The 72089-nt window shown below is 37.3% G+C and overlaps 4 protein-coding genes and 2 pseudogenes across 4 annotated transcripts; all 6 read right to left on the bottom strand.

The window, feature by feature from the left end:
- Positions 1 to 18147: 18147 nt before the first annotated feature.
- On the bottom strand, positions 18148 to 19033 carry LOC125399300 (taste receptor type 2 member 107-like; annotated as a pseudogene).
- Positions 19034 to 21866: 2833 nt separating this feature from the next.
- On the bottom strand, positions 21867 to 22802 carry LOC125399301 (taste receptor type 2 member 106-like). Its single transcript, XM_048432777.3, has one exon. It carries the CDS (start codon positions 22800 to 22802, stop codon positions 21867 to 21869), a length of 936 nt encoding a protein of 311 aa, XP_048288734.3.
- Positions 22803 to 34557: 11755 nt separating this feature from the next.
- On the bottom strand, positions 34558 to 35431 carry LOC125399406 (taste receptor type 2 member 104-like). Its single transcript, XM_048432843.3, is given in 2 exon segments — positions 34558 to 35137; positions 35139 to 35431. Coding segments are annotated over 2 exon segments (873 nt in total).
- A 6347-nt stretch (positions 35432 to 41778) lies between these two features.
- Positions 41779 to 42708, bottom strand: LOC125399302 (taste receptor type 2 member 105-like). Its single transcript, XM_048432778.1, has one exon. It carries the CDS (start codon positions 42706 to 42708, stop codon positions 41779 to 41781), a length of 930 nt encoding a protein of 309 aa, XP_048288735.1.
- A 5133-nt stretch (positions 42709 to 47841) lies between these two features.
- LOC125399303 (taste receptor type 2 member 114-like) lies at positions 47842 to 48780 on the bottom strand. The gene has a single exon (XM_048432779.3). The coding sequence runs from the start codon at positions 48778 to 48780 to the stop codon at positions 47842 to 47844; it is 939 nt and encodes a 312-aa protein (XP_048288736.3).
- A 4927-nt stretch (positions 48781 to 53707) lies between these two features.
- Positions 53708 to 56256, bottom strand: LOC148122563 (taste receptor type 2 member 114-like; annotated as a pseudogene).
- Between the last annotated feature and the right edge of the window lie 15833 nt (positions 56257 to 72089).

Here is a 72089-nt window from a genome sequence, read left to right as displayed (position 1 = left end):
CTGATTTCCACAGTGGTTGTACCAGTTTGCAGTCCTGTCAGTAATAGATTAGTGTTCCCCTTACTCCACATTCTCACTAGCATAAGATCTCATTTGTTCTATTGATTGTGGCCATTCTGATGAAATTAAAGTGAAGAGTACCACTCTGTGGCCAAGACTGACCTAGAATTTACTAGAGAACCCATTCTGGCCTCTAAATCATGGAAATTCTTTTGCCTCATCTTCCCAAGTTCTGGGATTATGGACATGAGCTTCCACAGCTGATTTTACAATGTTTCTTAATGTGACTTCTTACTGGTAATGTGACATTTATTGGTCACTGTCTTAGAGATCTATTACTGTGAAGAGACACCATGACCACAACAACTCTTATAAAGATTTAATTGAGACTGGCTTGCAGTTTTAGAGTTTAAGTCCATTATTGTCATTGTAAGAAGCATGGTAATATGCAGGCAGACATAGTGCTGGAGAGGGAGCTATTTCTTGATTTACATGTAGCAGAAGAGACCTGAGCCTCACTCTGGGCTAATAGCTTAAGTTTATTAAAGCTCAAAGCCCACCTCCACAGTGACATACTTCCTCCAACAAGGCCACATCTCCTAATTGTGCCACTCCCTATGGGCTAAATTCAAACACATGAGTTTATGGGAACATACCTATTCAAATCACCACATCACTTAGTTTATGATGTGAAATATAATAAGGTAAAGAAGCAATGATAAAATCACTATTGATTACCCTAGATGCCTCTTTTCATGAAAATGTTCTCATGAAGCCTTGTAAGATGTTGGAAGTGTCAATTGTCATGATGGTGGGGTTGACATCACAATACTCAATATCTCCAAATTAATCTACACATACTACTAGTGTGTTGTTTTTCATATTTCAATTACCCTTATTAAATCTATCAAAAAATCAATGTCTTCAAGGATAGCTTTATATTGGGACTATGTAAAATCCCATATTTCATTGTCAGCTCCACCTTTCTCCCTACCAATGTTTATCTTAATATCTAGACCCTTATTCTTTTTAGCAGGAGGGGGAAGGGGAAAGAAAAGGGAGGAGGGGAGGAAGTGGAAATTTTTAATAAATAAATAAATTAAAAACACAAAAGGTCAGGATGTTGTTTTGCTCCTTTCTCTGTAATTTGGAGGATACCTGAATAGAGATGCTAATTCACGTCAATGTGACTGAGCTAGCATACTGACTGGAAAGACATGACAGCAAGCACAGTTAGACGTGTACTGCGACTAAGAGCCATTCACCTGGTTACCTAGGAAACAAAATGTTAATGAATTTCCCCCTCAGTTTATGTTTTGATATATAAGGCTATTTGGAGAATAGAGTGAATGAATTTTTCAGAATGTGAACTCAGAATTACATGAGGGATCACTAAAAATTTCCCTCCTGATAAAAACCATGCAGGTTGTGTCTTTATTCCTGCCCCTCCACGCTGTTCCAGAAAAATAATTTAGGTTCCGGGCTGCCACTGGACCATGGCAAATTTGTTTTGATAACATTCGCATCTCTCCCACAACTCCTTCAGAGCCACCCCCAGTTCTCACTGTAAATTCTCACCTTTTATAAAAGTCTAGTGAGTTCAATTTGTGTTGCCCAAATACTCATGAGTATAGAGGAAACCCCCAGAGCATAGCTGACCTGCCAAGGATCACATCCTTCATCAAACTAGATTCTTCCAGACACAGTAACTATCAATTGCTAATAGCTCTTCATCTAGAGATGAAACTATGTCCACTTTCATGCTCTCCTCAATGCAGAGGTTTTGTCTGTGTCTAGAGCTCTTATGAATCTTGTGAATGCTGCCATAATCACTGTGGGTTAGTATGTGTGAGCGCCATATTGTGTCTGAAAAATACTGTTTCATTGTTGTCATATACCATTTATGGTTCTTAAAATATTTTCACTTCTTCTACAATGTCCCCTGAGCCTTGTGTAGAGGAGATTTCTTATTTATAATTGAGCAACTCCATACTTTTATTCTACACACACAGACTAATTATTGTTTAGAATTACTGAGAAACACTTTGCTATATAATATTTTAATAGAATAATATTGTATATTCACACCTTCTAATATTCTAAAAAATGTACTCACAATCTCTATGTCAACATCCCCCTCCAAATATTTTGTAAGTGTAACACAAATGTAATTTATCACAGCCAACATTAAAATATTCAAAAAAGTGAATAAAGCAATTCATGCCCCACATTTATACTAAGAATGCAAAAGACTAATGAACACAGAATTTCTTGGAGAACAAGGAATATAAAAATGAGTGCGTTTACGTTGACCATACTCCTTTGGATGGCCTTGTGCCCAAAATTTATGAGCAGCACAAATTGGAGTTCATTGGTTACTAAATTAAAAAAAGAATTTGGGGAGAGAGGGAATAATGAAGGGGATGATTTAAGAGTGAATATTGTTAAAATAATTGCATGATATTTTAAAAAATTGTAAATATATTAAAACATGGTAGGCCTATTTGGGTTATAAAAGTCCAAGGTGTGTATGTGTGTGTGTGTGTATGTGTATGTGTGTGTGTGTATATATGCAAAATGAATATATATTCATTAGTTTGATAGTAAGTCCTGATCAAACTTGAAGATATGCCTCCAAAATTAGTAGAATAAAGAAAACAGAAGAATTTACATATTAGAAAATTTCATATTTTTAGAAACAATTTGCTTATTTTCATATTATGTGTATAATTTGTAAGCTACTATTGCACTGGTGCTGGGAACTAACTCTAGATACTGTGCAAGAGTAACCGGTGATCTTAAACACTGAGCTAAGCCCATTCATAAAGTGAATATTTTACACAATGTAGACTATGCTTCTATATGTCAGTATTTTGACTCTTCTGGTTGGATTTTATCATCATTACATGAACTAGAGTCAACTGAGAAGAGGAAATCTGAATTGAGGTCTGCTGCCATCAGACTGGCTTATAGACAAGACTCTGGGGTATTTTCTTGATTGTGTATTGATATAGGAAAGCCCTCACCACGACAGCAAAATTAGTCGAACAAGCCAGGAAAGCAAATCAGTAGGCAACATTTCCCCATGGCCTATGCTTTAGTTCCTGACTACAGGTTCTGCGCTGACTTCTCTGTGTTAGATTGTTGAGCAGGCAACTAAACCAAAAATATTCTTTCTTCTCTACACAGTTTTTGGCCATGGTGTTTATCACAGCAACAGAAATCAAGCAGCACACTGACAGACACTGGTTATAATTCATTTTTCCCCAAGTTAAAATGTGTGAGTGTAAGGAGGGATTGAGAATTGCTATAGTTTCTCCAAACACTACAACTAATTTTAATTCTAATTTTATGAGATAAAGGTCCCTCAAAGAGAAGAAACACAATAAATAAAAAGAGAAGGGAAACGAAGTTGCAATTTTCATGACAGGATTCTGTGTTGGGATCTATTCAAGCTGTCGTATTGAGTTTCATCAGTTTAGTATGGTCCTGTAAGGATAGGATTAAAGGAAAAAAAATACCAGTGGTACAACAAATAGGTTAAACAAAGTTAATGGCTAGATGTACTCCCACCACATCTTCCCTGTTTTTACTTAAGGCATGACCATTTTGGTCATATCTTTTCTTGTAGGGGCAAGGCAGTCTGTTGGTAGTATAAGGCTGACCAGCAGGGAAATTGCAAAGCACTCTCACAGATACAATGAGCTATTTCATCAATTTTCTGCTTCAGTCAGAAAAAATTGAGAGTGAGGAACTGGCTACTGTGAGAAAATAAAAGTCAAGATGACAGGTGCCAAAACAAACACTTAAGTACATCAGGACTGTACAGACACTCAGAGTGACTGCTGTTACTGGATGCTAAGTTTCCGGTACAAGAGTAGTATAACAGTGCTCAATATCATTACACTAATCAGACACACTCTCAAGATAACTGGTAAGGATGCAGTCAATGCTTCTCATTTAAGTCATTCTAGTTGATTAGTTCAAAGAGTTCATCCCCTAAGAGATCTACTAATACTTCTCCAGTTGCTGTGATAATGCAAATATTTTTAGTACTGAACACATTTGTAGAAAGAGCACTTGATCTTACATATCACTATGATGGACTCATTTTTAAGGGTCCAGCTATAGTATGATAGATTCTTCATATTATGTATTATTTTAATCTTTTGCTATTCTTTGAAGCATTCCTGAAATATATAGTTCTCTTTCAAAGGGACACTATTTCCAAAGACTACATCAACTAGTTGCTTCAAGTCATCTGAGGTTCTTACACTTGAGCATTAATCTTTACCAGAGAAATATTATTCAAATACTTTATTATGATTTTCTAGTCATCCTTTCTCTCTGTCAGTTATCTCCATTGCTCCTCAGAAGCATTTTGTTTTGACTTTGTCCCACTTGTCTATTTATGCTTCTGTTATCTATGATTGCTGAGTCGTATCTATTTTGTGCCCTGAACCAATTCTCTTCTTCTTTCCCCAGCTGGTTTTTTTCCCCCACAAATTTCAGGGCTAAGGAAATGTGAACCTAATTTTATTTAATGACTACTAGTTATTAAATAAAAATCTGGAGTCAGGTGTTAGGGGGTGAAAGCAGAAAGATCAGAGAAACAGAGCAGCCAGCCACTAGAGTTCTTACCCCTACAAAATCTAAGAATGAAAGGGGTCTGTGTTTCTGTCCATGCCCTGCTTTATCACTTCCTTTCTCTGCCCAGCCATATCACTTCCTTTCTCCTGTCTGCACAAACCTCCAGACTTCTATGACTAACTAGTAGCTAGTTCCACCCTCTGATCATCAGGCAAGCTTATTTGTCAGAAAACAAACAAAATATCACAACAGGCTTGCACTTGTCTTAGTCCATCTAGCTAACTTCTATATATTGCATGATAAAGCATCTAGGTTCTTTCTACTGTGTGCAGATATAAAGATCTTCCCAATCTATTTATAGACATCTATAATTTCTCTGTCTTGTGTTCTTGACACCTCTGTTGGAAATCAGTTGATGATAAATGCATGGATTTATTTCTGGATTCCATTCCATTGCTTTGTGAATGTTTCTAATGCAGTTCCCAGTGAAATGTGTTTCTAGTTATTGGGGTCTAACACTTAGTAATAGGGATGGGCCAGGAAGGGAGAGTCTGAACAGACGCACAGGTGGGAGGAAAGCAGGGTGTTCCACTAGGATCTACTTAGTCCTTTGCGAAGGCAGAGAAGTGACGAGAGGACACAACAGGTATTAGGCACAAGGCTGAGGCTGAGATTGGGGGATTGGTATGAAGGAGAGGAGGGAGAGTGAAGATCTGAAGCTAGCCTACCTGCTTAGCTGACCTTGTTCTCTGGGAGAAAGCTGACAGGTTATCAGAAAATGCCTGCTGGGATATTGCAATGAATAAGGGGAAGGGAGTTTGGAGAGGAAGATTTGATTGATCTACTGGAGGAAAGGGCTAAGGCAGAGAGGAATAGAGAACACAGCAGGTGGTTTGTTACAGAGCTGGGGATGAGACTGGCGGTGGATAGAATTTGGAGCACAAGAGGGAAGGATGAAGATATCAAGTTAAGCTAGCTACTTACCTGGCCAGAGTACCTTTATTTTCTTGAAAACTTTAACGTAACTGTCAAAATTGTGCCATAATAATAATAAGCAGTTGTTATCAAAACATGGGCTCAAAGTGTAGGCAGATTTAGAGATGACTCAACCCTCTAATCTCATTTATCAATCAAAGAATTATTTTATTTACATATGCCTCAATATTCTTAGTATATTATGCTTGGTAATGGGCATCTGTGTAGGCTAAGTTTGTAAATTATGATTTTTCATATTTCTTTATGATTAGATTTCATTATTTATTCATTTTATGTTCAATACCTATTAATGTTATGGCTTTTAGGGTAATTGCCTCTTCCTTTTATATTTCCATTTATTTATATGCTATGACACTATCAGAATTGAGTGAGTGGCATATGTTCTAGACTATCTGTTTGCATGTCTTCTACATAATTTTTGTGATGCAAAGACTCATTTTCCTTCTTTTTTATTTTTAATTTTCCAGTCACAGGTTGGGTCCTCAAAATAAAACTGCTTTAAATAATAATTTGCATATCCTAGCCTTCTCTGTTACTCATAACCAAACAAGACATATAAGCATTGTGCTAATCGGCTTTACATATTTTAGTTTTTACAGTCAGTGTTGCAAATAAGGGAAATAGTGTTTGCATCTTAACATGCGTTTCTCATACTCAAGAAGAGTATGTGAGGGAGTGAGTGTGTGGTGTATATATGTGTGTGTGTGTGTGTGTGTGTGTGTTGTCACAGTGTCTTGGTATACCCAGGATTGCCATGAAATCAAGATAATCCTCCTGATTTGGGCTTCATAGTTATAGCGTTATATTCATTTTGACAGTTGCTTTCCGAGGTTGTAGATGCCATGTTTATTTGTAACTTTCCTTTGGCAGCTTTTGTGTTTATTTTACAATCAGCATAATATATATATTCCTGGTGTTATTTATAGTTTTCTTTTCCTCTTTAGTCTCTAGGTAAGATAAAGGACTGATTTAAAGTGTTAGTTTAAGTTGTACAAGTATTCACTTTGCCTAAGAAACAAACAGAGGCAAAAACGATAGGATACTCTAGCACCGGGATAGAGAGAAATTAAAATATATTGAGAAAGCACATGCAAATAAAGTTCAATACTAGCAGCAAAATATTTTCATTTGCATGTTTATAAAAAGAAAAACGAGACATAGTTTTAAAAGGAAATAGAGAAAGGTAAACAGTGAGTCATGGAAGCTCTGGGTGAGGTAGAGCCAGAGAATTCTGGTTGAGAGGTAGGGTTTTCTAGAGTGATTTTTGCTATACACTTAAGGATATTCTCAGCAAAAGAATAAAATCAGTATCAGTCTTGTTCAACCCTCCAAGACCATTACCATCTAGTTTATGTTATACCTCTTTCAAATCCAGCTATTCTATCAAGTCAGATGTTCCAGAATAGAGGGAGACATGGTAAAACCAGTGAATTACATGAACATGAGACTATAGACCAGAATCACCTTTCTATTTTTCACTATGAAGTAAGTTCCTCAGGCAAAAGGAATACCGAATAGAACACTATGATGGTATATCCACTGTAGTTAATATGCAACCAGATCATTGACTGGTCTTCCTGGAGAACAATGCCATGTGGAGCCCCAAAAATGTGAACCTGTTTCCACACTGACTAAAGGTCAGAGAGTTGGAACTTACTTCTATTCTTTCAAGGTTATTGTGTTTCTGCCCCCAACTAAGTTCCCACCTAGATTTAGATCAGAGTGTTCTGTTCTCTCAAGATTATAGTCAACAGGTGTGTCTAATAGCCAGACCTTGTATTTCAGGAATAGAGAAGTAGATATTTTTCTACCTCAAATAAAAGTCTAAGGATGTGACCAAAATTCCAGTTCCATTAAGGAGATAGCTTTGGAATCCACCCAGAGAGTGGTTTGCCTACAGAAAGTTTTGGTCTAGGGTATGAGTGTGACATGTTTTGTTCCAGCAACAGAATGTTTAACTGTTGATGTAGCCCATGAGCTTCAACTGCTCTGTTCATTTCCTTGTATCATGTCAACGCAGTTTATTTGTCTTACTCCTACCTTTTGGGGTCAGGGATATTTTAAGCAGTTGGAAATTAAACACAGGTGATTTAGGTATTTACTGGAACTCCCTCCCAATACTATTCTATATGTTTCTGCTTTATTATTTTTAAGCATGTCTTCATATTCATTACTAGATTTCTAAATCCCAATGCCCCTACCCCAGCAAGAGGTATTTTTGTTGCGAATGTTCTTCGACAATGTCATATTTGGGCTCAATGTTGGTTTTTGCTTTTTGTATGTTTGGTATTCAACAGCACTTATAGTCAGGTCATCCTCCATAAGAGGAAATCATGCATTTGAGTCCATCCATGACCACCATCCTTGCTATTCTGGCCACTTCATTAATGGGCTCATTGGGCAATGACAAGGAACCATAGCTCTCATCTGTCATCAAAGAACCTTCTTTTTGTAACAGATGAAGACCATTACAGAAAAGCACAAATGGTCAGAATGCAGGAGTTAATTCTCTGTGGGTGGCCTGTCCCAATTAATACATAAACAACATGCAAAGCTCAGGGAACATAGCCGAACTGTGGATGGGGAAAAACCTCTTAAGAGTTATAGGTAACTATTAGCTGCTGAAAGAGAGCTTTCTTTCTCAGAAATGAGCCCCCTGATAGGTTATTCATCCACAAGCAGTCAGTTCTATACACAAATACATATAAGCAACATTAAGTGAACTCAGCAGGCTGTATATACATATGCTCACTGGCTTAAATGTTTGAAGTGTAAACATGACAATGTGACTCTGCATCCCTAGCACCCAGGTGAAGGCCAGATATAGCAGCACGTGTCTGTAGATACAGTATTTGAAGAGGAGGCAGATAGGTCCCCAGAGGTCCACTGATCAACTATGCGAGGTAAAACAGTGAGATTGAAGAATGCTATTAGACCATGGACCTGTTGCTTTAAGATCAGACTAGCTTCCCTGTGGGGCCTGTCCCTCCAGATAAGGAACTAGCAAGCCTCCTGCTTCTCTTTTCCCCACAGCCTGAAGATGCAGAAAGTAATTGTAAACAGACATGCTTTTTTTAAATTTTTTTCTTCAAAGTTTATTAAATTATAATAGTTTCCATTTCCGCCCCTCCTCCCAACACCCTCCCACTCCCCCCCGCTCCCTCCCCTCCTCCCTTTCCATCCCCAAGAGCAGTCACGGTTTCCTGCCCTGTGGGAAGTTCAAATTCCTCCCCCCTCCCTCCAGGTCCAGGAAGGAGAGCATACAAACAGACTGGATCCCAAAAATCCAGCACATGCAGAGGAAACAAATCCCAGTGTCATTGTCAATGGCTTTTCAGAAAGACCCCGGGCCATTAATCTTAGTTGATACCTGACTTGAAACTGGCTTTGAGCTATGGCCAAGCTCCCCATATCTCAGGGACAGTTATCAAAGCAAGACTCCCCCTACCTTATTCTCATTTTCTATTTCTATCTTACATGCCCTATTCTCCCTTTCTCTCCTCTCCTCCCATCAACCCTCCTTCTTTTCCTTCCCTTCCCTTCAGGTTTCTCTGAAACACTGCCCACAGCAGATATCTCGTTTACAATTTCACCTTAAGCTAACTCTACTAATGTTTGTGTAATGTGTAATGCACCCTCACCTCACAGCCTTGCTTTGCTGCCTCTGGCATGCTGTTCCTCATGATGCTTTCCCACAACATGACTTGATGATGTCCTCTGTGGATATCCCTCTTGTTACTAATAAATCTCATTTTCTAAGGGAACATTTTTTTTTATTAAATTATAAAAGTTTCCATTTCAGCCCCTCCTCCCAACACCCTCCCACTCCCCCCACTCCCTCTCCTCCTCCCTCTCCATCCCCTAGAGCAGTCAGGGTTTCCTACCCTGTGGGAAGTTCAAGTTCCTCCCCCCCCCCCAGGTCCAGGAAAGGTGAGAGTCCAAACAGACTGGAGCGCCAAAATCCAGTATATGCAGAGGAAGCAAGTCCCAGTGTCATTGTCAATGGCTTTTCAAAAAGGCTCCGGGCCAGCCACATTCAGAGAATCTGGTTGGATCACGTCCTCGTTCAGTCCCAGTCCAACAGGCCTTGGTGAACTCTCATTATATCAGTTCCCTTGTATCAGTGGGTGCTCGCATCCCTCGCAGTCCTGATTACTTTTTTTATTTTCTTCATCTTTCTGTTCCTCATTTGGACCGTGGAGTGCTCAGTTCGGTGTTCCAATATGGGTCTCCATCTGTATCGCCATCCAACGTCAGATGAAGGTTTCCTCTGCCCTTGCCTTCTTTGCTCACATTCTCTTTCCTTCTGCCTCTTATTTGGACCTAGGGAGCTAGGTCCAGTGTTCCAACGTGGTTCTTCGCCTCCATCTCCATCCATCGCCAGATGAGGGTTCTATGGTGACATGCAAAATATTCATCAGTATGGTTGTGGGCCAAGGCCGGTTCAGGCACCCTCTCCTCTGTCCAGAGAACCATCTGGGGATCTCTCCTTGGACCGGGGATCCCCTTTATAATCAAGTCTCTTGTAAACCCTAAAATGATTCCCTTAGTTGAGGTATATACTTGCCTGATCCCATATCCATCCTTCCTCCCTCCCCCCCATCCCAGTCCCCCGATCTTTCCCCAATCCTCCCCTGCTCCCTTCTCTCTAACCCTCTCCCTTTCTGACAACCCTCCCACCCCCCCCCCCCATGCACCCGAGGTTACCTGGGACTCTTGTCTATTTCCTACCTCCTGGCGGATAGCTAAATAATCTTCATCAGGTTCATCTTCTTATTTAGCTTCTCTAGGATCACGAATAATAGGCTCAAAGACCTTTAATTATGGTTAGAATCCACTTATGAGTGAATACATACCATGTTCCTCTTTTTGGGTCTGGCTTACCTCACTCAGTAAAGCGTTTTCTATTTCCATCCATTTGCATGCAAAATTCAAGATGTCATTGTTTTTTACCGCTGAGTAAAACTCTAATGTGTATATGTTCCACACCTTTTTTAACCATTCTTCTATTGAGGGGCACCTAGGCTGTTTCCAGGTTCTGGCTATTACAAATAGTGCTGCTATGAACATAGTAGAACAAATGCTTTTGTAGTATGTTAGGGAATCTCTAGGGTATATTCCCAAGAGTGGAATTGCTGGGTCCTGAGGAAGGTTGACTCCCAGTTTCCTGAGGAACCGCCACACTGATTTCCACAGTGGCTGCACAAGTTTGCATTCCCACCAACAATGGATGAGTGTTCCCCTCATTCCACATCCTCTCCAGCATAGGCTATCATTGGTGTTTTTGAGTTTGGCTATTCTGACAGGTGTAAGATGATATCTCAAAGTTGTTTTGATTTGCATTTCCCTGATCGCTAAGGAGGTTGAGCATGACCTTAAGTGCTTTTTAGCCCTTCGAAGTTCATCTGTAGTGAATTCTCTGTTCAGTTCAGTACCCCATTTTTTAATTGGGTTAATTAGAGTTTTAGTGTCTAGTTTCTTGAGTTCTTTGTATATTTTGGAGATCAGACCTTTATCTGTTGCAGGGTTTGTGAAGATCTTTTCCCAGTCAGAAGGTAGCCTTTTTGTCTTACTGACAGTGTCCTTTGCTTTACAGAAGCTTCTCAGTTTCAGTAGGTCCCATTTATTTATTGTTTCTCTTATTGTCTGCGCTCCTGGGGTTCTGCTTAGGAAGTGGTCTCCTGTGCCTATATCTTGTAGACTACTTCCCACTTTCTCTTCTATCAGGTTCAAAGTGGTCGGAATAATGTTGATGTCTTTTATCCATTTGGACCTGAGTTTTGTGCATAGTGATAGATATGGATCTACTTTCATTCTTCTACAGGTTGACATCCAGTTATGCCAGCACCATTTGTTAAAGATGCTATCTTTCTTCCATTGTATAGCTTTAGCTCCCTAAGGGAACATTTTTGTGTCATCTCCTTTCTGAAGTCTAACAGCCACCTTTAGAAACAGAAAGTTATTAAGAAAGACATCTCATATTGAACTCTGTTCTCCACATTCACATGTGTGGGTGAATACACTACCGTCCTATAAGTGCATATGTTCATGAATGTGCTCATACACATGCACATGAGAACACACATATACGTTGAATAAATCTTCACAAATATAAATGGATGCAATGTCTCCAGTACATGTATCTATCCTCGGAGATTAAAAGTGTGGGAAATAGAAATTTTGATAGAAAAGGAATGCTGAAATAGTTATTCCAAAAACTGTTGTTGATTTTCTTGAAGCAATTGTTTTAATGTATAAAGAATATTCACTTATAGATGGAGTCATCTGTCTGGGTCTCGCCAGGACTGGAAGTAAGACAGTACCTTACTAAGAAAATTGTATATGTGCAGCAAGTGGTTCTAGGATGGCATTCAGTGGAAAAAGGGATGTAAAGAGTTGAGGTTGAGAAACTTTCCTATAGCAACCCTGTCTGCATGTGTATTTGGAACTAGAATTTATGCTATATATATTGTCTAATATTTTACATACTGAAAATCTATTTTTAAAGAAGTCCAAATATGGTAGAGTACATGTCATCCTTCATTAGCAAAATCAATTCTTTGGTGGTAGAGAAGACTCTAAGTCCAACTTCAAAGAATTTTCAAGGTAAAGGCCTAATTAAGCTGTTCAAGATTCACAAAATCCGTCAGGGCTAAGTTGTAACATGAGGGCTGGTTTGTTGCGGTTTTCTGTCCTGCCCAGTTTCCACAGCTGTTTATCTCCAAAGAAAATCACACCGAGGTCTCCATAAGATATAAGCTGATTGGTCCATTAGCTAAGGCTACTTATTAGCTATTATGACTTATATTAACCCATTATTCTTATCTATTTTAGCCATATGGCTCGGTACCTTTTTCAGCTGACAGGTCACATCCTGCTTTCTCAGTGGTTTGCTCAGGACTGGGAGGAATCAACTTCCTCCATCCCAGAATTCTCCTGTTCTCATTTCATCATTTCTACTTCCTGTCTGGGTTTCCTGCCTATACTTCCTGCCTGGCCAATCAGCATTTATTTAAAACATGATTGACAGAAAACAGACAATTCTCCCACACCACTAAGTCATCAAAGTTGAGAGTCAGAACAAATAAAAAAGTAATAAGAAAGTGAATAATGACAGCAGTCATGGCAGCAGACGTCACTGAGCCCACTTGAACTTGCTGTTCTTGTGTCTTAGTTTTTTTCTTTTTTATTGTTTTTATTGAACTGTATATTTTCTCCACTCACTCCCCTCTCTTCCTTATTCTTCCCTTGTGTCCTTTCCCATGATCCCTATGCTCCCAATTTACTCAGGATATCTTGCCTTTTTTCTACTTCCCAAGTAGATTAGATCAATGTATGTCTTTCCTAGTGTGCTCTTTGTTGTCTATGTTTTTTTGGGTTGTGAACTGTAGGTTGGTTTTTCTTTGCTTTATGTATAAAAACCACTCATGAGTGAGTACATATGATATTTGTCTTTCTGGGTTTGGATTACCTCAGTCAATATAATGTTTACTAGATCCATCCATTTGCCTGTAAATTTCAACATGTCATTATATTCTTCCACTGTGTAGTACTCCATTGCCTACCACATTTTCTTTTTCCATTCTTTTATTGAGGGGCATTTAGGTTGTTTCCACTTTCTGGCTATTACAAATAATATTGCTATGAACATAGTTGAGCACATGTCCTTGTGGTATGATGGAGTGTCTTTTGAGTATATACCTCAAAGTAGCATTGCTGTGTTTTGGATAGGTTGTTTCCTAATTTTCTAAGAAATTACCCTACTGATTTGTGAACTGGCGGTACCAGTTTGTACTCCCACCAGCAATAGAGGCATGTTCCTTTTATCCCATATCCTCTCCAGCATAAACTGTCATCAGTGTTTTTGATATTGGCCCTTTTAACAGGTGTAAGATGGAATCTCAGAGTTGTTTTGATGTGCGTGTCTCACTGTTGAGAAGAGTCTACAGTCTTAAAACCTTTTAAAGTCCACATTCTGTAGGTCTTTGAAGACTTGAAGATTCTATCTAACCAAAATGTATCTCTGTATCTAGAAATAGAAATAAAAAAATTATCTAGAAAACCTAACATTACTTTAAGTTTGACTATTATAAATGGCAATTTAATAATATGTAATTTAAAATTATACCTTACATTTTTCTCCATTCAAAAATTTCTACTTTCTCCCTCCTCTAATCTCCTCCCTTCCCCCTCCAGCCTTAAGAGAGGGCAGGGTAGTCTGCCCTGTGGGAAGCCCAAGGCTCTCTCTGCTCCATCTAGGCCTAGGAAGGTGTGCATCCAAATATACTAGGGTCCCAAAAAGGCAGTACATGCAGTAGAAACAAGTCCCAGTAACTTTATCAATGGTTGCTCAGTCAGACCCATTGTCAGCCACATTCATAGAGTTCAGTTTGATCACATGATTGTTCAATTCCAGTCCGTCTGGATTTGGTGAGCTCTCATTAGATCAGGCACACTGTCTCAGTAGGTGGACCAACCGCTCGCGGTCCTTACTTCCTTGCTCATCTTCTCCCTCCTTCTGCTCTTCAACTGGACCTTGGGAGCTCAGTCTAGTGCTCTGATGTGGGTCTCTGTCTCTATCTCCATCCATTGCTGGAAGAAGGTTCTATGGTGATATTCAAGATAATCATCGGTGTGATTATGGGACAAGGCCAGTTCAGGCACCATCTCCTCTGCTGCCCAAGGACCTACCGGGGGACATCCTCGTGGACACCTGGGATCCCCTCTAGAGCCAAGTCTCTTGCCAACCCTAAAATGACTCCCTTGATGTAGATATCTTCTTCTCTGCTCCTATATCTTTCCTTCCTCCATCTCAGCCCTCCCACTCCCCCAAGGTCTCCCCAATCCTTCCCTTCTCCCTTCTCTCCCCCATCTCCCCCTCTTGCAATCCCACTACCATCCCCACTCCATCCCCATGCTCCCAACTTTTGCCCAGCGTTCTTGTTTGCTTCCAATTACCAGGAGGATCTATATATGTTTTTCTTTGGGTTCACCTCGTTATTTGGCTTCTCTAGGCTTGTGATCTATAGGCTCAATGTCTTTTGTTTATGGCTAGAGTACACTAATGAGTGAGTACATATCATATTCATCTTTTTGGGTCTGGGTTATCTCATTCAGTATAGTGTTTTTTATTTCCATCCATTTGCATGCAAAATTCAAGATGTCATTGTTTTTTCTTTTTTCTTTTTAAACACTGAGTAGTACTCTAATGTGTATATATTCCATACTTTCTTTATCCATTCTTCCATTGAGGGGCATCTAGGTTTATTCCAGGTTCTGGCTATTAAAAGTAATGCTGCTATGAACATAGTTGAGCATGTTCAACTTCCTTAGCGATCAGGGAAATGCAAATCAAAACAACTTTGAGATACCATCTTACACCTGTCAGAATGTCTAAAATAAAAAACACCAATGATAGCCTATGCTGGAGAGGATGTGGTGTAAGGGGAACACTCATCCATTGCTGGTGGGAATGCAAACTTGTGCAACCACTTTGGAAATCAGTGTGGTAGTTTCTCAAGAAATTAGGAATCAACCTACCTCAGGATCTACCAATACCACTCTTGGCAACATACCCAAGAGATGCCCAATCATATACATTACATTTTTAAAGGAGCTACATAAACATTAATACCTTGAACATGAGTAGGAATACTCATATAAGAAAATTAACCTTAAATTTGTATCAATAAACCAAAGTCTATACCCATGTAAACTATTCATTTCTGTATCACATCTCCTTTTATGTAAAAACAAACATTTATAAACAACCATTTTTGTAATTTGGGAGCTGATTTCTACAAACTGTTTCCTTCTGTTTGTTGGGCATACTAATTTAGTGTCCATGTAGACTTTCAGGGGGTCTTGTTCCATCAAGTCACATTAGCCTGGAAGAAATCCACAGATTTTCATCCTCTGTGGAAACAAAGGCAGAACCTCTCTTCTAAAGCAGCATATACATATACTCAAATTTTGAAGTCAAGATACCTTGAAAATATATATGCTGGTTTAACCTAGTAGCTCCCAGAATCATGTCTCTCTGCAGTCACAAACTTTATAGAAAACACATTCATATATATAATCCAGACTCTCTGTGTATATTCCATCTTTACACACCTTAATTTTATTTACTCCTTTAATCTATGACTGTTTGTACTCTTTTATATTACTTTTATTGTCTCTTTAAAGACTTTGTTTTAGTTTTGAAAACTATTTCTTTTTAGAAGTGTCTATATTCTTTATATTCTTTCTCCCAAGGTTTTTTAAAACACATTGTGAGGTTTATTTCTGTCTGAATCAGTTTTTATTTTGTATTTGTAATCATTTTCTGACCAGGAGTGCTATCTTTTCTTTTCTAAATGCTAAGCAGGCATGGGTAGGACCAACTCTGTGGCCCTGTCTGTTAGCTCTATTCTGTCCAACATGGCAGAGTTATATTAACTGCTTCTGGGAACTATGCTCACCACCCAAGCTCCAGGGACACATCTGGTCAATGTTGCTATTAAGCAGTTAGTAGGATGCTGCTCACAAACCCCTTTTAAGTGCAGGACCTCCCAAAGGAACCAGAGCCATTACTGCTATCAGCATGAGCCAGGAATCCTTTCCTTAAAGAAGCTGAGCAGTTTTTGCTGCTAATACTGAGTCAGAAAACCTTACCTTAAAGGAGCCACACCTCTGCTAATGGCCATCAAAGAGAGTCTATCTGAAAAAATGTGGTTACTAGGAAGCTGTGCTTGGCTCCTGTTTTTGTGGGTCTAGAAGCCCTCTTTTTTTTTCTTAAGGTTTTTTTTTAGGTGTTATATGGACCTATGCCCCAGATGGTGGGCACCATTTTGTAAACAGAGCCTGTCGTTTATTTCCCAGGAGCCCAGACCCATATAATCTATATTAATTCCAACACTGTTTGGCCAATTTTTCATGCATATTTCTAGCTAGCTCTTACATCTCAAATCAACCCATTTCTATTATTCTGTGTATCATCATGAGGCTGTGACTTACCAGATAAGGTTCTGGCATCTGTCTCCTTCAGCACCTACATGGTGTCTCTCTGACTCTACCTACTCTCTGTCTATATCTCTTCTATCCTGGTTATATTCTGCCCTGCCATAAGCTAGAGCAGCTTTATTCATTAGCCAATAAAAGAAACACATATACAGAAGCACAGCCCTCATTAATGAATGCTCATATTTTTCTAGCTCTCTCTTTTTTTAAATGCGGACTGGAACCACAGTTCATGACATGATGATGCTCACATTGGAGTGGATCTTCCTACTTTAACTTCTGCTATATAATCCCTTAAGAACATATCTAGATGCTCATCTATTTGGTGATTTTTGTTTATTTGTTTTTGCATTTTTTGTGACAGAATTTCTCTTCATAATCCTTGCCATTCTGGAACTTGCTCTGTAGATCAGGCTGGTCTCAAATTCAGTGATTCACCTGCCTCAGTCTCTCTAGCACTGGAATTAAAGCTGTGTGCCATCACCCTTTGTACTGTAAAGCTGACAGTCAATGGTAACCACATAAGAACAATTAGTGAAAAAGAGGTCATGGGTTTAGAAGAGGAAAGAGTGACATATGAGGTGATTCAAAGGGAGGAGAGGGAAAAGGGAAAAGATGCTATTATATTGTGATGTCAAAAAGTAAAATAATTATTTATTTTTTGAAATGGGGGTTCTCTGTGTAGCTTTGGTTCATGTCCTGAAAAATAGAAATACTTTTAAAAAAATCAGTTTAAAAATCAAATCAACATTTCTTAAAGTCTAATAAGTTAGTGGTAGAGGATATGATTCCCATTAGCCTCAGAATACCAAAGCCAGAAATATCAGAATTCACATAGATTCTACTCCAGTGTAGTATTTTTATTTCTTTATTACCAGCCATATTAACTCTTTTGTGTGCATGATTCTAGCACAATATTTACCCAGTTTCCAGTGGATTTTGGCTTTGCTTCATTCTGGGTGGATTTGCTAGATTTATAGACAGTTCTTCCTTGGATAGACTACATTTCCAGAGCTGCTTTAGACAGAACAATGTCCTTTTTCTGTGCCTTTTTTCTCACATAAAACATATACCATTAACAAAGAACACTAGGATTTACATGATGAAGGGAATAGAATCTGAAGAAAAACCACACACACAAGAGGCATAAGTTTCTGGTCCCCAGTTCTGTCTAGATATGAAAACTGATAATAAACATCTGTTTTCTTTTCTTTTTCTTTGGTTCAGTCTCAGAATTTCAGTGAGTAACAATGAAATGACTTTTTTCTTTTAGGTATATTCTCACCAAAACAGTCTCCATAAGGACTTGTCTCCAGACCAATTGCTATTTGGTTAGTTTGCATGAAGAATCTGCATAGTCAAGATACAAAGTGAATTAAGGATTCATGTTGACTTAGAATGCCACCAGAAAGTTAGACTCCTTGAGATGTTATTAACCATTGCAGGGTATTTTTAAAACATCTGATACCAGTTACAAACTGATGAAAGAGCATCAGTTATCCAGCTTTCTCTAAAAGCCCATTTACGTGACTCTGAGACTTCTTTATATCTCTCAGCCTTTTAGGCACTGCAACACCCCCCAAGAGCTTGCTTCAGCTCATTGTTTTTTATAATTAGGGTAACTGAAGGACCACAGGGATAGAGGCATGTGGCTGTCAAACTGGTTATAAAGAGGAGTCTGTTTTATGGCAGAGTAAAGCTTACTACTTTTATGGCAATGTCTACAAATTGTAAGATAAAGAAAATCATAAAAGATATCAAAACTTCTGTGGCTTTCACATGAACTTCTGTATTAGGTTTCCTGAGACATCTGACTGCATCAGCCTGTTGTGTCTCCAGAGGAAAATTATTAGCAGGAAATATATAATCAGGACTGCCAAGAGAAGAAAAGAATTCCCAGATTGGCTAAACTTTGTTTAATAATGAAATATTTTTTTCCATTGGTGGATCCAAGATGTGTTTCCTTGGTGCAATTTTATGTCAAGAACCATCTTTACCATTTATGGAAAAGACAGTAGACATAAGGTAAGCAAGCTTCCCAACAAAAAGATAAAAACTGCACTTAAACTCCTTTTCAGTCAGAGAAATAGAGAGTAAGAAACATTTGTTGTCATTAGAAAGTAGAGGATGTTGAGGTTGGGAGCAAACAAGATACTTAAGTGATTTAAGTGATTGATAAGTACCCAGAGGTAAGTAATAGTTTCAGTTAGGTTACCAGAAGTAAACATATATGGAACAAGTAATTGTACATACACCTGTAAAATTATTATCCATATGACACCAATTCTGGAAATCATGAAGTCAGTGAGAATAAAGGCAATCTTAGAAAACTTCTTGTTCCTGACACAGTCCATGTTGTTTACAAGTGCATTGACTTCATTCCCCATCCCAGCATTGCCTCAGCAATGACAACAACCAGGAAGATGCCTTCTGCTACACTCAGCATCTCTACAGATCCCTAAGGGATACCTCTGTTACATCTATTGTAGATCATCTATCTATCTATCTATCTATCTATCTATCTATCTATCTATCTATCTATCTATCTATCCATCCATCCATCTATCATCTATCTATCTATCTATCTATCTATCTATCTATCATCTATCTATCTGTCTATCTACCATCTGTCATCTATCCAATCTATCTATCTATCTATCTATCTATCTATCTATCTATCTATCTATCTATCTGGTGCTGGATGGAGGAGTTATGTCATATTCTTTATCTACATAGAGAAAAGTTCATCAAGCCTATTGTCGTGTGATAGAATCAGAACTATCTTTTTCTCTATCTCTGTCCGTTGCCGGACGAAGGTTCTATGGTGATATTCAAGATAGTCATCAGTCTGACTACGGGACAAGGCCAGTTCAGGCACCCTCTCCTCCACTGCAGGCTGAGATCATTTGAACCCAGGGGTTTGAGACCTGGGTAATAGAGTGAAAGAACTTCTATTTGGGTAATAGAGTGAAAGATTTCGGAATCTGGGAAGAATCCAAAATTTTTCTTAAAATACTTAAGACTCTGATTGGTACACGTGGCGACCCTGAACATTTATTTCCTGCAATTTCTTCAGCTCTTTCTGTGTACATGCTATTTCCCACCCAGAATTCCTCTTTTTCTCCACTTTACTCCTCAACCTTACTTAGCTTGAGTAAAAACCATCTTAACTTCAGAAAACCTTTCTCTGTCCCAAAGACCAAGTCATTTATTTGCTAAACATCAATTAGACTTCTAAATCTAGAAATGTAAGGATAAATATTTTAGTTATTGTTTGTTATTTTTCTACAATATATTATTCATTATACTGTAGCCTTGTTCAACACTATTATTTCAATATCTATGAAATAATTGTTTAAAGAAAGTTTCTTTTCTTTTTTGGTCAGGGGTGATACCTCAGTTTAGCAACCCATGTAGTTGGGACACTGCAGTAAGAGCATTGCTGTGAGTTTAATGAAAACCTAGGCTAATGAGCGAGACCTTCCTAATAAAATATCATTTATATACAACTACATATTGTGTATAGTGTTCATGCCTCATGATAGTCATTTTATATTTATTTGAAACAGTGGAAAACAAGACATACTAAATATAAGCGACTTAATATAAGTGAAAATATTTATAGATAATTTAAAAAATTGGAGTGAAAATCAATTATATGTTAATATAATTAATATTCAGGACACAGATGCCCAGACAGTATTATACATTTTTAACTGATCTTGTAAACTTTTTAAAAATTGTGCAGTGAAATTCAATATTCAAAAAGCTGTTCTAGGACTGAACAGAGAGTTCTGTGCTTCAGAATACTTGCTTTTCTTACAGAGATCTGGGTTCAGTTCCAGCACCCACTTGGTGGCTCACAACTACCTATAGCATACTTCAGTGCCAGGGTATCCAACAGCACCTTCTGACTTCTCTGGACACAAGGGACACATGTGGTACTCAGACATAGATGCAAGCAAATCAACCATATACATAAAAATAAAAAAAAACATTGTATAAAATTGTCTATTCCAACATATTAGACAGAAACATAAAAATTTGACACCAAAACTTCACACAGAAAACCTATTAAGCCTTTATATCTAGACTTGTTCAGCTATCATTCTTATAAGTGTTAAGTTCCACACACATTTTTAAATGAAGTAAAGAAGACACTGATGTAATAATGGTTTAGATATAAAAATTCACTTAAAATCTGCATTTTAAATGTAACTCTGTGTGTGTGTGTGTAAAACCATAAGGTGGAAAATTTCATACTATAATCACATTCTACAGTCATTTGTCTCCTGGTCAAAAGAGCAATGACTTCTTAACATCTGCTCCAGCAGAATCTTCCTTCAACTTCGATTGATTCATTCACTTCATTATCTGAAATCACAGCCTCCGAAGACTGTAGGCTCCCTTTCTGATGCTCTGCTCTACTCTTCTTCAAATAAACTGTTCCCCCGGCTGTTATTTTAGAGTTCCATCCATATGTTATTAAGGTCTTTGAGATTACATCAAATTTTCCCCCAGCAGGAAAGACTTGGGGGATTTAAAAGGTGAAAGCAAAAGTTACTTTGTAAAAAAGTAAAGCTGTATTTAAACAAAAAAAGCAATAACTGCTTTCCCCAGCTTCATATTCTAAATTTCAAGAATGAATGTAACTGTTAGGCTTTGCTTTTCCCTTGGGTCTTCCTGGAGAGAGGGTATTATCAGTGCTTCACGGAAGTCAGAAATCAGACACCTAATGCCAAGCTTTGCTTTAGGTGTCTAACCTCATGCTGAAGAATTTTATAAGGAATAATATCTAATCAGACTTTTTTTTCCCTTTGGGAAATATGTAGGAAGAACTGGCAGGGTTAGGAGACTGAATTTGCACATGAATTAAAAGTCCATCAAAAAATGAGGGTTTTGACATATGTTAAAAACCATTGAAGAGCCAGGTGTGATGGCACACATGTTTAATTGCAGTACTGGGGAGACAGAGGTAGACAGATCTCTGAGGTCGAGCCCAGCCTAGTCTATAGATCAAGTTCCAGGACAGATAGGGCTACACAGAGAATCCCTGTCTCAAAACCTCCCAAACCAAACAAATAAACAACAAAATAGAGAGTTGTATGTGCTCTTAAAAGCTGAGCCATCTCTCCAGTCCCAAGCAGGGGAGATTTCCATGATGTCAGGTAAGAGTTTTTTTGTTTTGATTTTGCTTTTTAAATCAATGCTAGAACATAGTGAAAACTGTCTTCAAAGATCTCCACACCAGGCTTTTTTCCGTGACCACCCATTTCTCTCTAAGTCTGCCATGTTGTTTTGACATCCGTGCCTTTCCCACAGCACTTTAATTGGTTCAGTGCCCTCAAAGACACTTGCTTCAGCTGACTGTTTGCTAGAATTAGGATGAATGAGTGACAGCAAGGATATATGCATGCAATTGCCAAACCCAAAGCAAGCAGCAATTTATTTCCTGATCTGAAAAAGCTCAGGGTTTCTGTGAAAACACCTATGAAATGCAAGATAAACAGGATAATAAAAGAAATTAAAACTTTCATGGCTTTCACATGAACTTCTGTGTTATTGTTATTGAATCCTGAGACATTCAACTTCATCTGCCTGTTGTGCCTCCAAATTGAAATAATTATTAGGAAACATATAATGATAGTCATTACAACGAAGAAAAAGATTCCCATGTTGAGAACAATATGGTTTATAATGAACTCACTTTTAAGAAGGTGAAGCCTCCAGGATGTATTTCTGCGTTGCATGTTATCATTAAACATCTTCATTATTTGTGGAAGAGAAATTGACCATGATATAAACAAGCATCCCAGAAGAAGGATAAACATCGTATTGATTCTTCTCTTCAAGAAGAGAAATATGTAGTGAGAAAAATTTGCTATCTTCAGCAGATAGAAGAGGTTGAGGCTGGTGGCAAACCATGTACTTATGTGATTGATAATTATCCATAGATAAGCAACACATGTAATTTGGGTGTCAGAGGCAACCATATGTGGAGAAAATAATTTTAAATATCCGTCAACAATGAGTACACCTATGACACAGATTCTGGAAATAGCCAAGCCTGTGAGAATGAAGTTGATCTTGGAGCACTTCTTCTGCCTGACATAGTCAATGCAGGTTTTACTTAGGATCAACCCATTCGCTAGGACTCCTAGCACTGACACACTTGTTGCAAAACAAAGAAGAATGCCTTCAACTACAGTCGGCATCTCTATGGACCCTCCGGGTTGCTCTTGTTGCAACTATTTTAGATTTTTTTTTACCTGCTGGAGAATGTTGCTTGTAATGGCAGCTTGACAGATGACTGATGTTTTTCTTCCATATTTAAAGACTTTGGAGGGAAATAAAAATGTCTTGTAGTGGAATCAGAATATCTTTATGAACTTTCCTCCTGTTCTCTAAGACTCAGTCTGTCTACAGAATGCAGGCAGACTAATGTCTGCTTGTAGTGTGCAAATTAGCAAATTAAAGTTTCTGTTTCATGGATTTGCCTTGTCTCTCAGACGCTGTTTTGCATTTGACAAACACCTCATTGGTGTTATGAGGATGTCAGATATACATGGAGAGGATCCAAACTGACAAAACCAGCATTGCATTTCATTTTTTTTTCCATAGCAACTCATTGTTAACCGGGCACAGTGGCACTTACCTATGCCTCTAAATCCTTGGGAGACTGATATGTGGGAATCCCTTGAGTCTAGAGGACTCAGACCAGTATGGATAATTCAGTGAGAGTTCAAACAAAATAAAGCCACAAACCCCCGAAAACTCCAAAACCATTCAGAAAAAAATCCAAGAAAGCAAAAAAGAATCACTATAATTTATAGTATTAAAATATTATATGGAAGCACTTTTGAATACAACCACTTACTCTGTTAAATTGGTTATTTTTAAATTGGAATCTAAGTTTAACTGCAGATAGGATACATTTCACAAATTTAAAAATACTTTTCAAGTTTTTATAGACTTATATTCATTTGGTGTAGTGACTGGTTTCACAAAGACAATTTTATTCAAGTATCTTACCTGCTGTGTTTCGAACATTGCACAGAGATCTACCTGCTTCTGCCTCCTGAGCACTGGGATTACAGGCATGCACCACCATTGCCTGTGCCCCCACTCTCGTATCTTTATGTCGCTATAACATCTAGGACTCATCAATGAGTAAAAACATGCAATATTTTTCTTTCTATCTGAATTATTTCACTTAATATGATTATATGTCTCCATTTTGCATCCATTGTCTTGCAGATAGCATAACTTTATTTTTTTTATGGCTCAATCAAACTCCATGTATTTAAACATCATATTTGGTTTATCCATCTATTTATTGATAGATGTATAGTCTTATTTAATAGCTTGATAGTTGTAACAAGTGGTGCAATAAACACGGGTGTATAAATATCTCTATGTCATGTTGATTTAGAATTATTAGGATATATGCCCAGGAATGGTATAAGTTGGTCACATAGTCATTCTTTACCTTTTTTATTAGATGGAACTTTATTTAGGTTAATAGTCTGAACCTTCTCAAAATACTTAAAAACAGGCATAATTATAACTATTGTACTGCATCTAATAGGGGAGGGATTGGACTCAGAAAGACAGATGTTTGGTCTACACCAACTATACACAATATTATTTAATCTTGAAGCTAATCAGGACTGATGATGATGAATACTCATGTGGGAGGATCAGTCATTTGAAGATTAAATAGTAAGTAAGAATAAAGGACTTTAGAACTTAAGAATTTAATCTTCTAGTATCTACATGCAATTACTCAAGAACATACCTACATGCATCCTACACATGCACATATATTTACACACATACCTAAGAGCATGCCTACATGAATGGAATATAAAGGAATATGCAGAGGAATATACATATATGTGTACTGGACCAGTCATTAGTCAATTCCTTGCTTACACACTTAGTACATAAGCTAATACTGACACGTGTACATGACAGATACCCCTTAGCAAGATGAGTGACTCTTTTTGTGTCCCGGTTTCCATCACTGTTTAATAGGACAAGCAAAAGCAGTAATATTGATCTGTAGTCTATGAGAAGGGGTTAGCACAAGGCATAGTGTGTAGTAAGGGGCTTATATCCATTAGAAGATTAGTTATTAGTATTATATTATGCAGGTAAATTACTCAGCTTTAAATTTCTATCTGTATCTCTACACACCTCTCTCCAAAATGGGGTCACACTCTGGTCCTGGACTTTTGATTTCGTTTGAAGTATCAGATATGGATTCTATGATGTGGAGAGAGTCCAAATAGAAAGCAGCTACTTATTCCCATAACATGCTTGCTTCTGTTATACCAGTAGATGCACGCTACCATGCAGTTCTATAGTGCAGCCTGTAGAGTACACAGTTGAACAAAATTGGTTGATAACAAGTCCCTGCTAGCCTTGATAGCACTATCTGGCACTATGAAAACTACGCCGACTGGGATAAAGCTTGTGTAACATCAGTCCTAACTTGATTTCCTCTTGCTCTACCAACAAAGCTTATGGTGATTTCAGCAACAGCAATAGGTACATTTTGAGGAACTACCAAACTAACTTCTATATAGGCTGGACTCTTTTACTCCCTCTAGCATTGTATAAACATTTCATTCCCCTGCATCTTTGTGAGTCCTCATGCTCATTTACTTTCTTGATGATGATAGCCATTCCCACAAGGATGAGCTAGAAACTGTCCTAATGAGAGAGGATAAAGATGTTTGCAATGAATTTTTCAAAGGAAAAGAGGTTTCTGGCTTGGTAGAATGAATATGACGAAAGTGGGTATTCTCAAAATTAATCTGTGGATTTAATGCAATACCTATTAAAATTCCGAGAACATATTTCATAGATCTAGAAAAGAAATTCAGGATTTCTACAGACTCATGAAAGACCATAAATAGCTAAAGTGATTCCCAAAAGTAAGAACACATCTGGAGGTATCATAATAGTTGACTTTAAATTATAAAACAGAGCCACAGTGATTAAAAAACAGCTTAGTTCTAGCATCAAAGCAAACAGGTAGGGCAATGGAATAGAACAGAGGACCCACAAATAAGCAGCAAAGGTATGTCCATCATATTTTTGACAAAGGCTACAAAACATGCATTTAACAAAAGATTGCTCATGCACCAAATGTTTGGAAGACCAGACAGTCACCTGCAGAAGAATGAAATTAGATTTATATTTTTCACTTCCTATAAAATTCACTTTGAAACAGACTGAAGACTTAAATTTTTATCTGAAACATCAAAACTTTTAGACAAAAGCATACTCTTCAAGACACTGGCAGACTTCATTGACTCCCCAGGAGAATCCTTATTCCCACTGAGGAGTAGATGGTGGTGGGGTAGGGGAGAGGTGGGGGATAGGAGAAGAGGAGGGAGGGGGAACTCGGGGAGGCATGTAAAAAAATTAAAATAAGAAAGACATTGACTAGAGCTTTTTAAATAGAGCATTAACAACACAGCAACTAGAGCCAAGTGCCAACAGATGGGACTACATTAAATCAATGCAAATTTTAATTTGCATTTACCTGATGGCTAAATGTACAGAACAAACTTCCAAAGGTTTATTGAATATTTGAATTCTTTCATTTGAGAGCAGTCTGTTTCATTAGCCTCTTTCTTCATTGGATTGCTTGATTTTTCACATTTACACAATTATTTTATGTTATAGATACTAGTCGCCTCTCTCCATCCCCCTTTTTCTTTCACACCACATGAGCGTGCACGTGTGCGTGCACGCGCACACACACACACACACACACACACACACACACACACAGCCACACACACACAGAGATAGCAATGACTTTCTCCCCTTCTTTTGGTCATCTCTTCACTCAGTTCACTGTCCCCTTTCTGTGCAGAGGCTTTTTAATTTAATGCAATCTTTCTTGTCATTTTTTTGAGTGGGGGATGTTATTTCCTTTGCTAATATAGACCTTGTTCAGAAAGTTTCTGTCTGTACCTCTCTCTTGAAATATGTTTTCTGTTTGCCTTCACCAGATGTAAAGTATCACATTTTACATTAATGCATTTGATCCATTTTGAATTGATTTTTGTGAGGAATGTGAGGTAGATCTACTTTCATTCTTTCACAAGTGGATATATTTTCCTAATGTTATTTATTAGAAAGGTTGACCCACCAAATACATGTTTTGACAACTTTGTCGAGGATTAAGTGACTACAGCTGTATGGCTTTATTTCTGCATTATATATTCTATCCAGTTCATCTGCAAGTATGCTTTTGTGCCAGCACCATGGTGTTTTTACAATGGCTTGGTAGTAGAATTTAAGAGTAGGCATTATGATCTATGCAGTATTGTTATTTATATTTAGGATTGTGTTGGGTGTTAAAATATTTTGTGCTTCCATATAATTTTAGTATTTTTCCTAGTACTATGAAGAAAGTCATTGTATTTTTGATGAATTTTCATTGAACCTACAGGTCATTTTCAGTAATAAAGTTGGTTTTTTTTGCAGTATTAACTCTGTCAATCATTGAGCATAAGTCTTTCCACGTTCTAGTGTCTTCTTTGATTTCTTTAATATTTAAATCTTCACTGTAAGGGTTTTTTTTTTTTACATCCTTGGTTATCATTGCTCCTAAGTACTATAAATGATTTTTTCTCCCGATTTATTTCTCATTATGCTTATTATTTATAATGAGAAAGAAACTGCATTTGTTTGCTGGTTTTACATTCTGCTGTTTTCTTAGAAGCGTTTCTTAGTTCTAAGGGTATTATTTGCTTGTGTGTTTTGTTTTGTGAAATCATTTGGGTCGTTGAATTGTAGGATGGTGTCATCCCATTTTAACTTTTTCCATTTCTAGTTGTACTTTTTTATTTCTATTATCTTATTATACTAGTTAGGACATCACACACTGCATTGAGTGAGCAAAGTGAATGCTTTGAGTTTTAACTCACTTAGTATACTATTGGAATATATTTATCATATATAAAATTTATTATGCTAAAGTATATTTCTTCTATTCTTATTTTTTCAGAGTTTTTGTCATGAAGGAATGCTGTACTTTGTTAAGCGCTACTTGTATATTTACCATTATGATAATGTGATTCCTCTGCTTCTCTCCTGTATTAGTTACTTTCTTCTTGTTGTGATAAACTACCATGAGAGACATGAAGAAGAAAGAGCTTATGTGGGTTTTCTGTTGTATAGAGTAAGAGTCCATTGTGACAGGTAGACATGGCAGCAAGTGCCAGGCATAAAACAGAGAGAGCAAACTGGAAGAAGGGTGAGTCTGTATAATTTCAAGCCCAGTCCCAGTGAGGAAATTATGCCAGCAATGTTGTACCACCTATTCCCTGCCCCCCCCCCCAAGCACTGTAACAAAACAGGGACCAAGTGTTCAAATACCTAAGCCCATAGGGATCATTTCTCATTCAAACTAACATGTGGGCTTTACTCTATGTGTTTAAATTGTTCTCTGGGTGTTGATTCATCTTTGTATCCTTGGATGAAGTCAACTTTATCATGGAAAATGACCTTTTAAGACATGCTATTGATTTCAAATTGCAAATACTTTTAAAAGATTTAATTATTTATTATATATACAGTGTTCTGCCTGCAGGCCAGAAGAGGGCACCAGATCTCATTTTGGATGGTTGTGAGTCACCATGTGTAGCATGAATAATAACAATCCAGAGATAAATATTGGGGTTCAACCTGAAGATGAAAAAAGCAAAGCATCCAGCCACTGGCTCTTATCTCTGTCTCAGACTAAAATGGCAATACTGCCTTCAGGAGTCCTCAGAATGAGACTGAGCTGAGACCTGTCTCCTCCTGTCTTATATACATCTCTAGTGCTGGGATTAAAGGTGTGCGTCACCACTGCCTGGTCCGTACGGCTGACCAGTGAGGCTGTTTCAGTCTCTGATTTTCATGCAAGCTTTATTTATTAAATACAAATGAAACATCACTATAACCTTGTGATTGTTGGGAATTAAACTCAGGACTTCTGGAAGAGCAGTCAGTGCCCTTAACCACTGAGCGATTTTTCCATCCCCCAAATGTAAATATTTTATTGAGAGTTTTAACATCCAAGTTCATCAGAGCTATCAACTTTCAAACTTCAATCTTTGTGTATTCTTATTCTATCTTGGTACTTGTGTAATACTCACTGTGTAAAATTAGCTTGATAACATTTTTATTTTTGTTTTATGGAATAGCTTAAGGAGTATTGTAATTTATTTAATTGTCTTATAAACTTCTACAGTGAATATATCTGCTTTTAGTTTTTTGTTAGTCCAGAGGCTTCTTATTACTACTTTAATCTCATTGCTTTTTATAGACTAGCTTAAATGTTTTATAGTCTCTTGATCTAATTTTGTTAGGTCATGTGTGTTTAGAAACATCCATTCACTTTAGATTTTCTAGTTTATTGGAGTCCAAGTTTTCAAAGCATGCCTGATGATACTACAAATTTCACTGGCATCTGTTCCAATGTTTCCCTTTCTATATTTAGTTTTCTTAATTTGTTAATCTCTAATTTTGTTTGTCTAAGCATTTGCCAATATTTTTTATGTTTTCAAAGAAACAACTCTTTGATTCATTGATTCTTTGAAATATTTTACTACTTTATTACTTTTTAAATCAATCTATTATTTTATTGTATTTACAGAGTTGTCTTTAGTTTGTTCTCATTTGGCTAATACTTTGAGGTACAATATTAAGCTATTTATTTAAGATATTGTGGATTTTTTGATACTGTGGGTTTTTAAAAAGGGTTTTTGTTTAATCATAGATGCATTTTCATAAGATATTTTATTGCAGTGAACATTTATCAGTGAGAACTATCAAGCATTTCTTTTTTTTGTGAGAAATCAAGTCTCTGTTGTGTCTTTATTTTAGAAGTACATGCCAAGTACATGATCTAAGGAGAGTTCACCAAGGCCAGTTGGACTGGGACTGAATGAGCACGTGATCCAACCAGATTCTCTGAATGTGGCCGGATTCTCTGAATGTGGCTGGCCCGGAGTCTTTCTGAAAAGCCATTGACAATGACACTGGGACTTGTTTCCTCTGCATATACTGGATTTTTGGGATCCAGTCTGTTTGGATACTCACCTTCCTGGACCTGGAGGGAGGGGGGAGGAACTTGAACTTTCCACAGGGCAGGAAACCCTGACTGCTCTTAGGGATGGAGAGGGAGGAGGAGAGGGAGTGGGGGGAGTGGGAGGGTGTTGGGAGGAGGGGCGGAAATAGAAACTATTATAATTTAATAAACTTTGAAAAAAAGTAAAACTTCTGTATTTCAGAACTGTGCTAACTATCAAGCATTTCTAATAGTTTAAGATCAGCAGATCCACAGAACAGCTTGGCAGCTGCAGTTTTTTCCCATTCAGAAAATGGAGAACTAAAATCAAGCATGCAAATGAGGAATTTACTTTTTCAAAGACTAAATCTAAACTGAACAACATTTTACTGCAAAACTTATCATCCAAAGACTATAATGAAAGACAGGGACAACATAGTCTCTTCTCATCCTTGGCCTTTCTAAAACCCCTATAAAATTGAAAAATTTAACAAAGCAATGCTACCTCACCATATATTGGTCTTAAAGCAAAATTTGATCTATTTCACTTCAAAGAGAGGTGTCATTCCCATGGATGTGCCAAGTGTGTTTTAGGTTACCTTATCATACACTGTGTCTATTCTATCATAGATGGATAGCTTGTGTGGTCTTTATTGGCTCAAGTTTAGTAAAAACCCAAGATAGTAAATTAACTTGTACTTATTAAAAAAGAAAATAGATTTATCAAGTTACTGGTCACTCTTTAAGTTAGCCTTGTCTACTTGCAAGGAAATGTATAAATTATAAATCCTTATTTGAGAGAATCAGCATGGTAGGAATGGAGAATAAGACTATTTTAATTATGTCAGATGGGGTATGCTTATATAATGACATTTTATGTATATTCTTTATGAGAGAATTTTTCCAAGACACCACAGCATTTCTGCTTGCAGGGGACCGCTTGTTCATCCTGGCAACCTGGCTGCCCCCACACAGAAATTGTATTAATTAAAACACTGCTTGGACCATTAGCTCTAACTTCTTACTAGTTAACTCTTATACCAAGTTAATCCATTTCTATTAATTTGTATATTGCCACATGGCGGTGGCTTACTGACAAAGATTCGGCATGTCTGACTCTGGTGGTTCCATGGCATTTCTCTGACTCTGCCTCCTTTCTCCCAGCATTCAGTACAGTTTTTTCCACCTACCTAATTTTGCCCTATTAACAGGCCAATACAGTTTCTTTATTCATTAACCAATAATAGCAGCACATAGAAGAACCTCCCACGCCATTTCTCCTTTTCTGTCTAAACAAAAAGAGGGGTTTTATCTTTAACATAGTATAATTACATATAACAAAACAGGTATCAAGCAAGAATTGCCTTTACAATATTTATATCTACCTTATCTCTTATTATAATTTAAGGACAACTATATTATTACTATCTACTCTTCAACTCCATCAAAAACTCCAGAAGGATATAATATTACCTAAGTAAACAAGAATTATATTGTAAGAAACTTCTAAAACTCTAGAATTGACAGAGACATCTTGCTGCCTGGAGAGTCACTCAAAGTTCTTTTGTACCATTGGGGCACCCATCTACAGCCTACAGGCCCATAGTATCCAGCAGACTTTTCCACGAAGCAGGAAATTTCAAAGACAGTTCTGCCTATATTGGCAGTTTGTAATTCCCCTTTTCTTCTGTGTCCTGCAGAACATCTAGCAGACTCTTTTGTGAATCAGGAATTCTGATGGATCTCACCTTTAGGCAAGTTCAGCAGTCATTTCTTTGTGGGTTATGCATGTCCAGTTAAGCAGTCCAGGCAGAGCAATTTCTTGCTTAAATGGCTAACCAACTCCATAAGGAGCCTCTTTGATACCCATCTTCCTCTTGAAGTAGCTTGTGTTACCAGGAGCAGACATGTTTCATTGTCATGAAAAGTTCTAAGTTATGGAAACATTTTAAATACCATATTCTGAAGGTATCTAAAAGATTTGCAGAATACTTATCCATCTGAAATACATCTCTGTACATCTAGAAAATCTAATTAACATGACAAAATCTTGACTATTATAGATGACTCTCTACCTATATTCCTTAATTATTCATTACATTTTTAAATGAACTGTACAAGCACAATACCTTAATCAAGAGCAGAAATATACATATAACAAAATACACCTTAAATTTATATCAGTATACTAAGATCCATACCAATGAAAATTATTTATATTTATATCCTATACCCCTTTAAATGTAAACAAACATTTACAGACAATATTTGTGAATATGGGCATAGTTCTCAAACTGCTTCCTACTGTTTGAGGGTACTGTTAATCAGGTCTTTTATTTTTGGGGGGTGTTCATGGAGACATTTCAGGGCGTCTTATTTCATCAAACCATACTAGTCTGAAAGCAATCCACAGGTTCTCATCCTTTGTGGGAACAAGAGAAGAACCTTTTTTTCCCCAAAACAACACATCCTTAGACCCAAATTTGAAAGTCATCATAACTTTATAATATACATGTTGGTTTAGCTTAGCAGTCCATACAATGAAATGTTTCACTGTACTTAGCTCATTCACAGTCAAAAATTCAAAGATAACACAATAATATACATAATTCAGACTCTCTGTGAATTTTCCATTTTTACATGGCTTATTTTTCTTTACTTTTTAAAATCTTTGACTATCTGTACTCTGCTTCTTAAAAGACTTTACCCCATATTTTGGAACATTAACTTTATTTTATTGCTCTCTATACTTTTTTTCTTCTTTCTTCCAAGACTACATACATTTATCCAACACTGTGACTCAACTGGCTTTGTCTTTATTGCATATCTACAAACTTTACTGTCCAGGAGCACTTTTTAAAATGATAAGCACTTCTTAAAAACTTAAACTGTGTCATTGCTAGGGTAAATATGGGACTGCGTGCTTGACTGCCCAGTCTAAAACTTAAAACTGTGCTATTCTCATGATATATAAGGTACTTTCTGTTCTCTCCTCATAGTTCATCATGGTGGAGCCACTTGTGCCTCTGAACCATACACACCTACCCAGTTCCAGGCCCAAAGCTGGTCCACATTGCCATCAAGCAAGTTGCAGCATGCTGCTCACAAACCCCACCCAAATACTTGTTTTCCTGAAATAGCTAGAGGTCATGCTGGCAGCACATCCAGAAAGCCTACATTTCAAAATGGTGTAAATGGTGCAGCTTTTTTTCTGCTACTGTTGCTGAGTCAGGAAAACTTTCCTTAAAGGAGATGTGGCACACCACCAAACAGCAAGAAGCTGTGTTAAACTCTGCTTATTTTTTTTATTTTTTTAATTTAATTTATTTATTTATTTTGGTCTAAAATTCCTTTTCAAGCCCTCTCAAGTTTTATGTGGGTTAGTTGGTACCACATTGGGTACCAAATTGTTACAGGGCCTGTTTGTTCATCCCAGCCACCCAGCCACCCAGAACCAAAATAATTACACAGAAATTGTATTAATTAAAACACTGTTTGGTCCATTAGCTCTAGCTTCATATTGGTTAGCTCTTATACTAATAAGAGATTCTATTAAACTGTATATTGCCACATGGCCAGTGGCTTACCGATAAAGATTCAGCATGTCTGACTCTGGTGGATTTATGATGTCTCTCTGATTCTGCCTCCTTTCAAGTATGTCCATGTCAGGCAGCCCTGTCACCAGTTGTGACTGGATTTATAAAATGTAAGTGGTATAAAGAGCATAGCTGCCCATAAGTATAATTTTGAATGATCCTATCTGATTAATTGTGTTGTGACATTAGGAATTTTTAACATTTCCATTATTGTTTTCATATAATATATGTTGGTTGTATTCTTCCCCTCTTCCAACTCCTCCCAGATTCTTTCTGCCCCTCTACTCACTCAAATACATTGTTTCTCTCTCTCTCAAAGACTGGGTATTTTAAAAATATTCTTTTGTTGTTTTCTATATATTTTCCAAATAAGATATTGAAAATATAAAAATATTATTTCAAAAATCTTATATAGAATTAATCTTTCAAATATATAAATATGTACGTGTCTGACCATCAGTATAAAACCAATATACTTTTGTAAGTTGCTCAAATAATATATTCACCTAAATTATTAGGTTGGACATAATATTCTCTTTAGAAACTACATTAGATATATACGTCTGTGAGTATAAATTTATATACATGAGTGTGTGAGCGTGCTTGTGTGTGTGTGTGTGTGTGTGTGTGTGTGTGTGATGAAATCCTAAGGTAGAATGTTATATTGTGTAGATTCTACTCCAGGTTCATTCTTTTTTCCTTTGGTCAGAAGCAGACTGTGACTTTTGGATCTGCTCTAGCCGAATCCTTTCCTCAGATCTCTTTGCTCCACAACTTGGCTTCATCTGAAATCAGTGTTTTTGAAATACCTGAAGACCAGTTTTTGGTTTCTTCCTCAGACAGCCTTGTTTCTTCAAGTGTTTTCCACAGACCCATGTCTATTCTCATGGCTGTTGATACTGCACCAAGCATATACTGTAACTAGAACTTCCATATTGAAAATGAGGAAGTAAAAGTAACTAAGAATGACAACTGCATACACACAAAAGCAACCCTTTAGTTCCTCAGTTCCATGTTCTAAATGTGAAGGTTCATCATACATTTCTGCCTGCTCCCCCTGCCACACACCTTGTTTCTTCCTGGAGAATGGGTGTCAATGCTTCAGAAGTGAAATAAATCACACTGGGAACTTGTGTCTTAGCTGTTTGTTCTCACTACAAAAGTCTCAACAGTTGTGGAATGTTTCAAAGATGTTTAACAATACAAGTAAAAGGCAGTGTGAGAGATTAGTTAGGATGAAAAATTGCTTCGGGGAGTCCCTTGTAGGATTGTGCCAGAACCATCATTTTTCTGTTAAGTCTCACAGCACTTTAATCTCTTCAGTACCCTCATCAAGGCTTGCTTCAGCTGGCTGTTTGTTAGAATTAGAATAAACGAGTGGCAGCAGGGATACGTGGATGCCATTGAGAAACCAAAAATAAACAGAAGTTTGTTTTCTGTGAGAAACAAGCATAATGCTTCTATGAAAAAACCCATAAAATGTAAGATAAAAAGTATGATAAATGAAATTAAAACTTTCATGGCTTTCACATTAGCTTCTCTGTTGAGGTCCCAGAATCTCGAGTCACGTGATTGCATCCGCCTGGTATGTCTCCAAGGGGAAATAATTAACAGGAAACATGGAGTCAGGGCCATTACAAAGAGGGAAATGACTCCCATATTGGCAAAAACATAGCTTATAAGTAACTCGCTTTTCTCCAGGTGGATCAGCCAGGATGTGTTACTCGTTTTAACACCTTTAATCACCTTTGCAGCTAATGGAAAGGAAGTTAGCCACATTATAATTAAGCATCCAATTAGAAAGGCAAAAACTTTATCAGTTCTCCTCTTTAACCATAGAAAAATGGAGTGGGAAAAATTTGCTATCCTCAAGCCAGATGTCCAGGTAGATAATAATTACCAATATGTAATATATGCATTTACTTAGATCACTAGACATAAACATATTCTGAAAGAAAACCTTTGAGTATGCATCTAAAGTTATTAACCATATGGTAAAGATCCTGGAGAACGCCAAGCCAGTGAGAATAATGTCAATTTTAGAGAGCTTCTTGCTCCTGATCCAGCCTGTACAGTTTACAAGTGCAACAAATGAGCTCCCTAAAACTCCCATCACAGCCTCAGTAGTAGCAACAAAAAGGAGGATGCCTTCCATTGCACTCAGCATTTCTGCCAATCTCCAAGACTTCTTCTGTTGTAACTTGTGTCAGTTACCTGCTGCAAAATTGTTGCAAGTAGCATTTATTTGATGTAGAAATGATTTTTATCTTCTTTCTTTAGATAAAGACTCCAAAGTTCTTCAGGAATGTGTTGTGGTAAAATGAGAAATGTAATTATAGTGTTCACTTTTGTGGCTTCTGTAAGATTTACCTAGTCTACAGAATGTGAGCAGACTAAATACGTTCTTGTGATTTGTTAATATGCAAATTGAAGGTTCTGTTTCATGGATTTTTACTTGTCCCTTTGAGACTATTTTGCATTTAATAAGCTGAATTATGAAATGAGGGTGTCATATATTTACACATAAATATATATAAAATAATAAAATGTAAAATACAAAACTAATATTTTATTTCATCTTTTAAATATGAAAATGAGACAGCTCTTTGTGTGATATAAAAAAGGGTCTGCTGCAAATTAGAAGACACTACCGTAACAGATGAATAAGAAATGGTAGTTAATAGCCTACTAAATGAACAGAATATTTTGAGTAAGAGACTGAACAAAAGTCATCACTTCCTTGACTGGAGGAGCAATGCACAGTCACCTCTCCAATTAGACTGAGGAATTTTGTAAAGAAAGTGTGGGGGACACACAGATTTGACTCTCAGAGAATATACTAAAAGAATGATCAGTTCAATAAAGATGACATCAATCTCTACCCAGTTCCACACTTAAGTCTCATAGGAGACCTCTGGGTTGAACAACAAGGTAGTATCTTTCTCTGGGGGCAACCCTTCTTGCTCAAGAATTTCTCTAATACATGTACTTTGTTCTGTTCAATCTACAACTATATTTCCTTATTCTCTGTGTGAGACACAGCAGCCAGAAGTTAATGGATGACTATGACCAATCCAGCAGCCTTAACTTTCTGGGTCAAGCTCACTATGGGCAAGGGAAGATCCACCACGCTCAAAGGACACATATAATTTGGAGATACCACAGGGATTTGAAAGGGACTGGAGTGGATGTGGAGAGGAGTTAACTCTCCTCTCTTACTATCTTTCTACTACGCTCCTTCGTTGTGGACATTTTGGTAACAAATAATTAAAACTACACATTTTAATATTCTTTATCAATGTAGACATTAAAACTACTCCCTCATTCACTAAAGACACATGTTGTTAATACTATCCTATCCAGATACTCACTAGATAATGTTTTGAGATGGGATTCCATACAACTTTCATACTTTCAAAGCCCAAATAATTGAATGTACAATTCAAGTGTTTCAATTTTAGGAGAGGTTAAAAAATCCAGGTCCTGTATCTATTTATTCAGACAGCACTGGATGGGGTGACTTTTGATCCAGTGGTACTTGAAGGAAACAGAGACTTCTATACTTTGATAAAGACCAAAGGCATGGTTATGACCCCGAGGGAACTTGCTGAGGAAGGGAACTGTCTCCCAGAATGTCACTTGGAAGATAGATGATGATAGCCTAGGAGTCTATGTTCCTGTTACTCCTTTCCCTTACCATGTTTTTAAAGCAAGCATGGGGAACATACTTTAGCCCCAATATAAATTAAAAAGAGTAAATAGTTAGGGTGAGGATGGTACTTCCTTCAGTATGGACGAAGATGGAAAAGATACTGATATAGGTCTTCATGGCCATTTTTGCATTTTATCTTTATCTTTTACTGGTTATTTGCTTGAGTTATTATCAGTCAATTTAGACCCTATGTCTTTGTGCTAAAGATGTTCATTTTTCTAAAAAAAGTCATATCTCTTAATGTTTAGATTTGGGATTGATAATTGTGAAGTGCTATAGAAGAAATAAATCAAAGGTTGATTTAAATTGATATGTGATATATTTAAAAAGAAGTTACATAAATGTAGGAATTAAGAATGTATGACTATTACTCCACATCCTCTCCAGCATAAGATATCATTAGTGTTTCTATTTTTAGCCATTCTGACAGGTGTAAGATGGTATCTCAGAGTTGTTTTGATTTGCATTTCCCTGATAACTAAGGAAGTTGAACATTTCCTTAAATATCTTTTGGCAATTTGAAATTCTTCTGTTGAGAATTCTCTGTTTAGTTCGGTACCCCATTTTTTTTCTTTTTTTTGTTTTTTGTTTTTTTTTTGAAAGCAATTTTATTAAATTATAAAAGTTTCCATTTCCGCCCCTCTTCCCAACACCCTCCCACTCCCCCCCACTCCCTCTCCTCCTCCCTCTTCGTCCCTTAGGGCCGTCAGGGTTTCCTGCCCTGTGGGAAGTTCAAGTTCCTCCCCCCTCCCTCCAGGTCCAGGAAGGTGAGTATCCAAACAGACTGGATCCCCAAAATCCAGTATATGCAGAGGAAACAAGTCCCAGTGTCATAGTCAATGGCTTTTCAGAAAGACTTCGGGCCAGCCACATTCAGAGAATCCGGCCACATTCAGAGAATCTGGTTCGATCACGTCCTCGTTCAGTCCCAGTCCAGTTGGCCTTGGTAAACTCCCATTAGATCCGTCCCCTTGTATCAGTAGGTGATCGCATCCCTCGCAGTCCTTATTTCCTTTTTCATTTTCTTCGTCCTTCTGCTCCTCATTTGAACCTTGGGGGGCTCAGTCCGGTGCTCCAATGTGGGTCTCCGTCTGTATCGCAGTCTTTCGCCAGATGAAGGATCTATGGTGATAAGCAAAATATTCATCAGTATGGTTATGGGCCAAGGCCACTTCAGGCACCCTCTCCTCTGTCCAGAGAACAATCTGGGGATCTCTCCTTGGACCTGGGATCCCATATATAATCAAGTCTCCTGTAAACCCTAAAATGACTCCCTTAGTTGAAATATATTCTTCTCTGATCCCATATTTATCCTTCCTCCCTCCCCCCCATCCCGGTCCACCGAGCTTTCCCCATTCCTCCCCTTCTCTCTAACCCTCTCCCCTTCCAACAACCCTTCCACACCCCCCCCATGCACCCGAGGTTACCTGGGTCGGTACCCCATTTTTAAGATTGGGTTATTTAGAATTTTATTATCTAATTTCTTGAGTTCTTTATATATTTTGGAGATCAGTCCCTTGTCTGATGAGGGGTTGGTGAATATCTTTTCCCATTCAATAGGCTGCCTTTTTGTCTTATTGACAGTGCCCATTGCTTTACAGAAGCTTTTAGGTTTCAGGAGGCTCAATCTATTTATTGTTGCTCTAAGTGTCCATGCTACTGGGGTTATATATAGGAAGTGGTCTCCTGTGCCCATGCATTGAAGGCTACTTTCCACTTTCTCTTCTATCAGGTTCAGTTTGGGCAGATTTATATTGAGGTCTTTAATCCATTTGGACTTGAGTTTTGTGCTTGGGGAAAGACATGGATCCATTTTCATTCTTCTACATGTTGACATCCAGTTATGCAAGCACTCATCCATTTCTGGTGGGAATGCAAACTTGTGCAACCACATTAGAATCATTATGGTGGTTTCTCAGAAAATTGGGAATCAACCTACCTCTGGATTGAGCAATACCACTTTTGGGAATATACCCAAAAGATGCTCAGTCATACTACAAAACTATTTGTTCAACTATGTTCACAGTAGCATTGTTTGTAAAAGTCAGATCCTGAAAACAACCTAGATGCCCCTCAAATAAAGAGTGGATAAAGAAAGTGTGGCACATTTACACATTAGAATACTACTCAGTGATAAAAAACAATGACATCTTGAATTTTGCATGCAAATGGATGGAATTATAAAACATTATCCTGAGTGAGGTAGCCCAGACCCAAAATAGTGAAAATGGTATGTACTCACTCATAAATGGATACTAATCATAAACAAAGAATTTTGAGCCTATAGTTCATGATCTTAGAGAAGCTAAGTAATAAGGTGAACCCAAAGAAAATTATATATATATATATATATATATATATATATATATATATATATATATACACACCCCCACCTGGGGATTGGAAACAGGAAGATTGCCTTACAAATTGGAAGCATGGAGGCAGTGGAAGAAGGAAGGGGAGGAGGGGAAGAGGCGGGAAAAAGGGGAGGTCTGAAAAGAATTTGAGGGAATGGGATAGTCAAGATGGAGGAAGGACAGATATGAGAGCAAGGAAAGATATATCTAGATCAAGGGAGCCATTATGGGGTTAGCAAGAAACCTGGCTCTAGAAAAATTCCCAGGAATCCAAAAGGATGACCCCAGATAAGACCCTAAGCAATAGCAGAGAGAGTACCCAAACTGGCCTTGCCCCTGTAGTCAGACTGATGATTATCTTAAATATCACCACAGAACCTTCATCCAACATCAGAAGGAAGCAGAGCCAGAGACCCACATTGGAACACTGGACTGAGCTCCCAAAGTCCAGTTGAAAAGTGGAAAGGGTGAGAATATGAGCAAAGAAGTCAAGACCATGAGAGATTCATCCACTGAAAGTTTGCCTCTGCTAATGGGAGCTCACCAACTCCAACTGAACTGGGAATGAACTAGAAATCAACCTTTCAAATATGCCTATAGGTTTTTGTACATGAATGTACACATGTATATATTTGTTTCCAAGCCTTAAAAGGACATTTCTCACTCTACACAGGTCCTGGACTTGGTCCACTCATCTGCTTAGGTCACTGTACCTTTGAATGTGTTCTCCAGAAGAATCTCTCCTCAGCTTTAATTGATCTGTAACTGCTTCATTTCAAATAACTGGTGTTGAGTAGTATGAAGACTTCTTTCATTGTTGCTTTCATCCTTTCTTCCAGAGATTGTCTTTGCTTCTATAGCTATGTGTTGCAGAGCCACATCTAATCATTAAAACATTTTTGCTTCAACTATCCACCAGTAAGTAACAAGCACTTTGGGATTTAATGGATGAAACAACAGTAATTGTAAGTGGTAAAATTGAACACAAAGGAAACACCGTTCTTTGTTTTTCAGTTACATGTAGAAAATGCCAAGAGTGACAACTGTCTGTCTTGGTTCCTTGTGAGACCTTCTAGCAAGCAATGCAATCTTGCTTCAGACATTTATTCTAACTGTATAACTTAACACAGTACAGTCTGCAGGTTAACTCTGCCAAGTGCATGGGAATGACTGACAGAGTAGAAGGCTGACTGAGCATTTAAATTTTCACATGATATTAAAATTGCACCATAGAGTGAGATTCTAAGATATATAGAACAGCAGCAGAAGATTTCAATAACATTAATGCAACAATTAAAAACCAACATAAAGGGTCCAGCACGATAGCTCAGTGGGTAAAATGATTGCTGTGTAAATCAGGTGACCTGAGTTCAATCCATGATCCACCTATTAAAAAAGTTTGATGCAAACTCAAGTCCAAATGAATCAAAGACCTCAAAAAAAGGAGAAATATGAGCCTCAAAATACATTTACTTCATGTACTTCAATTCATAAAAAATGGTCAACTTTCCAAAGTAGAGATGTGACAGTAGGTCTCTGTACCTTCTGAGAGGGGTCTCTATAACTATTAGAAGACTACAATTGCATCAAAGTTATGTTTATTTTAGAAGTTAAAAAGGTATTTAGTCTGGCAAGTGTCCCAAACTCCAATGCCATGAAGTAAAAGAGGGCATGTCAAGAGAAATAGGAAATAACAAAATACTGAAATCAGAACAAGCCTGACAGAAAGTTCTGGAATGAAGAAACACAAGAACTAATGCTAACATAGGATGGTGATCAAGGCAGATCAAAGTTAGGCATGGTATCACACACCCGTAATCCCAGTGCTTGGGAGGTACAGAAGGGGAATCAAAAACCCAAGGCCAGCCTGAGCTACATAATGACAGCTTGATAAAGAAGTATCAGAAACTTATTATTACGAGTTTTCTTAATTCAGGATTTTGTGATAAAAAGAAAATTATGATTATAAAAAATTAAAGGATACGTGTTACATGAAAAAAAAGTTTGATGCAGTGACATGCATCTATAATCCCAGAACTAACAGAAGAAAGGAGATGTAGATTGGTGAACTGACTGAAAGCTCTTAACTCAACTAGCCAGAAGCATTAATGTGACAGCAATAAAAGAGAGACCTTATATCAAGGTGGAAAAAGAGAACCAACTCCTTGATGTGTCCGTGTTAAAAATACCACCAACACATCTATCCCATCTTATACCTCCTACACACACATATGCATGCATGCACACATGTAATCACACACACAAGCACACATACTTGCATATACACACACACACACAAATAAACACACACAGGATAATAAATAAAAATGAAAAAGAGCCTAAAACATCTCCTCAAACACAATGTAAGAACATTGTACAAATTTAAAAAGATCTTTTATGATTTCTTCATTATTATTTCAGACTTCCCATTTCTGTTCCAGACTTTTACATGGTTCTGAGACTTTTTCCTTTCTCACAGCACTTTAATCCCTTCAGTACCCTAAGTGAGCTTTGCTTCAGCTGATTGCTTGTTAGAATTAGAATAAATGAGTGGCAACAGGGATACATGGATGCCATTGTGAAACCAAAAATAAATAACAATTTGCTATCTGGTATGAACATGCAGATGATTTCTATTAAAATACCTATAAAATGAAATATGTAAAGGAAAATAAAGGAAATCAACACCTTCATGGCTTTCACATGAGCTTCTGTGTTGAGGTCTTGGAATCCTGAGCCATGTGATTGCATCCTCCTGCTGTGTCTCCAAAGTGAAATGATTAACAAGAAACATGTAAATAGGGTCATCATAAAGAGAGACAAGACTCCGAAATTGACTGAAACATAATTAATGATTGCTTTTCCCCCCTCCAGGTGGATTTCCCAGGTTCTGTTTCTTGGCTTCATTCTGTTACTCTCCATATTCTCCACAATGAGTGAGAAGGAGATTAGCCATGAGATTAGCAAGCATCCCACTAGAAAGTAAAACACTTTACCAGTTCTCCTCTTCAACCAGAGAAATACACGGTTGGAAAAATTTGCTATTTTCAGAAAATAGAAGATGCTGAGACTGGCAGCAAACCAGACACTCAGGTAATTCACAGTCAGCCACATGTACGTGATGTTTTCAAGTAGACTTTTAGACTTATACATACTTGGGAATAACACCTTTATATAGGCATCGAAAGATATTATCCATATAAGACAAATTCTGCAAGTTGCCAAGCCAGTGAGGAGGAAGCCAATCTTAGAGATCTTCTTGTTCCTGGCCCAGTCCAGGCAACTCACAAGTGCAATGATTGAGTTCCCTAAAACTCCCAGCACAGCCTCAGCAGTTGCAACAGAAAGGAGGACACTTGCTGCTGCACTCAGCATCTTTGCAGATCCACACAGTTGCTTTGGTTACATCTATTATAGGTTACCTTTCACCAAATGTCCTCTATATTGACTGCCTCTTAGATTATTTTTCCTTTTTTTCATTAAATAAAGTCTTCACAGTGCATCAAGAATATGTTGTGATGGAATCTGTGTGCAGATTAAATGTCTCATCGTAGTTTGCTTATAGGCAAATGACAATTTGCATTTCATTTATTTTGCTTTTACCTCTGAGATTATTTTGCATGTAATAAGTCTAGTAGTTGAGTAGGAGTGGTAGATATACATATTCAGACATTAAACAAGAACCACCCTGAATTTCTTGCTTTAAATATGAAGTCATCATCATGAGTTATGCAAGGTAGTAAATGCTCTTTGAGAGGTGAGATGTTGTACCACTTTAGCCTGTGAGTTTGAGACCAGCTAGCTGATCCATAGCTCTCTTATGAAGAAAAAAAAATCCCATAGCTCTAAAACCAAAAGGACAAAGAAGGAAAATCAGAAAAGGAGAAAATAATCATAATTTTATTGTCTACAGACAAATAAAACTAATTAGATATAGAAATAGAGCCACTTTACCCTAAAATATTGATTTAATGTTTAATTAAAATGTAAGCTCCTTTGTAGGTATTGTAAGTTTCAAAGTAACAAATTGCTGTATTTGTGCATAATAGTTGTATTTAGTAATAGGTTTCGTAAAGATATTCTCACTCATGTACATCACAATTTTAACATTCTTAAACTCCCACTATATTTCTTTTTCTTTTCAATTTCCTGGACAATTTTCCATCTACTTTCTTTTTTTTTTTTGACATTTAGCAAACACATCTTTATTGGATGGTAAATATTTTTTGTCCCACAGCATTAGAAAAACTCGTGTCTGGTAAACATGGGGCTGAGAAGCCAGGAAAACAGTCTTTAGGAGAGAGAAATAGTAAGTCCACTAAGGAATTAGTGTTTGAAGTATATCATTTACTAACCTTTATGATCTGATTCTGACTTCTCTTTTATTCCACATGGAGAACTTAACGTAACATTTACCTGTGACATAATGGGAATACTATATCTAAAGTTGCAATAATAAAAACATAGTAATGCCTAAAGCAGTAAAGGTAGAAGTGGAGGGAACCACAAATTTTGACTGACCAATCATATTCTTTAATTAGATTGGATATCACTCTCTACCATTATCTCTAATGTATGAAATATTTTGATGTTTAGAGTTTGAAATAATTTGTTACCCTTTAGTTCTAGCTTCCTTTCTGAAAAATTTGATGCCATATTTATAAACCCCTGAAAGTGACTGGTCTAATTCTAAGAAAGATTTACCAAATATCTACACTTTTGTAATTCTTAATTGCTATTAATAAGTTTAAGTATCCTGTTATGTTGTGGTATATTAGGTATTTGGAGATATTCCAAAGGAATTCAGATAATAATACAATACAACTTTAGAATACTTGTTAACAAAATTGTCTGAACTTATGAAACAAGGAAAGAAACAAAAACCAGACCTATCAATCAAGATTCCCTGGACTTTGGTAACATAATCAAATCTTTTTATTATTTTCTCATTGGAAATGGAAATTGAATTGTTACAGGAATGATTTGTATTAATGATCATTCGCCCTTACTAGGAAATATTCTTATTAAAGATTTCAATAACAACTGAGAGTATCAAATAATCACTTAAACAAGAAATATGGGCTTTTAAGTTATGAAATACGGTGAACATTGTCAACAGAGACTGTTTTGCTCAATTTGATAGAAGAATCAACCAAATCTTTGCATGTTTCTAAGAGCCAAAGTTGCTCTGAGATGGCAGAAGTCTGAGTGTGTCTTAGGCCTTGACTCCACTGCATCTTTTACTGTATCTGCTGCGTTTATCTCAATTTTAACTCATTTTTGTTGTTTTTAATTATGTATATGTTGAATGATGTGCATTTGAGTGCAGGTTTCTACAGAGGCTGAAGGTGTTGGGTTCTCTTGAGGTAGAGGTGATGCTGAGCCATCTCTCCTACCCCTTAAAATTAACATTTATAACAGTAATCTATTGGTTGGACCCAGTTAATATTCTTCCCTCTTTATTTTTTTTTGTAATTTTATTAAATTATAAAAGTTTCCATTTCCACCCCTCCTCCCACCACCCTCCCACTCCCCCCACTCTCTCTCCTCCTCCCTCTCCATCCCTAAGAACAGTCAGGGTTTCCTGCCCAGTGGGAAGTTCAAGTTCCTCCCGCCTCCCTCCAGGTCCAGGAAGGTGAGTGTCCAGACGGACTGAATCCGCAAAATCCAGTATATGCAGAGGGAACAAGTCCCAGTGCCATTGTCAATGGCTTTTCAGAAAGACTCCGGCCAGCCACATTCAGAGAATCCTGCCACATTCAGAGAATCTGGTTGGCTTGCGAAACAGAAGAATCATTGCCAAACTCTTTTTATGAAGCTACAGTTACCCTGATACCAAAACCACACAAAGACACAACCAAGAAAGAGAATTACAGACCACTCTCACTCATGAACATTGACGCTAAAATACTCAATAAAATACTGGCAAACCGAATCCAAGAATACATTAGAAAAATTATTCATTATGATCAAGTGGGCTTCATCCCAGAGATGCAGGGCTGGTTCAACATACGCAAATCTATCAATGTAATCCATCATATAAATAAACTGAAAGAAAAAACCATATGATCATTTCATTGGATGCTGAAAAAGCATTTGACAAAATTCAACACCCCTTTATGATAAAGGTGTTGGAGAGATTGGGTATACGAGGATCATACCTAAATATAATAAAAGCAATATATAGTAAGCCGACAGCTAACATCAAATTGAATGGAGAGAAACTCAAAGCCATTCCACTAAAATCAGGAACACGACAAGGCTGTCCACTCTCTCCATACCTCTTCAATATAGTGCTTGAAGTTCTAGCAATAGCAATAAGACAACATAAGGGGATCAAGGGGATTCGAATTGCAAAGGATGAAGTTAAACTTTCGTTATTTGCAGACAATATGATAGTGTACATAAGCGACTCCATCTACTTCCATGTTGTGTGTGTGTGTGTGTGTGTGTGTGTGTGGTGTTTGCATTTATATATTTACATATGCATTCTATCTATGTAAAATCTAAGTTGTTCAGTTTCTTAACATTTAGTGTTTGAACCTGTCGTATATTGTAGATATTAATCTTATGTTGGATATATGGGTTGGTAATGATGATTTCTCTATATTCTGCAGGATAGCTATTTTCATTGCTGATTTACACAGAATGAAAATTCTCCACATTTATCTTTCTAAATCTGATCTTGTTTTCCCCGGAAGTACCCATTTTTCTATAGATGACATACTTCATTAATCTTTGGGCAGAATCAGTTTTCCTTTCCTTTATCTATTCTGATTTTCACGGACACCAAGGCAGGTTCTTTAACTTGTAAGATGTGAATAGACTTGCAATAGACATAATGTCTAAGTGTCTTTGTGGTACACTGACTTAGATTCCTTGGGTGTGTAGTCAGTAGTGCTGTAGACAGGTCATGGGATAGTTTTTTCTGATGCTTGTGAAGACCATTCACACTGATTCCTGTGAAGGCCATGCTAAGTTACATTTCCATCAGCAGGAAGATCCCAAGGCCTTTTCCCAATGCCACTGTCAACATTTGCTGCAATTTTTTTTTTTTGACGATAGTCATTCTTACTGGGATGAGATGAAATTTCAATGTAGTTTTAATTTGTATTTCCTGTGTCACCAAGGTTGCTCAACAGTGTTTGAAATATTTTTGGCATTTGTGGGTTTTATAGTGAGGTGTTTGTTTATATTACCAACCCATTTGTTTATTAAGTTGTTTGGTTTGATGGTATTTAGTATTTTGAACTCTGTATATATTATACATATTAATCTTGTGTTGGATATATGACTAAACAATAAAAATTTGTACATTCATTATATAGGTTGTCTCTTCATGAAAATACTAATTTACAATTGATGGCTTAATTTTATATAGTTATCACCTCTCTATATAAATATATATGTATATCTACATATATACACACATATATGTGTGATATTTTTATTAGATATTTCATTGGAGATATATGTATGTCTTTTTCTTCCAGGTCACTAAAATTCTCAGTCTCAATGTCCTGTTACCTAAGATTGTCCTGTTTTCCTCAATAAGGTCTTATTATAAAGTTCTAGTGGGTAAGTAAGAACAATGACGACAGGCTGTTTTATCTTTGAATTCTAGAGGATTTCCTCCCTGCCCAGCAACTTGACAGCCATTATCTGGCATTGAAATTTTGTTTGTTGATATCACTAGCACTGAAGAATAATTTCATGAGTGCTTTGACCTATTTTTTCATGTTTTTCTAACTTTTTATGAGAGTTAAATCCACTATTATGACCACAGTACTATAAAAAACACCCAATGTAATAAAAACTTTGTGCTTTAAAAAAATAAACGTAACTTTCTGGTTGTTGGTGGTACACAACTTTAATTCTGGTACTCAGGAGGCAGAGGCAAGCAGATCTTTGAGTTCAAAGTAAGTTTGGTTGGCAGAGCAAGTTCCAGGACAGCCAGGGCTACACAGGGAAACCCTGTCTCAAAAAACTAAATCAAACCAAACAAAAACAAAAACAAAAACAACAAAAAGCATCCAAACAAACAAATTAGACAAAGGTAACATTGTGGTAGGAGTAAAAAATGTACACAAAAGTTCCATGTTCCCAATGTCAAGGTTGATTTTAACTATCTCTCTTGTTTCCTTTGCGTTGGATCTCCTGGGTAAAAGGTGCCAGTAGTCCAGGAAAGCCAAGGGAATCACAATGAAGTCTCGTTTTGAATGTTAGGCACACCATGGAGTCTTTCTTTACAGGAGATAGTCTATGGTTTATGTTTTTTCTCTGGCAAATGTATGGGAAGAAATGAAGGAGTCAGAAGACATTCTGGACAAATGAATTTCCACATAGGATGAAAAATCCCACCATGGGGTGTGATTCCTTCAGAGGCTGTCACAGAAGTTCAGAGGATTCGAACAATGTTTTATAACAGCTGAAATTAATAAAAGAACATAGCACAAATGAAAGGGGTCATCAGGGAATTTTTTTTTCTACTGGACTTTTTCAGATTGTTCATTTCTCTTCCATACTGTCATGCAGCTTTTCTTTTTCAGAGCACTTTACTTGTTGTAAAATTCTTACAGAGCCTTGCTTCAGTTGATTGTTTGCTAGAATTAGGATAAGTGAGTGACAGCAGGGATAGATGAATGCAGTTGTCAAACCAAACATGAACAACAGGTTGCTTTCTGGGATGAACAGACATACTACATTGATGGTAACACCCATGAAATGCAATGCAAAAAGGATGATAAAAGACATTAAAACTTTTATTGCTTTCACATGAACTTCTGTATTTAGGTCTCTGAATCCTGATTCACTCAACTGCATCCTCTTGTTGTGTCTCCAAAGGGAAATGATTAACAGAAAACACACAATTAACATTATCAAAAAGAATAAAAATATTCCCACATTGGTGAAAGCATAGTGAAAGAGTAACTCACTTTTCTTCACTTGGATCTGCCAGGATGTGTTTATATATTGCATTTTACTATCTCTAATGAGCTTTACAGCTACTGGGAAAGTAAATAACCATGACACAAGCAAACATCCTATCAGAAGGAAGAAAACTGTATTAATTCTTCTTTTTAACCAGAGAAATATGTAGTGGGAAAAATTTGCTATCTTTACAAAATAGAAGATACTGAGGGTGGTGGCAAACCAAAAACTCAATTGGCTGATAATTATCCATAGATAACTGATGAGTTCAACAATGTTGATAGAAGACAGCAAGTTTGGAGAGAATATCTTAATGTATGCCTCTGAAATTAATAGCCACACAAGGAAGATTCTGGAAATTGCCAAGCCTGTGAGAATGAAACTAATCTTAGATATCATCTTGTTCCTGGCACAGTCTGTGCAGTTCACAACAGCAATGAACCCATTCCCTATCACTCCCAGCATCGCCTCACTAGTTGCAATGGAAAGGAGGACACCTTCCGCTGTACTCAGCATCTCTGCCAATCTTTACGAAGACTTCTTCTGAAACTGTTTTAGATTATCTGGTGTAGAAAGTCCCATCGAATGGATGTTCAATGAAGGAGTGACTTTATCTTCTTCCCTTAAAGACTTCAATGTATCTCAAAAATTCTTTGCAGAGGAATCTGAAATGTCATAATGGAGTTCCCTCCGATTGCTCCCATAAGTCCTAGCTTGTCTACAAGATGGGGCAGACTAAAAGCCTCCCTTTCAATTTGTTAATAGGTAAATGAAAGTTTCTCTTTTGTGTATTTTGTTTGTCCCTTTGAGACTATTTTGCATTTGAAGAAGTGTCAGGTTGTGAGGTTTATGGTGTGACAGTGGGAAAGTTGGAGAGTCACAGGAGACGGGGAAGTTGATAAGACCATGAGGAGTGATAGACTAAACAGATATACTTTGTTCATTTTTGATGATGGCTTCAGGACAGGTATCTTACAGCAGAAACCCAAGCACGTTCTGGTACTCAAGGGGAATACACAGGTGAGTAGCATACCGGCTACATGGAGGCAGGCACCTAGGCCCTACGCACACCTAATGGCAGCAAGGTAAAGCAGGAAATGAAGATGCAAAGCCATTTTTTTTTTACCATGAATTGTACAAAAGTTGTACTCAGCCCCAAGCTGGTATAGACTAGATTGCTGTACTGTGAGTTTCCCCACATATCTGATGTCAGTTATTTTGTGCTGACTTACACTGAGCACCCATATCAGTACTACATTATATAAACAAACCATCCTTAGACATTCTGTTTCACAGAAATAAGTACAGAAAGGATACAAAGCACAAAATCTAACATTGATTTTCATCTTTTAAATATGGAAGTTAGTATCACTAGATGGCAATAGGCACATACTTAAGTCCATGTTCTCTGTTCTTTTGAGAAAGGTGCATTGCTTGTCTTCATGGCTTGAGGTGCCTAGGTAACATGGTGATAGATCTCTTCTGGGAAAAAAATCCCTAACCCCAAATAAACAGAAAGAGAAAAAGAGAAAAATCACCACAATTTTCATTTATAAGCACAACTTAAATGAATAAAAAAACAGTATAGAGAATAACCAAACAAACATAGTGGTTCAATGATAAAGATAATGCTTACTCTATGCTATAAGAGCACAGTTGTGCTTTATTCCATAGCAAGGAGTCTACATAAAACACTATGTTAGTGGCTATTTGTTCTGAGCCAAAGTTCAACTTAGATGTCAAAGGACTGGTCGAGGATTGTAAAACTCATTGGTAGAGCTGTTTGTTTGCACATCCCCTGCTACAGAGAGAAAAGGATAAGGAGAAAAACACTGAGGGCCAAAGAAAGAGTCCTTACATCAAAGGAGTAAGAGAGACAGTTTATTTTGGGACTGGAACAAATATTTAGGTTCTCCTAAATTCCCTACTGAGTATCATGTTCCTGTGAGGAAGCAATCATGATTTTTTTATAGTAACAGAGCAAAGAAAGTTATAGAAAGACTTACTTGTCAAGTATATTGGTGGAAATAGCAAGCAGTCACGTTCCAGAAAACTGAGAAATCTCTGCTATAGGCTTTGACGGTATTTGACAACATTTTTAGTGCTTTGGATAGAAACTAGGGGCTTTGTCTGTGCATAATTTTGGCATAGATGTGCTTTTCTTTTCTGTAGTAGCTCTTGAGAGATGGTCTGCTAAGGTAATAAGAACACTTGTGAGAATCAAGGTCTATGTTGAATTACAGCAATGGACCAAATTGGCAAAATCAACATTTAGTAAGTCTGCACTTCTATGAGCCTCAATGTTCTTAAGGGACTTCCTGAATGCCATTTATATTTCTTCCAAATCTGGTTTAGAAGTGAGGTGTACTTTCTCCTGGCTTTGTCTGCTATTACTGCATTGTGGCCCAGACAGTAAATTGTGGAAAGACCTTTGATGTCATAACACAGGACTCATGGTTCAAATGTCAGTATCTATTTTATTAAAGTCCTCAAGTGAGTTTTCCTCCTTACACCAGGAAAACTATTTATTACTTCCTGAAGCTAATAATTGAATTAATTTCAATAAAATCTGAAATCTCATAACACTTTTAACAAAATATGCATTCTATCAGTGATAAATTAATGTAGAGTGACAACTTTATTTTCCCACTAGCAAGATTAACCCTCCTCAGTCAAGAAAGATATATATGTATATGTATATGTATATGTATATGGAGAAGGTCCAGAAACAATGCAAAAGTATCTGTGTCTGTCTATGTAGAAAGCACTCTCATTAAATTTTTTGTTAGATACTTACATAGTTTTCTCCCTTCTGCTACTCCTCTGAAACTTCTAAATTTACTTAGCTTGAATCAGTTCATACACTTGCTGACCATTTATTAAAATTGCAATATATAGTCATTCTTTTTATAAAACTAGTAAAATAGTGCTTTTTTCTATTAATACAAGGTAAGTATAACCAGAAGCCAAATGATGCTCTTTATTGTTGGCACTATTTATGATTCCATTATGAAAACAATATGACATAAAGTTGCTGACAATTATATACAAACATATACTCATATATTTATAATTTTAAAAACATGTCACAATCTTAATTAGCATCTTCCATTTATCAGTTGCTTATATCCATGGAGTCCTGGATAAGAAACTCATAACAACAGCCAAAAAAGAATTTAATGTACAATATTTAAAAGTATTTAGATGAACAAAAATGATTTTTATGTCCTATCATTTTTATTAAATTTGACTATTTAAAAAATGAATGAAATTAGTTTTTTTTCTAGAATGTGTTGTGAAAGTAAAATTCTTAGGCTGCAACATGAAAAATCCTGTTTTTAATCTAACTGCTAATCTGTGTCTTTTAATTAGAGAGTTGATACTATTAATATTCAAAGTTATTACTGCAAGACATGTCATGATTTCTTTCTTTTTGCTGATTTTATGGTGTTTGTTTGCTTAGATCTTGTTGTTTAACCACAGAATGACCTATCAGTGTTGTTTTCTCATTGTCACCCATTGTATGTAATTATTTTTCTCTTCTGTCCTACATATTTCTGCAAATACCCTTTGCAGTGCTGACTGGTGGTTATGAGATTCCTTTAGCCTACCTTTTTCATTGTATGCTATATTTTCTCTCTGTATTTTTCAAACATACTATTCAAACATACAAAAATATTAATTTGAAAAATTAACATAAGAAGAGTTAAACCTTTATGTATGTCAATATCTAGGTATCAGTCCATAAATACAAGAATGATGAAATTCTATAAATTTTCAAAATAAGTCAATTATCTATCACACTGAACATAAAAATTCAACTTCAGAATCAACAAGTCAAATATATTTGTGAATGTACATTTACATAAATGAATATGTGTTCATGAGTGTATGTGTGTGCGTGTGTGTGTGTGTGTGTGTGTGTGTGTGTGTTTGTGTGTGCTGTCTCTGCATGTGCATGAGCATATGAATGTATGTGTGTGGGAGAATTTCTTTGTGTGTGGATATATTTGAAACCCCAAGGCAGATCATTGCATATCTCATACAGATTCTTCCCTTTGTTCATTTTTTTGTGCTTTGGTCAGACACTGTGTTAGGTCTTTTGGTAGTGCTTTTCAGCAGAGTCTTCTTCAGTTCTAGATGATCTACAACCACTTCATTTCAAGTCACTGTATTCATAGAGATCAAAGACTTCTTTCATCAGTACTTTGATCCTATCTTCCACACATAGGACAGAGCTTTTCTTCTACTCTCTTTGTCTAGTTAAATTTCAAAGAGCCAGATCTGCTGTTCTAATTGTAAGCTGGATCTGATCATTGCTATTGCATCAAACACCCAGTAAAAGGAACAGTAGAGAGGGTGCTCAACCTGGCCTTCCCCTGTAATCGGTTTGGTGGATCCCCCAAATATTATCATAGAGCCTTCATTTAGTAACTGATGGAACCAGATGCAGAGATCCATAATGAAGCAACAGGCCAAGCTCCAAGAATCCAATTGAAGAGAGGGAGGAGGGAATATATAAACAAGGGACGTCAAGGTCATGATGGAGAAATCTACAGAGACAGCTGAACCAAGCTCATGGAAAGTCTTGAACACCAGACTGGCAGCTGTGGAGTCTCCATGGGACTTAACTAGGTCCTCCGTATGTGGGAGACAGGGGTGAAACTTGAACTATCTAAGGGGTCCCTGGCAGTAGGACCAGAATCTACCCCTGGTGCATAAGCTAGTTTGTTGAAACCCATTCCCTATAGTGGGATACCATGCTCAGCCTTAATGCAGTGGGAAAGTTTCTTGGTCCTGTGTCTACTTAATGTGTCAGGCTTTGTTGACTCCCCATGGAAGACCTTATCTGTTGTGAGGAATGGATGGGGGATGGGTTAGGGAGAGGAGAAGCCAAGGGAAGAGGAGGGGAAAATTGTGGTTGGAATGTGAAAAGGAATTTAAAAATAAATAAATGAAAATTAAACAAAAGAAAAAAAGAGAAGAATTTCAGGATTTAGAAGCAATCACAGTGGTCTGTCTTGGTTTCCTTTACCTTGGGATTTCCTATGGAAGGGTGTCAACTATCCAGGGAAGCCAAGAAAATGACAACAAAGCCTTGCTTCATTAGTTAGGCTTGCCTCACAGCCTTCTTTTTTGTTTCTTGTTTTTGTATTTGTTCTTTTATGACATGGAGTAATCTATGATGATCAGTACTTTTACTCTAGTGCGTGGGTGAAGTAGTTGTAGACTCTAGCAATTAAATGAACAGATGACTTTACACACAGAATTAAAATGTTTCCACAGAGTAAGGTTCCTTGAGTGACAGTCAGAACATTTCAGAAGACTCCAATAATGTTCAACAATACTGTTAAACATCTCACAAAACACAGTACTAATGAAAATTGTCTTTAAGGATTTCTTCACCAAATTATCCTGGACCATTAATTTTTTTTTCAGACTATCATGTGGCTCTGAGATCTGATCCTATCTCAAGGCACTTTAATCTTCGCACTACCTGCAAAGAGGATTGTTTCAGCTGACTTTTCGTTAGAATTGGGATTAAGGAGTGGCAGCAGGGATATAAGAATGCGATTATCTCTAATGTGTATATATTTCACACCTTCTTTAACCATTCTTCTATTGAGGGCCACCTAGGTTGTTTCCAGGTTCTGGCTATTACAAATAGTGCAGCTATGAACCTAGTTGAACAAATGCTTTTGTAGTATGATAGGGCATCTCTTGGGTATATTACCAAGAGTGGAATTGCTGGGTCCTGAGGTAGGTTGACTCCCAGTTTCCTGAGGAACCGCCACACTGATTTCCACAGTGGCTGCACAAGTTTGCATTCCCACCAACAATAGATGAGTGTTCCCCTCACTCCACATCCTCTCCAGCATAGGCTATCACTGGTGTTTTTGAGTTTAGCTATTCTGACAGGTGTAAGATGGTATCTCAAAGTTGTTTTGATTTGCATTTCCGTGATCACTAAGGATGTTGAGCATGACCTTAAGTGTCTTTTGGCCATTCGAAGTTCAACTGTTGTGAATTCTCTGTTCAGTTCAGTAGAAAACGCTTTACTGAGTGAGGTAACCCAGACCCAAAAAGAGGAATATGGTATGTACTCACTCATAAGTGGATTCTAGCCTTAATTAAAGGTCTTTGAGCCTATAATTCATGTTTCTAGAGAAGCTAAATAAGAAGGTGAACCTGAGGAAAATCATGTAGTTATCCTTCTGGATATTGGAATTAGACAAGATTGCCAGGCAAACTTGGGTGCATGGGGCGTGGGGAGGTGGAAGTAAAGGGAGATGGTTGGAGAGAAGGGAGAGGGGGAGGATTGGGGATGGCTTGGGGGAGTGGGATGGGGGGAGGGAGGAAGGATGGATGTGGGAGCAGGGAGGTGTGCATATCAACTAAGGGAGCCATTTTGGGGTTTGCAAGAGACTTGATTCTTGAGGGGTTCCCAGGCCCAAGGAGAGGTTCCTAGATTGTTCCCTGGGCAGTGGAGGAGAGGGGGCCTGAACTGGCCTTAGCCCATGACCATACTGATGAATATTTTGCATATCACCATAGAACCTTCATCTGGTGATGGATGGAGATAGAGACAGAGACACACATTGGAACACTGGTCTTGACTCCCTGGGTTCAAATGGGAAGCGGATGGAGGGAGAGTGCAGGCAACGAAGGCAGGATCGGAGGGAATCTTCATCAGACGATGGATGGAGATAGAGACGGAGACCCACATTGGAGCACTGGACTGAGCCCCCAAAGTCCAAATGAGGAGCGGAAGGAGGGAGAACAAGAAAGAGGAAGTCAGGACCGCGAGGGGTGTGTTCACCCACTGATACAAGGGGACTCGTCTGGTGGGAGCTCACCAGGGCCAACTGGACTGGGACTGAATGAGCGTGTGATCGGGCCGGATTCTCTGAATGTGGCTGACATGGGAACTGACTGGGAGGCCATTGACAGTGGCGCTGGGTCTTGGTCTGCATGTACTGACTTTCTGGGATCCTGGTCTGATTGGATGCTCACCTTCCTGGACATGGAAGGAGGGGGAGGAACTTGGACTTCCCACAAGGCAGGAGGCCCTGACTGCTCTTGGGACTGGAGAGGGAGGAGGGGAGGAAGTGGGGGGAGTGGGAGGGTATTGGGAGCAGGGGAGGAAGTGGAAATTTTTTTATAAATAAATGAATAAATAAATAATTTAAGAAAGAATGCGATTATCAAAACAAACATGAATAGCAGTTTGCCTTCTGGGATAAACAAACACAATGTAACTATGGCCATACCTATGAAATACAATATATAAAGGATCATAAAAGAAATTAAAACTTGCATGGCTTTCACATGAGCTTCTCTGTTGAGGTCTCTGAATATTAAGACATGGGATTGCATCCGACTTCTGTGTCTCCAAAGTGAAATAATCAATAGGAAGCATGCAGTTAGAGCCACCACAAAATAGAAAAAGACTCCCATATTCAGAAAAACACAGACAATAATAAACTCACTTTTTTAAATGGGGACCTGTTGGGATGTATTTCTTTTGTTATTTTGAATCAACTTTTCAAGTAGTGGAAAAGACAGTAACCATGTCACAAGCAAACATCCTATCAGGAAGATAAAGACCACATTAATTCTCCTCTTCAACCAGAGGAACATATGGTGGAAAAAATTTGCTATCTTTAAAAAATAGAAGACACCGAGGCTGGTAGCCAACAAGACACTCAAGTTATTGACAATGACCCACAGATAATTCATGTATTCAATTGTATTAACAGGAGCAAGCAACTGTCTGAAGAATAACTTTGTATAAGCATTTATAATTAATAGCCATGCAAGACAGATCCTAGAAATCGCCAAACCAGAGATAATTAATCCATTTTTAGACTATTTCTTGTTCTTGACATAGTAATTGCAGCTAACAACTCCAATAAATACATCCCCTAAATTTACCAGTACTGACTCACTAGTTAAAATAAAAAGGAGGATGCCTTCTGCTGTACTCAGCATCTCTGCCAATTCCTAAGATTACAACCACTGCTTGAACTATTGCAGATTACCTGCGGCAGAATGTTTCATAAATTGACTGCTTGATGGAGGATTTTATGCCATTTTATATTTTTTCCATAAATAAAGATTTCAAATTGTCTCAAGAATATATTGTGATAAAGTCACAGTTGTTTCCTCAGAGTTTCTTTTGCTTGCTTCTATAAAGCCTAGCCTGTCTACACGAATGTGTGTGTTCTAAAATGCCTCCTTGTAATTTGTTAATAAGCAAATGAAAGATTCTGTTTCATGAGTTTTACTTACCCTTCTGAGTCCATTTTGCATTAAATAGATTGAATTGCGGAATAAAAGGAGAGTCAGACCTGGTGAGAGGATTCAAAACTACAAAGTCATTTTTGCATTTCTTTCTCAATATCAGATCATATGAGCTGGGCATGGTGGTACAGGCTCATAGTCCCAAGATCTTTTGTCACTGCGACAGGGGCATCACTGAACTCCAAAGGTTTGAGGTAAAGTAACATAATTAAGATTTCTTTTGAACAAAAGATATCCTATCATCACAAAATCAAAAAAGAAAAACAAAAAGAAAAAATGATCATAATTTATTTACAAACAGTTTAAAGATATTAATAAAATAGCATATAAATTGACATGACTATAAACACTCTGAAAAACTGATTTAATTTTTGTGAGTCTACATTTTGAAAAAAGCATTTTCTTGTAGAATTTCATACATGTATACAATGAAATATAAAATTCATCCTCATTTCTTCCCCCCAACTCTGATAGGTTCCCACTCAATATGTCCCCCTCTAGCTTCATATCTTGTTCTTTTATTTAATATGACTCATTAAGTCCAATTAGTTCCCCCAAACACGCATGAGTGTGATGCCATCCAGCAGAGAGTTCGTAAAATACCAGTGGCCCTAACCTTAAAGGAGAATGATGCTGTCTGCATCCCTCACCTCCATTACCCCTCTGGAATATGGTCGCAAGTATTCCTCTACCAATAGTACTGAAGTTTGGACTGGCTTGTGTAGGCCTTGTGTTGGTAACCATAGCTGCTTTGAGTCCACAAATGCAATAAATATATCATGTCCATAAAACTCTTCCACAGCATTCTTTTCCATCAGTTTCCTCTTAAAATCGTCCCATCTCTTCTGCTAAGTTCCCTGAGTCTTAGTTGGGGAGATGAAAAAAGTGTTCCATTTAGGGTTAAGCCCTCACAGTCACTTTTTCCTAGGACTTTTATCAGTTCCAGCCTGCATTAGCTGTTGCCCACTGCAAAAGCGAGTTCCTTTGATCAAAGTAATTAGAAGGCAATTTGACAATATTTGGCAAACCAATAATGACAGATTGTACTCTAGGGCTCAGGCCTCACTTTGAGCATGTATATGGTACAAGGCATTAATTCCCTTCTGTTAAGCAGGCCTTATTCCAATCAGAAAGTAATTGGTTACCCCATAAGAGGTATTATTGTGTCAGTATACATATCTTGTCTCGTGGCTGGTGTTTTAGCAAACAGGGTCCAGTGGTGATGCATTAGGCAGGGTTCTGTAGTGTTCTGTATCAATTCTGCAGAAGTGATAGAAAGAATCTCTCTCTTCTATGAATAAAGGCGATTTATTAGAATCGTTTACAGTATTTGGTCTAACTAATCCAACAGTGGCTGACTGTGAACAGAAACTACAAAAATCCAATAATTACTCAGCCTATGAGGCTGGATGTTTCAGCTGGTCTTCCAGCTAGAGTTTGAAAGAAGTAGACTCTAATGCTAGGTAAGAAATGAACTTACTACCAAGGTAAGAACAATCAGACAAAGACCAAAAGCTTCCTTCTTCCATGTCCTTATGCAGGTTTTGAACAAAAAAAAAATGTGGCTAACATTGTAGAGGCAGGTTCTCCTAGCTCAATTTTTCTAGATTAAAGGTGTCTCAAAAATCTGGATTAGAAGTGAATATTCCACTTCAAATTAAGCAAAACACCTCACAGGTGTGCCCTACATGTTTGGGTTTTAGTTAATTCCAGTCAAGTTGACAACCAAGAATAGCCATCATAAATTTACCTCATGTCAACTGGACACAAAATTATATCTCTTTATGTCATGATTAATTTCTAAATGAAACCAATAACCAGGTTATATTAATGTCTAAATATGATATAATTATCTCACATACAATTACAAGCACATTATATTTTGAACCAGGACATAATTATACCCATTATGATGTCACTATTCATTTTACAACCACAAACACTTTATCAATTTAGAATAGGTAGCAAAGCCCCTTGAGGGAAATCCTTTTAGCATATCAAACCTAAATATGATAACCACTGATATTCTTTTAATTGTTGTTAAATCACATGATAAAGAAATTGAGGAGTATGGTGGTTTGAAGAAAAATGCACCCAAAATGTGTGACACTATTAGGAGGAGTAATGGTTACTTCTCTAGCACCGACTGTCACCTCTGTACCCAAAGCTCCCACAGTCACTGATCTGAACAGTGAGTCCTGTTTCCAACATACTAACCCTGTCATTTTGTCTCAAAACCTAAAAAAAAAAAACAAAACAGACAAAGAGACACGTCCTATTCCGCAAACCTCCACTCCCATCTACCAGCCACACTCAAAAACCCTCCAACAATGTCCCCTGATTGTTCTTTTGGGTTCTAAAACATATTGCCTCACTGAATGTTTGACCCTGGCACACAATGACAGCATTGTGTCTTGCTGTTAATGTTGACTTTGTTGTATACCAAATAGTAATATATTTTTTATTTGAATTTTCTTACTGGGGCCGAGTCTCTTGATGGAGGGAATGTAGAGACAAACACATCTCAAAACATGTAGTTTTGGAGATTTCCTTCAATAAATGAGCTAAAATGTGCATCCAACACTCATCTCTAACAAAAATAACTACCTCCATCGTGTGAGATGTCTATGAAGGTCACAGAGGTACCTACTAGTTTTTGGATTGGGGTTTGTTTTTGTCTTGTTCGTTTTGATCTGCCTTTCTTATCTTCATTACATTTAAAGTGGCTTTTTACATAGTGGAGGGCATTAGGAAGTTGAACTCTATCTGACATCTTGCTTTCCTGGCACCATTTCCCCAGCTTTAAATCTCCCCAGGTCTATACCTTCTCAGCTGGAAATCTTGTGCCAACAAATTGAAAGAGCTCTAGGTAAACTATGATACAGTGCCCAGTAGGGTGGGATGGGGTAGGGGCTGAGCAAATTCACCACTGACAATTTGTAGGGAAAAAGAAAAAAAATTAAAAATAAATACACGTCATGATTTAACAGAAAAGGATTGAAAGAAAACAGCAAGAAAGTGAGCCCCAGGTTGGCTCAAATCTCCTCTTTGACTTCTGGATCAGCTGCTGGGTTGGATGCATCCATGTATTGTGCTTCACAGCTTGGTTCTGGTCAAGAGGTAAGGATATCAGGGAAAAACAAAAAATGCACAGATATTCGGGCCTGCATCCTGGCTCCATTCACCTCCAGGAACTGACCTCAGACTTGTTTCATACTGATATTTATCAACTGTATTTATTATCAAGCATCTCTTTAATGGAAGTATCAAAATCAATTGAGTTCAAGCAAATTAATATTATAATTTTCAGAAGGATATCAAAAGGTTTCTTTGTTTTTTTTTACTCTATTTGAATCAAACCCATGATAATTTGTTTTAATCCTAGTGACATTCCTCTATATCACTTCCCACCCCTCCTTTTTTTCTTCCCCTTACACCTGGAGATTAAACTTTGTACATGTCAGGCCAGTGCTCTGCCACAGAGCTACAGCATTAGCTCTAGTTAGTAAGTTATTTATACACATGTTTTTATTCTTTCTGTGCCAGAGATTAGTGCTGGGTATGGGCAACCCCTCACACCAAACTACAGCAATAACACTTTTTTTCTGGGGCAGGGTTGATAAACAGCATTAAAAGTTAAATAATAGCTCCATTTGACATCAGAGGAGAGAAAAAGGGTCAGTTTTCTATCTACTATTTTTAAGTATAGAATCAATGCTAACAGATTGAAATTGCAGAGAGTGGAGGAAACAATTGTTCAAAAATAATCTTTTCTTTTCAAAGAATTGGGTTTGCCAATTGTAAATGGATGATATAATGTAAATGGATGCTATAATGCCACACTAGCTTAGAAATGAGTATAAAAAGGGTTCTTTACTTAGGGATAGACTCACAGACCAGAGTCCTCTACACAAACAGGGAACAGAAACCAAATCTAGCAGCCAAGAGAGAGAGAGAGAGAGAGAGAGAGAGCATGTAAACTTCACAAGTAAAACACACAAGTGGGCTGGTATCTCAAAGGCTTTTGGCTTAAGGAGTGCCCACAGCACCTTCCCCTTTGTCTAAAGAAGAGAGTTCTAAGCCTAAAACAAAGCTATATGCAATAAGAACAAACATCAAGTATAAAAATTATGCAACCAGCATAAGTATATCATATAAGAAATGTATGCTAGGGGCTGGAGAGATGGTTCAGAGGTTAAGAGCATTGTCTGCTCTTCCAAAGGTCCTGAGTTCAATTCCTAGCAATCACATGAAGGCTCACAATCATTTGTAATGAGGTCTAGTATCCTCTTCTGACCTTCAGGCATACACCTAGATAGAATATTGTATACATAATAAATAAATATTAAAAAAATAGGTATGTATGCTAAATGTTTTAATAATCATCCTATCTTAAGAAGTCCGAGTCTTGTATTAAAAATAGCTTTGCCAAATCACAAGAGGAAAGTAACTATGACTATCTAGTCTTCAACCCTATTAAAGACCCGAGAAGGGAAATAATATTACTTGAGTAGACAGGAAGTGTAGTCAAGAAACTTTCAGAATGTGCAATAAATGTGCATAAGTCAGAGAAAACTGACTGCATGGGCAATCACCCAAAGTCTCACTTGCAACATTGGAGCAACCAAATTTGACTAAGGCCTACAATAACTGACAGACTATTTTCAGAGGCAGGAAAATTTTCAAAACCATCTTACCCTGTCTTGGCAAGGTTTGGCAGTCTTTTTTTCCCCTTGTATCCTGCTTGTCCTGCCTGGGCATTGTGCATTTTGTCAGTGGTTGAGGCATGGGCAGTTCTGTGCTCAAAGGCTAGTTTTGCCAAGAAAAAAAAATAAGTTCCAAGAAGAGTGTTTTCAGTGTCCAACATTCTCTCAGGAACATATTGGTGCTTCCGGGAGCATTTGTGTCTCAGCTCAACAGAACCCTAATATATTTAAATGCCATATTCTACAGTTCTATGAAGGGGTTGAAGGTTATCTATCTTTGCAGAATGTAATCTCTATATGTCTAAATAACCCGATTAACTATAAGTGTGATAAACACGGATTACTGTTGATCTATAATTCTTAATATCTATATAGCTTAAAGATTAAGACTTCATATCGGAATATTAAGCAATCTCTAAATAACAGCCCAACAAATGAGGATAAGGGCCTCATAATATAAATGGTATATATGTATCTTGATTAGAGATAGAAAAATATAGTGAAATAGGATAAATATATCCTAAAATTGCTTCAATATATAAAATGTCTTAAGCAGAGGTAGAATCATGCATGTACATAATATGATAAAATAACTTTGCCTACATGTACAAATATTGTAAACAGAAATAGGATCATATCCAATATAACAAATACAATTTGAGTTTGTGTCAATATGCAAGAATCTATACCAATGTAAATTGTCTATAAACAATAGATCACAAGTATTTACTCTATCACTCACCATTATTATTACTGTGAGTAAGCTCTCACTAGTCTTCCTATTATACCATCCAATTTCCATTTTTTAAATGAGATCCCTGAGTTCTCCATAATTTCCATCCTAACCCCCAATCCTATACTAGTTATAATGAACCCCTAACTGATGTCCCTAACCCTGAGGACAAACTTTGTTGGGAGAGGGGATGCCATCTTCTATAATTACTTCCAGTTGCCATGGAGGGCAATGCTCTTTCTATGAAATTCAATAAAACTAAAATGATGGTTAACTTTCAAGACCACTGTGTGGTATAATTGCAAATAGTGCCTGAATAGCCAATAGAGATTTTCTGACTTTCTTATTTGAAATTACTTCAAGAACATCATAAGAAGGTAAAAAATGTCAGCTAACCAAGTTGGAATTATTTTGTGCAGCTGGTACCCAAAACCAATATTAAAGTAGCATTATCAGCAACATAATGTTATATCAACCTGACAGAATTGTTGTTGTTGGGCCCTATCTTCTTCCTGAAATTTCAAAGATTACTGAAGAAAAAAATCTATTATGCGTTAGGGAAAACTTAAGCATTATTCATATAAACATACATTCAATAAAAGGTCAGATAGAGACAAAAATAGGTATGGAGAAAAGTAAATTTTTTAAAAATTCTTTCTTCTTTCTGTCCCATACTAGATGGCTCCTTTAGAGAATGATAGCTATTGTCCAACTTTATAGCCAGCTTAAATTTTTAAGAGAGTCATGACTACTATTCTGCTGATCTATCTATCTATCTATCTATCTATCTATCTATCTATCTATCTATCTATCATTTATCTAAAATGTTCAGGTAATGAAATTTTACCCTGTAGGTAATCTGTCCTCATATATCATATTTTTTTGCTTGTTGATCCTATCTGTATAGTTATCTTTTCTTCCTTAGGCATCTAAGCATCCAGTGTTTCTTAACTTTTTAAAGATGTATATTTTCCTGTAAAGACAAGATCGGAACCCTACCCCAACCCATATGAGGTTTCCTTACAACCCATATGATTGTCACCTCTGTTGATGATCTGTAATTTCTCTTTATCAATAGGTTTCTCATTTTCAAACCAAATATTTATTAATATTGATGAGAAGATTCTTCTAGGCAATATGACTAGAATGCAAATGAGATTTGGATTCACTCAATTCACATGTGCCTCCTATATTTTGTTTTCAACCACATTAATTCTTTTTCACCTTTAGATATTATTTCCCTGGGACTTCTTGGTGTGGGAGAATGGTCTGTATTATGTCAGTTACATTTTAAAGAAATGCTGATTGGCCAGTAGCCAGACAGAAAGTATAGGCAGGACAACCAGAAAGGAAGTAGAGATGAGTCAATGAGAACAGGAGAATTCTGGGAAGGAGAAAGCCCATTCCTCTGCAGTATTGCCCAGACACAGAAGAAGGAAGATGTGACCTGCCCCACTGAAGAAGATACTGAGCCATGTGGCTAACATATACTAGAATAATGGGCTAATAAAAGTTACAAGAGTTGATAAGAATCCTGAGCTAATGGGTCAATCAGTTTATAACTAATGTAGACCTCTGTGTGATTTTCTTTGGGACTTAATGAATGTGGGGACAAGGTGGGACAGAAAACTCAGTCAACAAATGGTACCCATGTGGACAACTGCATCCACATAAAGCCTGAAATAGCTTGGGAAGTAATTCTAGATGAAAAAGAAAAGAGTTAAGCATGGCTTATTGATATCACCATTTTCTCAGATGGGTTCTGCTTGCTAGAGACAAGCATTCTCAATTAAGAGAGGCTTCCTGACTCAGTATTAGCTGCAAAACCTTTCAGCTCTTTTAAGAGGTCCTGCCACAAAACACTTAAATGGTGTTGATGAAAAGCTGACTGCATGCTTTTTGGTTTTCAGAGAGCAGAAAAAAACCATGCTGTTTTAAAATGACAGCTTTCTGGGCCATCCTGCCAGGGCAAACTCTCACTCTTTCAGGCAGATGGTCCGAGTAAAGAGCATTTGAGTGTGGTTGTGAGCACACTGTTGCAGGTTGCTTGCTGGTAGGGACCTTGAAATGCCTAGAGTTGTGGCAATAAATGTGACCCTGGCTGATAACTCAGCCATGAGGCTGGAATATCAGAAAGCTAAGGACCGGACTGGATCCAACTGTCAAAGCCACTTTAATCTTCTCCATGTTGCTTAGCAAATTAAAGATTCACATGGTCAGAAAAAAGAGAGATTCAAAGATGAAAAAAACCTCTAAATGGTTTACAGTGTGTTAAAAATATATGTAGGCTTGGGAGAGCAAAGAAAGAGGTTAAAGTCCTTAAAATAAAAAAAGAAAGAGAGCAGTTGGTTTGGGTGGTACACACTTTTAATCCCAACACTTGAGAGACAGAGGCTGACAGACCTCTGTGAGTCCAAGGTATGATGTCACACACCTTTAATCCCAGCACTTGGGAGACAGAGGCAGACAGACATCTGTGAGTTCAAGGTACGGTGGCACACACCTTTAATCCCAACACTTGGGGAGCAGAGGCAGTTCTCTGTGAATTCAGTGACAGCCTGGTCTACAGAGTGAGTTCCAGGACAAAGATACACAGAAACCCTGTCTCAAAAAGCCAAAAAGTAAAGATATAAGAAATAGAGGTTCAAATAAAGTCACATCAAGATGAAAAATACAGAGACTCTGGATACTATATATTATTTCCTCTTTGAATTGTTTGAATGCTGAGGAAAGAGCAACAGCTACTAAAAGATATTTGTTTATAAATGCTGCTGAACTAATCCAAGATCAGTATTTTGATGCTGTGACTTCAAAACTGAAGTCAAATGTATGTTACTTTTGAGACTTTGCTTTTGTTTCCACAGAGAATGTGATGCTATGAATTCATTCTGAGTCAAGAAAGATCAGGTTTGATCAAGAAAGTCTACCTGAGAGACCTCTGATGGAAACAGATGGCCCAGATGTCAGAGATCTCTATCCAGAACAGATTCAGGGTGCTGCCTGAGATAATCAAGTCTCACAGGATACTCCAGTCAGGACTTGATCAAAACTCTAAATTTTCTTTAGGTGCCCATAAGTTTGTCATTGCCCCCAAACAGCAGGGAGTAGCCTGAAAAATTATGCCCACATTCCTAAAAAATGGATTATGGATATTTTCTTTGTTTAAAATAAAAGAGGGACAAGTGGTGTGGGAGAATGATCTGTATTCTGTCAATTTTATTTTAAGAAAACATTGATTGGCCAGTAGCCAGGCAGGAAGTATCGGTAGGACAAGCAGACAGGAAGTAGAGGCGAGTTGATGAGAATAGGAGAATTCTGGGAGGGAGGAAGCCCATTCCTCTGCAGTCCTGCTCAGACACAGAAGAAGGAAGATGTGACTTGCCCTGTTGACAAAGGTACTGAACCATGTGGGTAACATATAATAGAATAATGGGCTAATACAAGTTATAAGAGTTAATAAAAAGTCTGAGCTAATGGGCCAATCAGTTTATAACTAATGTAGACTTCTGTGTGATTTTCTTTGGGACTTAATGAATGCGGGGACCAGGTGGGACAGAAAGCTCAATCCACAACTACTTAAGTCTTTGTCACCATATAAAGTTTTGTTTAAAAGAATTGTTTGATCAGGTATTATCCTAACAGCCAGTCATAGACTTAAAATATCTCCTAACAATCTTTGAAAGTCATTAAGAGTCTACAATTGGTCTCTCCTCATTTGTGCCTTTTGTGTTGTAATTTTCTGTAAACATATTTTATAACCTAGGTAACTGACAGAATTTATTCTTTGTATTTTGATTCAGGAGAAATTTGTCATCCCCACTTAGAAAATTTTTTCTTCACTTCCCTAAACATTCTTTCTAAAGTATCTACATTTGAATCAGATAACAAAATGTGTTTCATATAATGGCAAATCATAGATTTAGGATATTGTCTATGTATTATTTCCAATGGTTGACTTACAAAGTAATGGCACAGGATGGGACTATTGAGCACCCCCTGTGGGCAGATGGTTCATTAATAGCTTGTAGTAGGCTAAGAATTATTATAAGCAGGCACTGAGAAGGCAAATTTTTCTCTGTACTTTTCTTATAAAAGTATAGTAATGAAACAATCTTTTAACTCAACAACTATAAGAGGTCATCATTTAGGTAGTAGGGAAAGCAAAGAAATTTTACATTGTAGAGGGCCCATGGATTGGATTACTTTGTTGACAGCTCTTAGATCTCTCACCATTCTCCATTTTCAAGTGTTGTAAGAAGGTCACTTGATCATTCTGGCCTTTCAGCAGCTCAGACCCAAAATAAGCACACAGAAACTATATTACTTTAAACACTGCTTGGCCCATTAGCTCTAGCTGCTTATTGGCTAACATTTACATATTAATTTAACCCATTTCTTTTAATCTGTGTATTGCAATAAGGCTATGGCTTACAGGGAAAATTTTGGCATCTGTTTCTAGTGGAACTCCATGGCTTCTCTCTTACTCTACCATTTTCCTCCTAGCATTCAGTTGAGTTTTCCCCACCTACCTTTGTTTGGCCCTGTTCTGCTATAGGCTCAAAGTACTTTCTTTGTTCACCAGTGGTATTTACAACATACAGAGGGGAACCCTTCATCATTCCATATTTATTTTTAACAACAAATACAGAAGAATTCCAGGGGCTTTTGATTTTTTTTAATATGGTGAGCCTCTAGTTGCCCCTGTACCAGCTGTTCTAAATCCTACAGTTTCTCTTCTGTTAAAGGTCGTTGATTAATCCATATTGTTTTCTCAGTTAACCATTTTAAAGGAAGTGCCATTGGTACCTCTAAAGGTTTGCTAATTGCTTTGTGTTTCTCTACCACCTGAATGGCTGGTGACCTGTGTTTATAGTATCTTATTATACCCTTTCCAGAAACATGAGCTTTTGAAACTGCAGAAATGTTATTACATTGCTACAGGAGTTATGACCCATAAATTGATGGTGATATTAGCCACAAATGGCCTCAGGCGTCCTCACTGTCCTTTTGACCCTATGCATTCAACCCATCTTGTGCTTTGTTTCATTGGAGGATTGGAGGTAGGGTTCCCATTCCTAGGAATTGCACATTTATCTCTTGAAGAAAGCATTTTGAATGCCAAGATTTGGGAGTAATTATAGTCATATTTGCATCTGTGTCTATTAGTCCCTCAATTAAAATGTTATTTATATGTACTTTTAACTTTAGTCTTTGATCATTTATAGAAGTCTGCCAAAATATATATTTTCTATTTACTGATGGAATTTTTGATTTATCTTCCATATTAACTTAATTCTCTTGAACAATATGTTATTTTTCCAACAGACAATTATTTTTTTAAAAAAAAATTGTATTGATGAGACATATCCTCCACGGTGACTGGGATTGACTGGACCACTTTTGACTTGGGGACCTGCAAGAAGTCCCCAAAGGACTTTTGTGATGGTTTCAGGTTGGCTTGCCTGTCTTTTGTTGGTCTCCATTTATTTGCCAAATGCCAGTCTTTGGGACATTTTCTACATAGTCTAGAAGATTGAGACCTTCTATTTTTGCCATTCTCAAAGGAGACATTCTCTCTAGGAATTCCTTGTATACAATCCCTTCTCATATGCCCTATTTTACCATAATTAAAACACTTTGCATTTTGCTGTCTCTTCATACCTTTGGAAATTGCTTCTCCTACACAAGTCTCAATATTATAGTCAATTGTCTCAATGTTCATTATATGCAGGATCTATTCATCCAATGGTGCTGATCTAATCTCTAAAGGCCCAAGTATCTTTTTGTATTCTAAGTTGGCATTTTCATAAGCCAGAGATTTAATAAATACTTATTTAGCTTCTGGGTCTGTTACTCCTATTTGTGCAGCCTTAGTTGTTGCAAGAAATGGGTCGCTTGTTTGTCCTGGCTGCCTGGCTAGCTTAGGTTCAAAATAATCACACAGAAACTGTATTAATTAAATCACTGCTTGGCCCATTAGGTCTAGCTTCTTAGTTGCTAACTTATACATGTTAATTTAACCCATCTTCATTAATCTTTGTATTGCTACATGGCAGTAGCTTACCAGCAAAGTTTTAGCACATCTTAATCTGGCAGCTCCTTGGCATCTTTCTCATTCTGCACTTCTCCCTCCCAGCATTCAGCCTAGTTTTCCCAGCCTACCTAAGTTCTGCCTTGTTATATGTCCGAAGCAGTTTCTTTATTCATTAATCAATAAAAGCAACACACAGACAGAAGGACCTCCCACATCACTCTTTTACAAGAATTCACTAACAGTTTCTCTTTGGCCATGTTTAACCCTACTATATAATACAATAATTTTATTTAGTTTTTTAGTCCTGTTTCAAGATTAAAGCTTAAAGCTGCCATGTGGCATAGGGACAAGATGTATTCATCACAAAAAACTTGATTTTGTGGGTCAGCATAAGTGTCCTTGCAAAGAATTTGATCTTGGGAAGCCTCAAATACTTTTGCTTTCCTCTGTTGTTCTAAAATTTTTGCTTCTTTTTTCCAATAGCATTTCCACAGTAGTTGTGGCTCATCTTCTAGGACTGTTGAAACTAATTGAAGTCAACAGTGTGAGGTAGCTTTATTGCTGGAAGTCCATGTCTTTACTATCTCTTTAACAAATGGTGAATGCAAGACATAAGATACTACTGCTTCCTAAATTTCTTTTAGATCATTCATTTCTATAGGTATTCAGCTACATTCTTGATCTCTTTGAGTATTTAGAATTTGATGGTTTGTCAGAGGTGATTACAGGTTAGGAAGCTAAAACCCTTGGTAAGTAATCTTAAGACACACACTGGCAATGTTAAATCCTATTGTTGTACATTCTCTCCCTGCTCATTAGTTCTGATAATTTCCTCAATAATTTCAAGTCTTTCTACTACTGCCTTTTGTAAAGCCTGAATTTCTTGGTCTGTGTACAATTCTAGTGCATGTTACAAGGAAGAGGGGGGCCTGTTTGTTTACCCTAGCTGCCAGCTTGCTTAGCCCTGAAATAACCATACAGAAACTGCATTAATTAAATTAGTGCTTGACCCATTATTTCTAGCTTCTTATTGGCTAGCTCTCACATCTTGACTTAACCCATTTCTATTAATCTGTATGTTGCCACATTGCAGGGGCTTACTGGGAAAAATTCACCATGTTTGACTCTGACATTTCCTCTGACTCTGCTTTCTTTCTCCCAGAATTCAATTCTGTCTTCTCCACCTACCTAAGTTCTGGCCTATCAGACCAAGACAGTTTCTTTATTCATTAGCCAATACAAATACCTAGAAAGAAGGACCTCTTCCACCAAGTGCATTCATTGAGTCACTTAGCCTCTGGACCATATTATGCACATATGATTCTAAGATATGAATTTTTCCAGTAAATATGCTTTCTCATTCTAGTATATTATTTTGATAGAGTGAAAATTGCCTTGCCTGCTAACCTATGATAATGTTTTAATAGATTTTGATTGTCAAATTCAACAGTATAAATTCTTTCAGATAATTTCTCAGTATTCTTTGTCATAGATTGAATTTTGTGTGTCAAATAATGTTATCCTTTTCAATGCTATTATTTTTTTCAACAAACTTTTGCTTTTTAATGGTATTAATCCTGTCTGCTAGCTGTTCATTATTAGACTGTAAAGACTGTCATTTCTAAAGGTATCACAGTCTTGTCCCCATTATTAAACCATTTTCTTAAGGATTCAATATGAAAAGCAAAGCTAATTCCCAATATCAAATAAATGGATGTATCAGAAAAACTATATAAGCCTTGCAGAATACCATCCATTAAGTAAAAACGTTATTAAATTTCTGGATGTTAATATAGTCTGCATCAATATATGTTTCAAAGTTATTAATTTATTTATACTTATCTCCATTAGGGGAGTTCAGTAAATTGCCAAAGGTGTAATAATCTTTATTGGTCAGTGGGTGTCATGCAAGGTTGCAGCTGTGTGGCAGAGAGATGTGAGTGGCAGTGGAGAGATGCAAGCAGATGGGACCAGGGGAAGCATGAACAGTCCTGTTTGGTTCCAGATTAGTACCTGCTTAAATACTGATAAATATGCATTGTTTGACAAGTTAAAAGCAGTGAAATCAATTCTGTACATGCAGAGAGTTTTTTTAGTTGGCCGGAATATCAAGGAACTCCATGCTTGTAAGCAGGGAACACAAAATGGAAGCTGTGCAAATCATCACACAGCAGGGAATGTGTATGTTGGGGAGAAGCATGCACAAGCCCAGGAAATTGCCAAGTCATCATTCAGTATCTCTCTGTGTTGGGGTTTTGATATAAAACAAAAACCACCACCACCATCAACAACAAAATCACTTAATAGGTGAAATCATGCCTGGTGAGTAGGGTTAGAGAACCTTCTGGACCACAGACTTTTTGAGCCTTTTGGGCCTTTTTAATCAGTCCCAGTTTGCTTGGAGTTAGTGTTGTAGGGAGCAGGACCCCTTGATATTCCCTGCTGTTATTTACACCCAAAATAACCACACAGAAATTGTAATAATTAAATTACTGCCTCACCCACTATCTCTAGCCTCTTATTGGCTAACTCTCACATCTTGATTTAACCCATTTCTATTAATTTGTATATCATCGTGAGGTTGTGGCTTACTGGGAAAGATTTAGCATGTCTGACATGGCAGCTCAATGGCAACTCTCTCTGACTCTGCTTTCTTTCTTCCAGAATTCAGTTATGCCTTCTCTGCCTACCTAAGTTCTGCCCTATCAGGTCAAGCAGTTTCTTTATTGATTAACCAATGAAAGCAACACATAAACAGAAGGACCTCCCACACCACTTAGGATTCATATGGGCGCCAGATATAAATGGACACTGAAACATAGTCCCACACTAACTCAGAATCGAGTATAATAATAAGTTTTTTATTTAGGGGTAGACTCACAGTTCACAGTCCTCTGCACAAATCAGGAATAGAAACCAGAGAGAGAACATGTAAGGTCTATAGCTACATTTATAGTATAAGAGACCATGCCCAAGTGGACTTTTATCTTAAAGGCTATTGGCTGAAAGAGTTCCCACAACAGGCAAGGTGTTATAGAGGGAAATATGTTCTTCTACATAGGAATAGATCTGGAATATCTGACTGAATTGGGCTCATTTTCGTCCTGATGTTTTGAGGTTCTACTGATAACTCCTGCTTTATATATTTTATACTTAATATTGATCACACAGTAAAGGTTCTATTTTTTTGTGATAATCATTGCATTCTCCTCCATTTTATGAGAAGACTCCAACTTTGAAACAAGCCTTCCAGTAACCTTCTGGATATTATATCATTGTAGAAAACTATGGGAGTCTGAGATGCTCCTGACAAATAAGCAAGAAAAGGGAGAAGTGGTCCTGGATAAGGATTGATGTGTCAGGTATTCATGAGCTCTGCCCTTACTGTGTGTGAGCTTAATAAATAAATGTTCATGGGAATTGTGATTTAAAAGTAATTTGTTTTGTGATAAAGGATTGTTTAGTTGTAGTGTTTACTTGTAGACACTTTTGTCTCTCATACTTTACAAACAGGATCCATCACTTGTCAGGATCACTGAAGAATATGGAGCCTATAAATTAGCAAGAACTTAGTGTCTAAAACCAAAATGTTTTTTGTTATCACATATGTAGGTATGTAGCACAGAAATCTGAATAGGTTTTACTAGGTTAAATCTATGTGTCAGGGTTGAGTGCCTTCTGGAAACCCAAGGGAACAATTATTATTTTTTTATCTGCAGCTTTGTGTCCTCTTCCATTTCAAAGTTAGCAGTTACCAGATGAGACTCACATGTCCTCCACAGGAATCTGATATCTGTGCTGCATCATTTTAGGATCTAGTAAATATGTTTTCACTTCAGAATATCATAAATGATCTGGTTACTTGACTGATGTCTTAGTGAGTAAATTGCCACCGAACCTGACAGATTGAGTTCAAATCCTGTAACAGATATGGTAGATGAGATAATTGACTCTGACATTTATGTACATTGTGTTATACACCCCTTTACAAAATAAACAAAATGCAATTAAAGTAAGTAAACTGATTAGCAACTCCAATTTTTTGTTG

Source organism: Myodes glareolus, chromosome 3, assembly GCF_982192425.1.
Source record: "Myodes glareolus chromosome 3, mMyoGla1.1, whole genome shotgun sequence".
NCBI classification, from domain to species: domain Eukaryota; kingdom Metazoa; phylum Chordata; class Mammalia; order Rodentia; family Cricetidae; genus Myodes; species Myodes glareolus.
This window is presented reverse-complemented; position numbering and strand designations above follow the sequence as displayed.

Bases quoted from the DNA above. Each gene is read 5' to 3' on its own strand.
- LOC125399303 (XM_048432779.3), bottom strand. From the start codon at position 48,780: ATGCTGAGTACAGCGGAAGGTGTCCTCCTTTCCATTGCAACTAGTGAG.
- LOC125399302 (XM_048432778.1), bottom strand. From the start codon at position 42,708: ATGCTGAGTGCAGCAGCAAGTGTCCTCCTTTCTGTTGCAACTGCTGAG.
- LOC125399301 (XM_048432777.3), bottom strand. From the start codon at position 22,802: ATGCCGACTGTAGTTGAAGGCATTCTTCTTTGTTTTGCAACAAGTGTG.